We start from the raw sequence: 72,089 nt of genomic DNA, 5'->3' as shown, positions 1-72,089 counted from the left end.
CTGGAGAAGAAAATGGCAAACCACTCCAGTATCTTTGCCATGAAAACCCCATGGACAGTACTAAAAGGCAAAAAGATATGACGCTGGAAGATGAGCCCCTCAGGTCGGAAGGTGTCCAATATGCTACTGGGGAAGAGCAGAGGGCTAGTACTAGTAGCGCCAGAAAGAATGAAGCGACTGGGCCAAAGCCGAAAGGACGCTCAGCTGTGGATATATCTGGTGGTGAAAGGAAAGTCCGATGCTGTAAAGATTTTTTCTCCATAGGAACCTGGAATGTAAGATCCATGAATCAAGGCAATCTAGACGTAGTCAAAAAAGAGATGACAAGACTGAACATCGACATCTTAGGAATCAGCGAACTAAAATGGACAGGAATGGGTGAATTTAACTCAGATGACCATCAGGTATACTACTGTGGCAAGAATCCCTCAGAAGAAATGGAGTAGCCTTCATAGTCAATAAAAGAATAGGAAAAGCAATACTGGGATACAATCCCCAAAATGACAGAATGATCTCAATTCGAATCCAAGGCAAACCATTCAATATCACATAGTCCAAATCTATGCCCCAACCACTGGTGCTGAAGAGGATGAAATTGACCGGTTCTATGAAGCCCTACAGCACCTTATAGAATTAACACCAAAAAATGATGTCCTTATCATCATGGGGGATTGGAATGCTAAGGTAGGAAGCCAAAAGATAACCGGAATAACAGGCAAGTTTGGCCTTGGAGTACAAAATGAAGCAGGGCACAGGCTGATAGAATTTTGTCAAGAGAATACGATGGTCATAACAAACACTCTTTTCCAACAACCCAAGAGATGGCTCTACACATGGACATCACCAGACGGTCAACATAGAAATCAGATTGACTATGTGCTCTGCAACCAAAGATGGAGAAGCTCTATACAGTCAGTAAAAACAAGACCAGGAGCTGACTGTGGCTCAGATCATGAGCTTCTTAAAGTTGCAAAATTTAGGCTTAAATTGAAAAAAGTAGGGAAAAGCACTAGGCCACTCAGGTATGAACTAAATCATATTCCTGATGAATATACAGTAGAGGTGACAAATAGATTTAAGGAATTAGATCTGATAGACAGAGTGCCTGAAGAACTATGGATGGAAGTTCGCAACATTGTACAAGAGGTAGCAACTAAAACCATCCCAAAGAAAAAGAAATGCAAGAAAGCAAAATGGCTGTCTGAGGAAGCTTTGCAAATAGCTGAGGAAAGAAGGGAAGTGAAAGGCAAAGGAGAAAGAGAAAGATACACCCAACTGAATGCAGAATTCCAGAGAGTAGCTAGAAGAGATAAGAATGCCTTCTTAAATGAACAGTGCAAAGAAATAGAAGAAAACAACAGAATAGGGAGGACCAGAGATCTCTTCAAGAAAATTGGAGATATGAAGGGAACGTTTCATGCAAAGATGGGCATGATAAAGGACCAAAATGGCAGGGACCTAACAGAGGCAGAAGAGATTAAGAAGAGATGGCAAAACTACACAGAAGAACTATACAAGAATGAGCTTAACATCCCAGATAACCACAATGAGATGGTCACTGACCTCGAACCAGACATCCTAGAATGTGAAGTGAAATGGGCCTTAGAAAATCTGAGCAACAACAAAGCTAGTGGAGGTGACAGTATTCCAGCTGAGCTATTCAAAATCTTAAAAGACGATGCAGTAAAAGTGCTACACTCAATTTGCCAGCAAATTTGGAAAACTCAACAGTGGCCACAGGATTGGAAAAGGTCAGTTTACATTCCAATTCCAAAGAAAGGCAATGCCAAAGAATGTTCAAACTATCGCACCATTGCACTCATTTCACCATGCTAGTAAAGTTATGCTTAAAATCCTACAAGCTAGACTCCAGCAGTATGTGGATCGAGAACTACCAGAAGTACAGGCAGGATTTCAAAGAGGCAGAGGAACTAGAGATCAAATTGCCAACATACGCTGGATCATGGAGAAAGCTAGGGAGTTCCAGAAAAACATCTACTTCTGCTTCATTGACTATGCAAAAGCCTTTGATTGTGTGGATCACAACAAATTGTGGCAAGTTCTTAGAGATGGGAGTACCAGACCATCTCATTTGTCTCTTGAGAAACCTATATGCGGGTCAAGAAGCAACTGTGAGAACTGGACACGGAACCACTGATTGGTTCAAAATTGGAAAAGGAGTCCGGCAAGGCTGTATACTGTCGCCCTGCCTATTTAACTTATATGCAGAGCACATCATGAGAAAGGCAGGGCTAGATGAATCAAAAGTTGGAATTAAGATTGCCGGGAGAAATATCAACAACCTAAGATATGCAGATGATACCACTCTAATGGCAGAAAGTGAAGAGGAACTAAAGAGCCTCTTGATGCGGGTGAAGAAGGAGAGTGCAAAAGTTGGCTTGAAACTCAACATTAAGAAAACCAAAATCATGGCATCCGGCCCTCTCAATTCCTGGCAAATAGATGGGGAAGAAATGGAGGTAGTGACAGATTTATTTTTCTGGGCTCAAAGATCACCTCAGATGGGGACTGCAGCCAAGAAATTAAAAGACGCTTGCTCCTGGGGAGGAAAGCTATGGCAAATCTAGACAGTATACTAAAAAGCAGAGACATCACCCTGCCAACAAAAGTGCGTATAGTCCAGGCCATGGTTTTCCCAGTTGTATGGCTGTGAAAGTTGAACCATAAGAAAGGCTGAGCGCAGAAGAATTGAGGCCTTTGAACTATGGTGCTGGAGAAGACTCCTGCGAGTCCCTTGGACTGCAAGACGTTCAAACCGGTCAGTCCTAGAGGAGATCAACCCTGACTGCTCTTTAGAAGGCCAGATCCTGAAGTTGAAACAAGTACTTTGGCCACCTAATGAGAAGGAAGGATTCACTGGAGAAGAGCCTAATGCTGGGAAAGATTGAGGGCAATAGAAGAAGGGGACGACAGAGAATGAGATGGCTGGATGGAGTCACTGAAGCAGTAGGTGTGAACTTAAATGGTCTCCAGAAGATGGCAGGGGACAGGAAGACCTGGAGGAACATTGTCCATGGGGTTGCGATGGGTCGGACATGACTTTGCAATTAACAACAACAACAAATTCTTTTATAAATTGCCCCATATTCAATTTATTTTATGCATCTGCTGACATAAGTTTTCATTTTACATAACAAAATGAGTGGACATACACTGTTATGAACAGTCATTTTTATTTCTTGCAATACATACTAAATTCCTGACAACAGACCACATAATACCTATTGCTTGTCTACCAGTTTTGCATGCCTTAATATTTCCCTATCAATTTTTCCATATTTATAATTCTTCCAAGATTCATACATGCATTTGCCTAATCTATTTTTTATTTATTGTTGTTCAATTCTTTTGTCTTCAATCTTTCCCAACATTAGGGTGTTTTCCAATGTGTCCTCTCTTCTCATTAGGTGGCCAAAGTATTTGAGTATAATTTGTAACCATTCTCTACATTTTGTCTGGTAATTATAACCACGGTCTTTGATATATTAATTTTCAGGTTAGTATTATTATTGCATCACACAATCTGTAAAATATTTGCTGCAACTCACTCAAGTTCCACATGCATAATCCTGTCCCCCAATCAACACAATCCTAATATCACCATAAGCATCATTAAAGTTTTTCCATAAACCCATTAATTAAGCCAGTAGGGAGTTCTCTTGGTCATAAATCAATATACAATACACTTTCTTCATCACTTTTTTACATTTCTCAGTGGTCTGCTGAAGAGTATGAATCTAGTCTGCACACCTCAAAATGGGAATTAAAATTGCACTGTAGTTTCCAAATTCTGCTCATTGTCATCTCTTAATCTTTCAATCACAATCCCACAAAAATATTCCCTGGAACATTTAATAAACCAATTTTCCTGTGGATTTTGCATTCTGTCTTGCTACCAGTCCCTCTGTATAAGAAGCAAATCTGGCACTCTTCAAATTGTCAGGTATAAATTATCAATATAACAGTATAAATTATCAGGTATAAATGCAATTTCACAGATAAGCAAGTTGCCTACCCACTCCATAAGCAGATCAGATCAATATTTCAACCTTTCTCCAAGTTGCTTTCAGTCGTCTTTTAAAAAAACACCTTTGGGACAACCATGACATGGGTGACTGAGAATCTCCATAGACATCAACCTTTCTCCAATTAACTTGTCTACAGCTATAGATAGCCATGCAATTTTTCAGTGTTCTCATGGCATTTATGAATTCCATCATCTTAAAACCTAAGATGGAGGGGTGGATGCTAACATTGATAACATTTGTTTCAATCACACTCTTCAACATTTAATTTCTATTCTCAGATAGATCTCCAATATATCCTCCCAGCATTTCCTTATTTTGCTTTCATCCCAAATTTTTTCATCATTTACGTGTTCATTTACTCAGCTGGTGGCTCCTTGTTTAGCCCTTTTCATCTGCTTCCAAATTAGTTTTTATTTCTATAACCATTGCTCTTGCCTTTTAAAATCTTACTCGCTCCTTATTCTCATTGACTTATGTTCTTCGCAACTATATTTTTCTATGTATACACATCATGCATTAACCTTCTCCCTTCTCATTCTTAAGCAATCATTCTCTTACCTCTTTTCTTTTTTTCCTCTTCTCTTCATCTTCATCCTTCAAGTATCCTCTTCCATACTTCTCATTAGCATGACTCCCTTTTATGGCACTTTGTGACATAATTGTTTTCACTCTGTTCTAAGAAGCTTATTCCTCTTTCTACATATGCATTCACATTCCAGTGGGGAGATTGATCTGTCATCTAATATTTTTTCATATGGAACACAAACTTTCTCTCCCTGCAATCATTCTACATTCACTCAGATTTCTTTTCTTCCTTCCCTTCTCTTCAATATCTCTTTCCCCAAGAGCCACTCTTGACGCAATCAAATAATGTGTGCCACCTAAAGAGCCTTCATTAATTCTCTCAGTCTTTCATTGTAAGTATTCAAATCAATCATGCTTTTAAAGACAAGCCCTTTGCTGGTGTGTCTATGAATAGACTTATGCTTATGTATTCAAAATAAACAGTACTTCTTCTAAGCAAATAATCACCATTCTTATGCATTCTTGTCTCCTAATGGCCCAATCACTTTTTCTGCACTCTATCATCTGTTCCTCACCCATCCATTCATGTCATCTAATAGAATTTTTTTTCCACTGCATCTCATTTAAAGTGTTGCACAATTTTCCGCAAAACTCATCCCTGGTTCTTCCATTATCACTATTCACTTGAGTGTAACATGTAACTAACACCTATCTATGAATTCCTATTTTTATACTTGAGCAGCAAAAGGACATAACTTTATACCTTCTGGAGTAAATTTTAGCCCTTTTATTCATAATTAAACCCAAACCTTTACTTCTTTGGATGTGTTTTAATAACTTTTAATTAAAGTTTAAAAAATACAAAGATATGCAAACTAAAAAAGAAAAAATAGTGGAAAGAGAAAAAGAAAACAGGGGAGGGAAAAAGGAGAAAATATATTAAAAAGGAAAGTAAAGAAATATAGAAATAAATGACTTTCCCCTTCATCAAGACAAGTACAAGCATTTTCATTAACAACTTCTTTAATATTTCAACCAAAATCTTTTCAACCCATAGTTCCTCTTCTGTTCTATTGGCAAATAATAAAGCCTCATCTTCCAGTCACTTCTCTGCATATGTTAATCAACTCTGCTCCATTCAGATACTTCTATACTTCCCCTTTATCCTAGACTCACAATTGTCCTTTCTTGTTTTCATATTATTCATTAAACTATTTCTTAATATGTACATCTGTTCCTTTCCAAGTCACAGTCATCAAAAGATGAGTCCATAGATATTAACCTAATGCCACCCATTAAGGTTTTGCCCAATTTTCTACATTATTCTTTTTAGTGCAATTGAATGAGTTTATAGAAATTGGAAAGACGTAGTTAAGAGACAGTGATAACATGTTAATATTGAAGATACGTGCTGGGGAAAGTTTCTTTTAATTTTTTCTTCCTCTGTGTGTGGGTATGTGTGTGTGTGTGTTTGGGGGGGTTCTTCAATTTCTCTCTATATATCTCTATCTCTATCTCTCTATATATACACACATAAATACATACACACATATATATATATATAAATAAATATTTCTGCTTGAAAACATGCGGAAGAGGCCTTCATCCTGCAGTGGATTGACAATGGCTAAAATGATGATGATGAACTTCTGATTAGGATGTTGTATTCTTATTTGTTTAATATAATTATTAATAAAATTATTGGGGGGAAAGGGATTGTGGGATCCACAGCATGTATAGATTGTGAGGTATTATGGGAGTGATAATCTGTAACATTTCACAGCAGGCCGATTGCCTACCCCTAATCTATCCTGAGAGCCCTCCTTTGTGTGTTACCCACTGTCTAAGCAATTCAGTTGAAGGAAACTGGGACTGAAACTAGCAAGCAAAGAAGGGATTCAGTCAGTAAATAAATAAATAAGGGAGTCGACTTTACAGTGTTGGCTTTAAGTCATTAAGAAGCTGCCCAGAGAAATTCTGAACTTTAAAATGAGACAGAAGCCTTGCAACTGCATTCATTGCAAATACAGTAAATAGAACTATTGTCTCCCATACATCACATATGAAGCAAATAAAACCCTTTTTAGAACCTCATAAATAGTAAAGTTATTCTAGCATTTCAGGACAATAGCTTTCCCTTTCCCTTTTAATTTTTCCACACAGAAAAATAAATGTCTATGCTGATTTTGCTCTGTATAGTATAGACGTAAAATACCCTTTTCCTTCTGTACAGAAAGTGGTATGTGTTAAGTCCTGGGAGCGATGGTGAATGAAGAATACACATGTTTCTGGAACAGCTCTTTATTGTACTTATTTCCAACTCCAACAACGAGCAAAGGCACGCAAGCCTCCTTTTATACGTCCCCATTCCCCGGACAAGATGGCAACATTACTAGGCACTTTTCACACCTTGCACATGTGCGCTTGGTCGGCCCCACTCAGTCTGGTTCCGAGCAGCTTTTGCAATTGCCCGGGAACCTTGCAATGTCCCGAGCCTGCATTTGCAGGCTCAGGACACAACAGTATGAGCCCTTTTTTTCCATATGGTGGTAGCCAAGGGATCTGATGGTACAATTCCATGGTAGTGTCATTGTATTCAGTGAGAATATGGGGATAGGATTGCATCTTGAATGCCACATTCCCAGTGTGGTTCTCTCCGGGTCTGCTAGATTTCTCTCTCCCATAATTCACAGCTTTATGCTGGCTAAGAATGATGAAATATGACAACGAGCATTTCTGAAGGGTACCAGGTTGCGGGAGGCTATTTTAATCTATATCTATGTGATCAGTTCAAGTTGCTGAACAATTAGTGATAAGTAAAACAGGTTTCTGACCTACGTCAGCAGATGAAAAGAGTTTACTATTTCCCTCAGACAGGTGTATTGCAGCCAAGGTCAACGGTTTCCTGTGGGAGATGGGAGATATACTTACTATGGTAATGAAACATCCACAAGCAAACACCTAGGTCAAAGGGCACCAAGGTCTCCACTGTAGAATTTATGACACAATTATTTTCATAATTATATGTTTGCCACAGTAATATCTGATTTTCTTATTTCCATGCAGTATTTCTTTGCTACGTTCCTTGTTAACATTTTCCCCCTTCAGCTTTATAGTACAGCATTTGGAAGCCAACATTTTAAATTACCTGCAGTCTAAATTATGTTTTTTGTACATTGTTAACTTTTTGGCATTAGAAAATAGGCTTGCTCCTTAACCTTCCCCCCCCCCCCAATTCAATTGTGGTCAATACTCAGAAACTGCCTGGACAAGTCCCTGCAATTTTCTTGGAAAGGCTTTTCAGAAGTGGTTTGCCATTACCTCCTTCCCAGAGCTGAGAGAAAGTGACTGGCCTATGTTCACCCAGCTGGCTTTGTGCCTAAGGTAAAACTAGAACTTATGGTCTCCTAGCTTTTAGCCTGATGCCTTAACCACAACACCAAACTGGCTCTAATATCTATGTAGTAATGTGTATATGTGTATGCACATATGAATGCACTCTTCATATGTGCAAATGCAGTTTGACATGCTCAGATTTCCACCTATTCTTATGCACTCTCTTTCTTTCCCCATCTTTAAATGATAAATAGGCATCAATAGGATAAGAGCCGTAGTGGCGAGGTTAGAAAACAGCATTGCGGGCTAATTCTGCTGACTGCCAGCAGTTCAATTCTCAGCAGCTCAGGTTAACTCAGCCTTTTATCCTTCTGAGGTTGGTAAAATAAAGACCCAGATTGTTGGGGGCAATATGCTGACTCTGTAAACCACTTAGAGAGGGCTATAAAGCACTGTGAAGGGGTATAGAGGTCTAGGTGCTATTGCTATCACACTGATGATTTGGAATACAGTTCCCACTATCCTCTCCTATCTTAATAGGATATGAAGTTCAAAATATCTAATGGCTTCCAGATTGCCTCGGTCCACTTAGGCAAATACCACTAGTCTTCCTTTCTCACTTAGCAGTGGGGCAGAGGCAATATTAATATCAAAGGAATTACTCATTCCCCTTCCCCTTCTCTAGACCTTTTCTCAAACGAGAGGCTGCACTGACTTTTTGGAGGGGAGAGTTAGAACAAGGACCTCATTGAAGAGGACAAGAACAAGATGGATAGAGCTACATCATTTTGTTCATTTCTAGATTTGGGGAAAGAATTCAAAAGCCTTATCATTTTTATAAATGTTTTAAAACAATGAGAAAGTGTTCCATGGATCACATATAGCCCTGAGAGTTCATGGGTCCTACTTGCCTGTCTCTTCATTTTTCATTCAGTCCTGTACTAAAGAGGCTGGATTATTTGAAGGACACAATTCTAAAAAAAAGGCACTGATGGAAATGAAGATCTCAGGAACTGAGTTAAATTGAATGGACTCCAAAGTCTCGCAAACCATGTTTCCTAAATGTTCTTGTTCTTGGGACACTCAGGTGCCACGCTGAAGGGAGTGGCCTTACTGCTATCATGCCAGCACCGTAGCTATCTTTCCATTTCCATTTCCATACCTAGGAAATAGGGGTGAAATTACCTTAGGTTACCCTAAGGTTTGGGATTAAGCTTCTGAAATGAGAAAGTTCATATTTCAGGTTATTCTGCCTTGGATTCTACAACCCATCTCTTCAAATATACTTAACAAATGTTAAGATGCAGCATTTCAAGAATCAGTTTGTTGGAACTGATAAGGCAACATGCCTGAGCACTGGCAAATTCACAGATGATGTTAAATGATAACACGGTTTGTTTGATTTTGGTTTACTGTGTTGCATGAATGAAATCTTCAAGACTTATTGTTCTCCAGCTTGTTAAACAAATCACAGATTAATGCTATCTGTGAGTGCAACAATTGGTTCCTCTTTATTATTTCTTTATGGGAACAGTACAGTCCAACACACTCCTATTTGGGACTTGTGGCTTACAATTAGTCATCCCAATCACATATTCAGTAAGGATGGTAACTTTTGTGCCCATTTTTCTCAAAGAAATGCAATGGATGAAAGCAGCGTAGAAAAGCCTAATTCTTTATAATGATGTCATGGCTCCATAGAAAGATGAAAAAGAAAGACATCTTAGCAGCTGTATTACTCATACCATTAGCTCCCAACCCGGTATCTATGGATCATTGATCATCTGTAGAGATATAGATAATCCTGACTGGAAACATTAAAGTTCTGTGTCTAAAATCTTATGAAACCCACCAAGTCTTGTAAGATATGAGTATTCTTACTTCAAATTTTGGCAAATTTCAAAACTTTAAGCAACATCTTGTATGATTTGGCAATGACAAATCATAAAAATAGGATACATACTTTGCCTTAGAAAGTAGAAGACTCTTCTTTTTTAGATATTTTTGTGTGGAAACTGAATACACACCTGGAAATTTGTTTTATTAGATTAACTGCACTGGGAAGAATTGGACTAAATTACCTTTTAAGGTAACTTCTACTTTAGACTTGTAAGAGTATAATTCACATTCTATTAATATGAAGAGATTGCGGGGGGGGGGGGAATTGAAGTTCTTTTCCTAATTTAATCAGAGCTTTGTACTGCTAGAATGTTTTCAATGAGGGCCTTTCAGGTGGCTTTGAATTCAATTTTCTTTCCTCATTTTTCCCTGGTACCTAAAGGGAATGAATAGAAGACACCATGCTAGACTGATGTTGTGATTACCCAGGACACAGCACCAAGGCTGGCAATCCAAACTGCCCTTTAATTGTTCCAAATTTTCCCCAAATGCTCCCACGTTTCTGGCAAGCTTCAAAACAAAGGAAGACACACACACCTTCAGTCGCCTCTGGCTGCAAGTAGTTTCACACACCATCTGATTGGAAGAATAATTTACTCAAGGCCACAGAGATAACAAGGAATGACACGTACATCCAAAATCTAACGAGCCTGTGGAAATACAAGCTTGCCTGAGCAGTTTCAGAAGAGAAGCCAAAACACAATCAGAGGTCTTTGAACATCCAAGCAACATTGTCAGTCAGTCCAATGGTCAGAGTTTCCAGGTTTCCAAGCAGAAACCACAACACAGAACAAGAAAACAGTAACAACACACAAAACTCCAAGGAATCAGCATTTGTTTCTGACAAATGCCTCTCCTTAAGTCTCAATCTCCAGGTGTGCCTTGTGGAGAGGGGCAGTAATAGTAATAGTAGTAAAGTTGGAAAGGACCTTGGAGATCATCTAGTCCAACCCCCTGATCAGGCAGGAAACCCTACACCATTTTGGACAAATGGCTGTCCAGTCTCTTCTTAAAAACTTCCAGTGTTGGAGCATTTACTGCTTCTGGAGGCAGGCTGTTCCACTGATTAATTGTTCTCACTGTCAGGAAGTTTCTCCTTAGTTCTAGTTGCTTCTCTCCTTGATTAGTTTCCACCCGTTGCTTCTTGTCCTGCCTTCAGGTGCTTTGGAAAATAGCTTAATTCCCTCTTCTTTATGGCAGCCCCTGAGATATTGGAATACTGCTATCATGTCCCCCCTTGTCCTTCTCTTCGTTAAACTAGACATACCCAATTCTCGCAACCGTTCCTTATATGTTTTAGCCTCCAGTCCCCTAATCATCTTTGTTGCTCTTCTCTGTACTCTTTCTAGAGTCTCAACATCTTTTTTACATCGTGGTGACCAAAACTGGATGCAGTATTCCAAGTGTGGCCTTACCAAGGCATTGAAGAGTGGTATTAATACTTCACGTGATCTTGATTCTATCCCTCTGTTAATGCAGCCTAGCACTGTGTTGGCCTTTTTGGCAGCTGCAGCACACTGCTGGCTCATATTTAAGTGATTGTCTACTAGGACTCCGAGGTCCCTCTCACAGTTACTACTATTGAGCATGGTGCCACCTATGCTGTACTTGTGCATTTGGTTTTTCTTGCCTAAATGTAGAACCTTGCTTTTTTCACCATTGAATTTCATTTTGTTAGTTAGTGCCCAGTGTTCAAGTCTGTCCAGATCCTTCTGTATCTGAAGCCTGTCTTCTGGAGTGTTGGCTATTCCTGCCAGCTTGGTGTCGTCTGCAAATTTGATGAGTTCCCCATCTATCCCTTCATCCAAATCGTTGATGAAGATGTTGAAGAGTACTGGGCCCAGAACAGAGCCCTGGGGCACCCCACTACACACTTCCCTCCATATAGATGCAGTTCCATTGAGGACCACTCGCTGAGTATGGCCGGTCAGCCAGCTACGGATCCATCTGGTGGTGGTTCTATCTACCCCACATTTTTCTATCTTGTCAAGTAGTAGGTTGTGATCTACTTTATCAAATGCCTTACTGAAATCCAAGTAAATTATGTCCACAGCATTCCTCTGATCCACTAATTTTGTCACTTGGTCAAAGAATGCAATAAGATTTGTCTGGCATGATCTATTTTTGACAAACCCATGTTGGCTTTTAGTAATGACTTTGTTTGCCTCTAGGTGTTCGTTGATTCGTTATTTGATTATCTTTTCCAGGATCTTCCCAGGTATTGAGGTCAGGCTGATAGGTCTGTAATTTCCTGGATCCATTTTTTTTCCTTTTTTGAGGATGGGAACTACATCAGCTCTTTTCCAGTCCTCTGGTAGTTCCCCTGTGTTCCAGGATCTTTGAAAAATATAGTTCAGTGGCTCCGATATCACATCTGCCAGTTCCTTGAGAACTCTGGGGACAGGACACTCTCTTCCCAAGTAGTTGAGCCTGCCTGTGTTGTTCCCTCCTTCTCTCCACTCTCCATGCTCTAGGATCAGGAGAGGGTGGCCCTTGCTCATCACCTGAACTCTATCTCTCCTGTTCATCCTGTCCCAATCCTGAAAGGTCCTGGTCTGCCTCTGCCTGCTCTTTCCCACATTCCTCTGAAGCTACAGACACCTCTCCCTCAACCTCCATAGGGTCCCGTTCCAGCTCATTTTCCTCATCACATTTTCCTCATCAGATTCAGGCTCCGACGGAAGCATGACAGATGTGGGTCAGGATTCCCTGATGTGGATACCCTAAAATCTATTCATCCTAGCCAGCACAGTTCCTGGGGGATGGTGAGCATTCTTGTCCATACATTTGGTGAGCACTGGCCAGCTAAAATATGTTTGCATAGCGACCTTAAAAAGTAAGTTTAAGCTTGATTACAAGCACTGACTTTATCTTCTTCTTTTTTCTTCTTTTCAAAAGATACTGGTAAAACTTTTTTTAAAAAAAAATATCCAGACACAATGTATTTTATACTCACTATTATTCCCATCTCTCTCTTAGTCCCTCTTTGTCACCTATTGTGTGCATGCTGTGCACTAAATCGTAAATATGCATTTACATGATGACAATGCTGATATCAGATATGAAGCAAAGAAGGAATCGCAACAAGAAAAGACTTCACATACACAAAAATGCCCTCCCCATCATTCTGTACATCTTGCTTTCAATTCCATTTCTTTCCACTGGATACAATCTAATACAGTGTGAGAACAGCCCAGCTGCTTCTGTGGTGACACCTGTTGAAATATACATGGCCACCACCTGGGGTGAGGAGAAAACCTCAAAATGGAGAATAAATAACTTACTGTTAAGAAACAGCCATCCAATTGTTATTCACAGTAATAGAAAAAAAAAAGAGCTCCTGCTTTATAATTTAGGGATTCCATCAGGTTCACATCTTTATAATGCACTCGAGTCATATATCAGCTAAAAGGGAGAATAAGCATTTACTTTTCCATTAGAAAAAGAGACAGGAAGACAAGATAGCTTGGGTAGATAAATGCTATTCTCTGTCAGGGCACCATCCAGGCAAAACTTGCAGAGTGGGGAAAAAAACCTATCCTTGGTATTGCACAAGTGAATACATATTTAATTTAGCAGAATCATAAGAAGAATATATGAAAATTGGTAGAATGGAAGGACACATTAATGGTATTAAACTAGGAGAGAATGAAGTTAATAAAATAGTCTACTAAAGCCTGAGGGCCAAACAGGCACACGACATCAGCATGAGAACAGATTTCTGCTTTTGGCCCCAAGCCAGCCAGAACATGAATTCCTAATGGAGGTGATGTCTTCTTATTCATGCAGGGTCCGATGCTGGGATACATTAATCATCAACAGGGTCTTAACAGCATAGCTATGGACCTGTAGCAATGAATTGAGATCCTTGGCCTCTTGGCAAGCACAAAAATCATATGCCACAATATCATAGCACATGGAAATAAAAAAAAAAAACCTTCAACAAGCAGACAGGCACAGGGAAAAGCATACACAAAAAACAGGAAAGAGATTTGAAGATACCTGGAGTATGCTGACATTTGGACATTGTATTTCATTTTCAGAACAGACGGCTATTATGTGAAAGGTATGTAATATGACATTTTTCACTAGCTAACAGTGGGAATCTTGTTATATCTGTTTCATACTCTCCATGTAAGAGTCAGAAAGAGCAGAGAGAGAAAACATTTTTCCCTGAATTTTTGCATTGCCAAAAGGAAAAAAAATGAGTTAAAAATATTCCAGTGTTGTTGAGAATGGATTGGAAGTTTCAGAGCTGCTAAAGACTTTATCTGTAGTGTTATCTTTGCTTCATCTAAAACAGGGGTCCCCATCCCCCAGTCCGTGGACTAGTACCGGGCTACGGCATGCCAGCAACTGCACAAACAAGCAAAGCCCCATCCGTGGGATCCAGGCAGCACACAAAACCACACACTCTCCAGTCCACAGAAAAACCTTTCTCCATGGAACTGGTCCCTGGTGCCCAAAAGGTTGGGGTCCTCTGATCGAAAACAAAGTAGTATGGTTTTCCAAAGCACTTATTTAAGAAAACACATACACACCAGCATAAAAAAATCTGGCCAAGTACTCCGTTGAAAGCTATTTTGAAACTAAGCACAGAAACCTAAGAATGGGTACCATCATTATTAATCAGATCAGCTATGATTATCTTAATTGAAGGTCTTCACAATTCTTATTTATATATTTATTGTTACAATCCTATATTTGTTCCTAAAGTTCTTAAAATATGCTTTACTCATGTATTGAATATGGTTCAACTCCTATAGGACCTATAGGTTTTTAATATAATATGTTTTTGTCACCTGAAAGCTCTACAGCTTGCTGGTAGCTTTGGTGAGGTAGTCAGAGTACAATCCCAAATAGCTTTCTCTAAAAGGAACTCTGTCAGCCATAATTTGAATCATGTTATATAAAAACTCTAATTGTCATCTAAAATCTGTTTCTGCTATCATATTGACATTATTATTGACTGCTCCTTTGTTTGTTTTTAGTTTCAATTATTGTGTTGGCTATGATTGAACATAGCTCTTCCCATCCAAGGGTCACCAGACAAATTGCAGATGGATAGCACCCACGTGTCTTCTCCTGACACATAATATGGGCCTTGGTATCAACAGGGAAAATAAAGCAACACACATCACATGGTGTTTGAAATTCAGAGCTGTCCACTCCGCCTGGAGACAACCTCAGCTGGATAAAGGCATGCTAATTGCCTTCATTAGCCATCTTAATCTGGCCATGGGTCAACAGCAGGTTTTGCATAATAGCAGAGTGTTGATGAAATTCCCCATTACATCTTGAGTTGACTGAGAACTTAGCCTCGCCTCGATTGGTTTATCTTCTGTTTAATCAATGTTTAAGCTTTACTTAATCAATGTCTAAACTGTTTCAAAACAGGTAATGTGAAGGATATTGATTAAACGAGAACAGTGAGCAAGGGTGCTCATCTCGACATGGGTCATGCACTTCTCTTCATGAAGACCTGACAAGAGAATCTACTGTCATTGGCATGCAGACTTTTCAAAATATGTTTCCTTTGAATAATTTTGTGGAGGCTACTCAATTACCTCCTTTTGTACACCTGTATAATTTTCCTGAAATGAGAAACCCAGCTACTGCACTTTGTTTTTTAATCTCTTATTTAATATGATTATTTTTATGCAAATGGCAAAGGTTTTGCTCTCATAAAGACCTTACTGACATTAATTTCTGACCCTTGCTATCTAGATAATATCATTTAAAATAACCCCAACAGGTCTGTAGAACCTATGACAATAATTGGGGGGGGGGAATGAATTCTTCTGTTAATTTAGAACTTCAGCTGAATAGGGAGGAAAAGTTTAAAACATATCTGTACAAAAAGTCAAACACATTAACCGGACAACTGCATTATGTTAACTGGGTTTGTCAAAAGTTAGATTTCCTTAGACAACTGGTAAAGTCTTCTCAATTATAGCCAGTGAAACTGGATAACAGATAAGACCAGATTAGCCAGGATCCAGGTTTACTGTTAATTTACTGAAGTCTATCAAAGTTAATCTACTCTAGGTCTGAGTTTGAATGACACACTCTGGGTAAAAACTATTATAGTCAAAGTACAATGACATTCGTCACAAAACAATATTACACAGAACAATAGGAAAATGATATATTAAAGGGGTTACAAAGAGATTGCTATTATTTCATGGCAAGTTTCACCTATGGGGACCGCATTATGTGTAATGGATAAGTGAGAGCCATTGCAATATAGTGCTTATGATGCTGAAATGGGAATGGGAAAAGGCAGCTTCTAGTCCTACTTTGGGTACAGCAGCCAGCTGGGTGATTTTGGGCCAGTCACTCTCAATGCTGAGTGCTTCACTGTGGGATCTAGATAATTCTAATGGAAATCCTACAACCGAATGGGATAAATGGTAAAAAAGAAAAGAGTAATGTTTAAACGTGTATCTAATATTATAAGGGAAACCTAAAGTATTGTGATTATGCATAACCACTTTTTATAAGAAAACCTATTAGGCCAATCCTCCAACATGACAAATTATTAGATGTGAAAGTGGGCTCAGGAAAAAAAAAAACCAAGCCTCTGGTTATCTAAGCAATTCCAAACTGGTAAGATGGTTAACTAACCATATTAAAATCCAAATTCTCTCTGAAACTAGCATGAGCTCAGTTTGCAGACCCAAGTCTTTCATGCTTTTTCATATGATATTGATAGCAAGAATACTACTGGAAAGCCATAGGTTTGCAATTTGTCTGATAAGGCTGACCAGTGCTTTTTAAGGACTGTTGAGTGAACCAAGCCTAATGAGTAAAAGTTCAGCTTTAATCAGAAACTACAAAAATGCAAACCTGGTTCACCACCCTAGGTGGGCCACATGCCACAAACAAGGCTGTACCAGACAGATATCTAGTGGTTTCCAGCACCATTGTCCTCAAAAATTGGGATTGCATTATTTTTAGTAATGGGATTGGAATAAGGTTCTTGTTGAATTGCATAATGAGGCTGCACTAAAGTCTTGACTGCAGAACAAATTAGTGACAGAGGGAACAACTTCTTCTCCTTTTGAATAGTAAATTGTCACTTAGGAAAGTTATCACTGATGTGCATTTTTTAAAGACCAACTTGAGACTGAAGTGAAATTGCTGCCTCACTAGCCTAGAATAGGACTTATCTGGATCTGTTACATGATTCCTCTGTATTTTCAATATAGTGTCAGTTCATATAGATCTCTGCACACATTCAAAATCAAATGTTCATGGGGTCCATCTTCAAATTCCCTAGTTAACCTGAAGTTTCATACAAATGTAGAGTTGAAGTTCAATTCAATATATGGAATTTTCAATATTTATTTTTCTTTTCTTGAAATACAGTAGTTTCAATGGAAAAAGAAATTTAGGTACTATTTAATCGTTCATAAAGTGGGTTTTTTCATCCATTCCTCCTTCCTGTTTAACAAATAGAGTAAATGTACTATACCTTGTCTCATGAACATTTTTCTTAAATGAACTACAGTGTATGAACTATGAATAATTACAATCTACCCCAACTTGGCATTTTGTTTTCTTTGACTGAAGAATGTTAAGAATGTATGAGCATAAACGTCAAGTGCTGAATATGAAAAGATATCTCTTATTTTTTTCAGGTAGCAATAGTTAACCATAAGATAAATTAAAAGCCTATTCCATATCCAGCTTGGAAAATTAATTTAATAACAGCAGTTTTATCTGACTTCTAAATGCTAAAGCACAAATGTTTGAGATAAGCCATACCAACTGGCATATGAGTATAGTCTTACAAACCATAGATATCTGGATGAATTATGAATTTTTGCCTAGTTGGGACTCCAATATATACACACAGAAAAATCCTCATTTTTCAGTTGCATTCATCCATGCACAAAGGTAAAAACAAGGAAATATTACATTCATTGAAATTAATGAGCAAGTCTACTTGTATAAAAGCTGTGTATTTGCTTTGGGCTTGGAAAAATGGAATTTCATTATTATAGCAGCAATACATTGTTATACATGTTTAGGTCCAATTAATATGCTCCTCTCAACAGTTCCAGTACCCCCAGATATTCTCCAGAGAATCTCTTAACCGTCCAGGTTTTGACAGGCAGATGGAAACAACCCAATATTACAATATGCCATAGTGATTCCCCAGGCCTTTCCAGAATGGAAAATGGCCACATGTTACAAAAAGCATTTGATTTTGTGTTAATTGCTATTCAAAAGTGATTATAATGTAGGAATTGTATAAAATGCCAAATCGACCTGAATAAAGTTGTTGGGTGATATATTTACCTGTTCCGATTGTTCCCTCATTGATCACAGTCATTGTAAATATACAGAGATGATTCATTGCTTGTAATCAAGCACAGCATTTATTTTAATAGCTTTTCCAATATTAGTTCTGAAGCTCCCAGGGAAATATGAACTTGGTTTCTGTTTTCAGTCAGTATCACCGTACGTAACTGCATGATGGCCAGTATCATTTCTGCAAAAATACCCAAGACTGTATTGTAAAAATGCACTGAAGTTGCTAAGTGATGTGCAGTATAGACTTCCATTATATTATCATTTTACAAAGTCAAGTGCTTAAAAGCAAAAAAATCAATGGCCAATAAGCATAAATCTTTCAGGGCTTATATGATGTACAGTGACACATTATTTTTGCCAGGCATAAGGGTTGTAGGCTGTACACACATCTAGCAATGTTTCTGTTTTAAGAATTCTAGAACTTATCCCAACAGATTCAGAATTTATCAAAATTATGAGCCTTTATCACTTTATCTATTTTTTTAGGCAGGTGTGTATAGGAAACATGTATTTCCCCCCGCCCCAGAATATACATAAACAATCAAACATTAGGTATGTTCCTTTAGTTCATCTACATGATTTTTCTGATTTTTATTTCTCTCCCTGATCATGTATCTCCAATCAGGACAAAATTTATATGAAGTTTAAACTTTTGTGAGATTAAGCACGAAGATTTCACAGAAATCAGTGCAGAAGTTTATATACAGGTAATCCTCAGCTTACAACCTCAACTGAGCCCAAAAATTATGTTGATAAGTGAGACAGTTGTTAAGTGAATTTTGCCCCAGTTTACAACTTTTCTTGCCACGGTTGTTAGGTGAATCACTGCAGTTGTTAAGTTAGTGACATGGTTGTTAAGTGAGTGTAGCTTCCTCATTGACTTTACTTGTCAGAAGGTCACAAAAGGTCTTCACGTGACCCTGGGACACTGCAATGTTCATGAATAGGAACCAGTTCCTAAGTATTCTAAAATATGTGACATGAAGATGCTGCAACAGTCATGTGAAAAATGGTCATAAATCACTTTTTTCAGTGCCATTGTAACTTTGAATGGTCATTAAATGGATTGTTGTAAGTTGAGGACTACTTGTAATTTTTTTTTTACCACATTAGTTCAATATTCAGGCCACTTCCAAGCATTTTCATTTCCCCATAGGTTAGATATATGAGTGAGACACATGATTGGTTCAGAAATGCGTCATTCTCCTGCTCTGATTTATCCACCTATTCCACAGCAGGCAATTCCATATCACCACCATTTCCACTTCCCAATCCCTCAAAAATCTCTTGAAGCCAAGTCACCAGTGTCTTCCACTGAAACTGAGATGTTAACAGAGAGTGCAGAGAAGAATTATTTGACCATAGTTCAGTCACAACCTACTGCTGAACCTATGATAACAAAAACAACTTCACCCCAACTCCATGCAAAAGGACAAGAGATTCAATTACTCTCCACTCCACTCCCATTCCTGTTCTTAAATCATATTGTATGCCTATGTCTGGTTTCATGCAAAAAAAAAATCTGTGAGGACATCATGCTGCAAAACCACAAACCTTTCACTCTTCTTAAAGGACTTGTGAAATAATAGCATGTGTCTGGGAGATAGTGTGGGGCAAAAATGTTCACCAATAGGGGAATGAGATCTGCACAAAAGCAGCATTGCAGAAGACTAGATGGAGATGCCACTAACAGTTACTATAGTACTATTCTGTTCTGTTGCTGTTCTGTTTAGTAGATATATGAACAGGGAATTGTAAGCAGAACAGTAGACCCATCATCCAATGGGTGAGTTGTTAGGTATATCTCTCTCTTTCTGTGTCTGTGTGTGTCTGTGTGTGTGTCTTTGTCTTTGTGTGTAAAGAGCTAAAGTCAGCAGCAAGTCCTTAAAACTTTTGAAATCATATCATCAAATGTTCCTTGTTCAAAAGCTATCTAGTTAAGAAACTGAGGGAAAAAAATATCCACCCTCATACGCCAATCAGGATGGCTTTTAATGTACTGTTTGGATAGCAAGAACTGTGACAAGATAAGCTGCATGAGGCATAATTGGCTCAGTTATGTAATGTATACATTTTTATTAAAAAACAAGAAGAAAATTATTTTGTCATTCACTGTGAGAGAGAAAAAGGGCCCTAGAGGGAGCAGTCATTCCTCTACTGTCATTTGGTATCCTCTTTACAAAGCATTATATTTTCATAAAGTGTTCCTTCAGCACTGCAAATGTAACATATCTAGTGATATTATCTTAGCCTTACCAACATGTAGCTATATATACAATCTCAGGCTTTGGAGAAAAGTGACACAAAACCTACTACGAGCATCCATATTATTTGTAGGATGTCTGGGTGTTTGTATGTGTGCCTCCGCGTCTGTGTCCAAGCGTAAAGCGAACGTAAGCACAACACTGAGAAAGCTGGAAAGTCTGCATAACTGCCCTTCCTTGGGATGGCGCTGCTTTCCTCCTCAGGTGACCCATTCGTAAAGTATGAGTTTGGTCTGGGAAAACCAGAAATCATGAGAAAAAAAAGGAAAGTTGTTCCACCTTCTCTCTATTTACAACAAGGGGAAGGGGAAACGCGATCCGGCTTTCAACGCTGAATTATTATAGCTTCCATCAATTCTAGAGATGTAGATTTCTTTGTGGTCTCTGTTTTCCTCTGCCTTGAAGGACCAACCATGCATTTGGTTTAAGGAGTGGCAGAAAGATGCTACACCGCACCCTCAGAAGGGTCTGAATCATCTATGAACCTGATGCATTGCACAGGCCTACTAGATACTGGAAGTCCTTGATTTACAACAGTTCATTTAGTGACCGTTCGAAGTTACAACGGCACTGAAAAAAGTGACTGATGACCATTTTTCACACTTATGACCATAGCAGCATCTCCATAATCATATGATAAAAATTCAGATACTTGGCAACTGACTCATATCTATGATGGTTGCAGCATCCCATGCAGTGGTGGGATTCAGCCAGTGCGCACTACTTCAGCCGAACCAGTAGGCAATTTTTTGTTGCCCAGGCCCAGAATGGACTTCTGGAAGCATCATCCACACAGAGAACCGGTTGTTCACATATTTGAATCCCACCACTGGTCCCATGTTTGTATGATGAACTTCTGCAGCCTTCTGACAAGCAAAGTCACAATGCAGAAGCCAAATTCACTTAACAACCATGTTACTAGCTTAATAACTGCAGTAATTTCATTTTACAACTGTGGCAAGAGAAGTTGTAAAATGGGGCAAAGCTCCACTTAACAAATGTCTTACTTAGAAACAGACATTGTGGGCTCAGTTCGGGTGGTAAGTACCAGGAAGGGCTGGCATGAGTTAAAGAAAGGTGATTGTGACTTTCTAAGACTGAGAACACTGTGTTGCAAATTCCACCAAGTTCTCCCCCTCCCACCACACACACACAAACACAAACATACAAAACCCATTGCTCCAGATGGATGAAGTGCTTAGGGAAACTCAAAACCTTGTACCTTCTTCTAACAAAGGATTTCCCCAATGGCATGTTTTAGAAACAGTCTGAAGAAGTACAAAAATGTTTACTCTGCCTGGATCACACCTTATTTTTATACCGACTTTTCAGGAAGAGAGTATAGATCTATTGCTTTCTGCCTTTCTTATGGAGTAATTCAAAAGACATCTTCCTCCCCTATGTTTCTGTCCTATATTCTTGTATTTGCTCAGAATTAAACAGCCATACAAATTATGATTAAATTCAACCATAAAATGTATTTCCATGTATTTTGTACTTAAGTTAGCACTATCCAAGTTAACTGAGTTCTCATAGCTTTCACAAGAAGAATTTTTAGAAAGACCATCTCAAAAAACAGGAAAGAAAAGGCTTCATTTTTGTTTTGTTTTTAACAAGTCTTGTTTATCCACAGAGAAAACTCTGGCAGAATAAACCTTCTTTCAAGATGGATGTCCTTTAGATATCTTCTTTTTCTGTGATCAGGTAGTGGTGGGTTTTTGTTTTTTTGTTTTGTTTTGTTTTGTTTTTTTAAAGCAACCTTCTGCTCTTTCAGTTCCTAGTTTTTTTATATATATTGGCTGTTAAGAGCTCAGAACAGGAAATCCAAAATATACAACGAACGTATGGAATAATTTGAGCTCTGGAATAGAAGACAAAAATTTAGATGGCTTGTACACATACCATGTTTTATATTTTCTAGGATTTTTATTCAAAAGAGAGATAACTTTAAGCAAAAAATGATGTTCCTTGGTACTGCACATCCTAAGCCCAATTATATGTCACCGTTGATATATCTAGATGGAACTTCTGTAAATGTGGAAGCCATCAAAAATTCATGGCAGACTAAGAAGAAATGACTACAGATTCCAAGAATAACATTCCATGGGGATAAATTCCAAGAACAAAATCACATGGAGATATTCAAAAGTGCTCATAAGTAAATCATAAATATAAATAATAATAATATAAACAATTTAAAGAAACCTGTGCCCTGAAATCCACAGAAGTCAGCTCAAGAGACATATTCATTGGAGAAAAGCTAGTATTTTTTATTGATTTTTCTCTCTGCATTTGCCTAAAATTATTTTCTGAAGAATTGGGAGACTCTCTGGAACTATATGGAAGCCACACAGGGTAGGGAATGGGGGAAATGGTCTTGTAGATACCCTTATTAGGTTGCAGTCTACTGATAAACATAAAGTAGCCAACATTATTATAACACTCAGAATGTCAAAGAACTGGATTAATATATGCAAACGAAAACTGGTATGCTGCTGTATTAAAATAAGGTCTGAGGGATTTGCTGGCATTGTACATGTTAAAACCAATTACAATAAATTATCTGATCTAGATCTCTGGGATCGTTGTATGTCATTTTGAGAAAATTAGGAGGTGCTTTAGCCAGTGGAAAGGAGAGGCAAGTGTCTCTGTTCTGGGCCATGATCCCATCAGCTCAAACTCTCTATTTACCTGAAGAGAAAGACCTTCCCTTGCCAATGGATTCTCCCCCTTTTTATTACTCACTAGTAAAAAAAAATATTGGTGATTACTTCATTGCTTCATTCATACTTCATTCTGTATTCTTATAATAATCATTTCTGATTTCTAAATTCTACTATATGCCACAAGGTGAATGTTGTTCATAAACCAGAAATCTATGCCAGTATCTTCTTCTCTCTCTCTCTCTCTCTCTCTCTCTCTCTCTCTCTCTCTCTCTCTCTCTCTCTCTCTCTCTCACACACACACACACACACACACACACACACACACACACACACACACGCTTTTGGCCATTTTACAATATACGAAAAATAATCTCCTCTGGAAATTATAAAATAACTTGAGGTTATATCAATAGTTTAATGTGATACTGACATATCTCTTTTCCCATGCTTGACAAAGGCAACATATCGTATGTAATTTTATATTTTCCCCTCATTGTAGCTAGCAATTAAAGTGCAATTAAATACCACTGAATCAAATATAGATTTAAAATTAATAGTCTCCATTATGCAATAATACTGAGCAGAATACCAAAACGGTAGTCTTTACTTGTAGCAGTGTTATTCCCCTCCCCCTGCCCCTTTTTATAGCTTCAAATTAACCAGGAGGTGGAGATTCAGATTGTTTGCTTGATAGGAGACTCTTTGGTTTAAAAGGTAAGTGATATTCTTCTACCTTATTTAAGCTTCATTTAATTCAGGCTCCCATCTGCTTCATTTTGATTGTGTTTTGAAAATGCACATAAAAGTCACTCACTCACTCTTTCTGCCAATGAAACTTGGGCTGGGGAGTGGGGAGGAAATAATCCCAAAATATGCAGCTGGCACAGTTCCGCCAACAAGAGAAATCCATTGATCTGTCCTGATTCCCAATCCTTGGTCTTTCAAACTGGCTCCTATATTCATAAACAAACCCGTGAACAAATGCATGCATCATCTTTATTGTTCTTTAAAAGCCAGCTGTTGGCTCTTTCTAGCTTCCAGTATGAAAAATGAATGAACTTCCTCCCATTCTTGCCTTATCTCTTATCTTATAATTGTTTTGTTTGGAGCAGTAGGAGAAACCAATATAAATATCTGTGCTGCTTTGTCCTTTCCAAATTTAATTCATCCTTTTCTCTGAGGCATATTCTCCTGACTTTGCTTGGGACTTTTATAACTGCTTACTGTTGAAGTCCATCTTAAAGGTCTTTACCGCTGGGTCTGATGTAACATGGCTAGAGATATCAAGGCACCATCCTTACCAAGCCTTGGGAAAATATCAAGACATAACATACATTTAAGATCCTATACTTGTACACAAAATCTTCAGATGAGATCACTGATATTCAGCCTAGAGGTCCTATCACACAACTAGGTTTAAGAAGGTTACATCAAACAAAGTTAGGATCAGGCACAGGTTTTCTATCTTTTTTTTTTTCCAACTGCCTAATCATACATTCCCATCATTACCTCATAACCTCTTTAGAAACTTAGGGGCTGATAATTCAGTGTTATAAAGCACATTTGTGGACAATAGAATCTAGTGTCCAACTTCTCTGGCTTAAAAGATAGTGGAAAGATCTGTCCTCAATATAGCAGTGTGTATAGTCAGTCAGAGAAGACAATACTGGCCTAACAGACAACTAGTTTTGGCTCTCTGCTGATTTAATGTAGTCTTTATTCCTTATTTTTCCCATTCAGGGGACTCTCCACATGCAGGTGGCCAGATGTTATTCCATGAGGTTCAAATTCTCTACCAGGAATTGAGCCCTCAGACATTTGTACTTTAGATTACTAAATATTCAGTAGCACATTAGCTTTAGCAGCCGTCTAAGTCTTTCTTCTTCTTGTGCCATATCTGTTATCGGACGTTGGCGATCATGTTGACGATCCTGTTTTTATCAGCAGCCGCACGAAAAAGTGCTGCTGAGTTTTGTCCAAACCAGTCCCTTAGATTAATCTTTCTGGCTCTGCAGATTAGCAATGGTGTCAGCGGAAGGAGGAGAGGGGATGGTTGCACACACATGCCACTTGCACAAAGGTAGCTTCACACACTAAATACATTGGCCCGCCACTTGTATAACCCAGTCCCCCAAAATCTGCGGCCTGATAATGGGCCATGACCAGGGATTGGGGACCCCTGATCTAGGTCCTAGTGCTCAATACATGCAGGGAGGGATATTTAGAAACATCATCAAAATGGTATAACCATGGAAGTCATACAAAACCCTGTCCATGTGGACATGACATAATAAGATAAGATAACCTTTATTGTCATTTTTTTTACTGTGGGCACAATGGCACACATCAAAAATGAAATTTAGTTGCCTGCTCTCAAAGTGAAACACATACATGACACACTCCTACATATACATAACAAATAAATATTAAATACTGTCCATCTTGAATATATAACGGAAGGAAGAAGCTTGAGAGTTCGCAAGATTAATGCTGTATGGAATGAAACTATGGCTGAATCTGGATGTTCTGCTTTGGATACCATGAAGCCTCCTCCCAGAAGGTAACAAGGAAAACAGATCATGAAGAGGATGTAGATAATCTTATGGACCCTGCTCAAGCACCACTTCTGTGCTATATCCTGGATGGGAGGGAGGGAGCTGCCAATGATCTTTTCGGCCATCCTCACCATCCTCATAATGCAACACCTGCATGTTATTAATTAATTAAACAAATAAATAAATATGTTTCAAGGCTGGGCGACTGCACAGTGATCCTGATGATTAAGTTAAGGTTTAAAAGAAATGTGGAAGAAAACAACATATGTTAAAGAAAACCAATGCAGCTGACAAGAAGAGTGAACCAAAAAACCTAAAGAAGTTCAACCATCATCCTAGCACAAGGCCGGGAAAAGCAATCAGGTCTTTAACAATTTGCAGTAACAAGTCAAAGGGATGAGAGCATATCATTTTGGGGGCATATCATTTCAAAAAGGGAGCCATCTCTAAGAAGGCACACTTCTTTATTCCTGTAAAGTGATCCTGCTTAATCGATGGGACTTGGATCATGCCCACTGTATCTAATTTCACTATACAAGTGGAAATATATGGAGCCAGGGCCTATTCCATGAAGGGGTTTAAAGCTTAGACAAGCTGTGCCCCACTGAGTCATCATTTCAGAGACATTTCCTCACCTAAACAGAAACCAAATGACCAAGGGCAAAACCAGAGTGGAAGCAGGAGCAACTTCCTGCTGGCTTCCCCATTGATGTTAATAATAATAATAAAGTTGGAAGGGACCTTGGAGGTCATCGAGTCCAACCCCCTGCTCAGGCAGGAACCCTACACCATTTCAGACAAATGGCTGTCCAGTCTCTTCTTAAAAACTTCCAATATTGGAACATTCACCGCTTCTGGAGGCAGGTTGTTCCATTGGTTAATTGTTCTAACTGTCAGGAGTTTCTCCTTAGTTCTAGGTTGCTTCTCTCTTTGGTTAGTTTCCACCCGTTGCTTCTTGTCCTGCCTTCAGGCGCTTTGGAAAATAGCTTGACTCCCTCTTCTTTGTGGCAGCCCCTGAGATATTGGAACACTGCTATCATGTCCCCCCTCGTCCTTCTCTTCGTTAAACTAGACATACCCAATTCCAGCAACCATTCCTTATATATTTTAGCCTCCAGTCCCCTAATCATCTTTGTTGCTCTCCTCTGTACTCTTTCTCAGCATCTTTTTTACATCATGGTGACCAAAACTGTTGCTTGTTGGAAGCCAGCAGGAAGCATCAGAAATGACATCATGTAACTATCTCTAACCCCAGCTGTTTTTCAGTCATCATTTCTAATATATTTTGTTATGTATACATAGTTATTGTAAATTAGGGATTTTAATGCTTTCAGTTACTCATTTATCATTATAAAGAGTAGGCTTTCTTTAGCATCCTTTTTATACTGAGAATTTTTTGACCAAAAAATGGATTTGACCTTTGTAAACTAAATGACAATTTGATTTTAAACTTGATATACTATTGAAGCTTTGATTATAACTATCCACTCTCCTGCTTTCTTGGATTATATTAAATTATTTCACATCCAGCTTTTGAGTCATCTTTTTTTGCACATCTGATTTTCTCTTCTACTGTACATACAAAGGTACAAAGGGATATGGCTATATGATCTGGATTCATTAAGCCTCACAATTCAGAATATTTGATCAGGCAAAACTTTAAATACAACACTGAAATGAGAGGAAGAGACTGAGACAGCAAATACGGACCCACACAAAGATAGACATGTCTTTGTTAAATTGTTTTTAAATGTTACTTGTTTTATTAATTTGCATTAAAATTAAATTAAATTAAATTTAAATTTAAAAAAATTTAAAATTTTACCAGAAAGCTAAAGTAGCAACTTGTCTAATGTTTCTAATATAAATACTACTGTAGAATTGAAACTTTTTTTAAAAAAATTCCTGCTTTATTCCTTCAAAAGAGGGAGTTGTTGAATGACTTATAAAATATTAAAAGCATATATAATAACCAGTTCAATGAAGAAAATATATTACATTTGCAGATTGTAATGTAGGATTTGAGGCATTGTATTTGTGACATATTTGAAAATTATGTTCATTATACTTAAATCCTGAATAGCATAAATAAATTGCTAGAGTTCATACAAGCTATTCCTAGAAACACTGTCTCTATAATCTAGTAAACCTGAAAGCCCTTTCCATAAATCCCATCAAATTCAGTGAAATCCACTCCTGAATATTTATCTTGCTTTTTTTTTATCATTCATGCTAATTTTTACAGAATCCTACAATGGCTTAACCCACACACCCTTCCTTCTTTAAAGAAAAATGTTTTGATTTCTGCCTTTTTCAGTTCCTGACTTAAAAAAAAAAAAAAACAGTTGTTCTTTGCAGTAGAACAATTGAAAAACATCAAGGTTAAACATTAATTTTCTGGATGTTCTTAATTATTGTTATAAATCTGCGGTACACTGTTTCTTAACTATTGGCAAGTTTAAGATCTGTAGATTTTAATTCTCAGAATTCCCCAATCAATATGGTTGTAAATCTTGATAATTATAAAGCAGGTCATTATGTGATCAACCCAATTTTATGACCCTTATTTGCATTGGTTGTTAAATGAATCAACATGCTCATAAAGTGAATCTGCAGCCATTATTCACAATGGGGCAGTTTACCAGAAGTAAACACTGAATTTTGACAAAAATGTTGTAAACTGTGGTCAGGTGACCATGGGACACCGTAAACAGCCATAAGTATGGGCTGGTTGTGTAGTGCCCAAACTACAGTCACGTGACCACACAGAGAAGATCAGCCATCAGAACTTTGGAACTGAGTCATAAGTACCTTTTGAGAAGTCCCTCATAACTTTGTAGGGCTCCATTGTAGCTTTGATTATCTGTACAAGAAAAAGAGATAGAAAGCACTGGGTTCAAACTTGGAAAACTAATTGCATTTTGGTATGCTAATTGTCTCACTACCTAGAGTTCTGATGTGGAGCAGTGAACTTACAGAAATTCATAATGGGCCATTATTGTTCTTTGGTTTCCCAGTTTGATAGCAATGGTAATAGCACTTAAACTTATATGCCACTTCACGGTGCTTTACAGCCTTCTGTAAGCGGTTTACAGAGTCAGCATATTGCCCCCCCAACAATCTGGGTCCTTATTTTACCGACCTCAGAAGACTGGAAGGCTGAGTCAACCTTGAGCCGGTCAGGATTGAACTCCTGGTTGTGGGCAGAGTCAGCCTGCAATCCTGCCTTCTAACCATTGTGCCACCATGTCTCCTTGATTTTTGCAAGACAGATTTTGCATAAACCAACCACCACCAACAAAACCCCAACAAACAATGGTAAAGAAAATAAAAAGTGTAGCAATGCTTCTAGAAAAATCCATGTGTTTTAGGAGAACACTCATGTGTTTGAAATAAATATATTAAGAAGTCTGCAATTTACAAGAAAGACCCTTAAAATATATGAAATTTTAAATGTGAAACTTTGTATGCTTTTTCTTAAAAAGTGTTTGCAGATTCAGCTGATAACAAGGCAGAATATATTTATATATTGATGTGTACAGAGTTAACAAAGGCAGTAATGCACTCAACCTGTCCATCCGGACTCTGAAAAGGTTGAAGGTGAAGGGCCAGGTGCAAACAGACTTGGCTGATGGACCCTGTGCCTGCCTTCCTTCACTAGGTATAGAAGGCAACGGTTTTTAGGAGTCTTGGAAGTGGGTGGAAAGAGGAATTGCTTCACATGCTAGACATAGATTTTTTTTTTTTATCTTCTGACACTGTTGACTCTCTTCAAATAAAGTTTTGAAACTGAACCAACACCCGTCAAATGTGTTTATAAAAGGAGAAAGTGAGATGAATGCATATACTATGAATAGCAATCTCTATTTAACAACCTAGAATGCATATTCTCTTCTAGGGAGGGAGGGAGGGAGGGAGGGAGGGAGGGAGGGAGGGAGGGAGGAAGGAAGGAAGGAAGGAAGGAAGGAAGGAAGGAAGGAAGGAAGGAAGGAAGGAAGGAAGGAAGGAAGGAAAGCTTTCATCTATCTCTGGACACCAGGGGGAAGATGACATAAGTGACCTGAGTGATAATTATTGGTTGAAACCATGTACATTATAGAGTTTGAGACAAGGAAAAATACTATTTTAAGGACCCTAAATCTGTGTTTATGTCTTTGGGCAATGACAAATAGTGAAGCAGGCTTCAAACAGTAAAGGAATAAATTCCCAATGCTGAAGGTTTTTGTTTCATTCGAGTTCCCTATTTTCTTTTTTTTAATTCTGAAAACAGAATGGGTGCCATTTCAACAAGTACCATGCTAAGTATCAATCCTGAATTCCAGTATCTTAAGGCTTTGTTCACGCTTCCTACCCAATAAAGGGCAAAAGAAAAGCAGCACACAGTACTCCGTTTACAGCTTTGTAGGTATTGCATTCAAGGTGTAATTACGGAGACTTTATTTCTTTATTATATTTATATAATATTCACTTGTACTATAATATTATACAAATGTGACTTATAGGGTTCAGTCCCAACAAAGGGGCATGCAAAATAACAAGCTCCTATTGATAGGCAAATGAAATTTCAGCAAAGCCAGTAAGCAAAAAGAAAATGGCTTGCTTTTAGATGGTACATTACAAAAATATGGATTACCAACTAGGGGAAGCGTACATATCTGGGACAAGGGTTAAAATGGAAGGAGAAACTGTTGAGTCCTCGGCTTAAGGGCGAATGAGCACAGAATATCTCGTAGTGTCAAGAAGTCTTTATTGTGGTTTGTTCTGCTCTGTTACAACTCTGAGGCTCGCAGGCCTCTCTGCTTCCCTTAATAACGTTCCCCGGACAGAATGGCAACAATTAGGCACGCTCCGCACCTCGCACATGCGCGCGAAGTTGGCGCCAGCCAGTCTGGTCCCGGGCAGCTTGCAACTGCCCGGGACCATTGCAACGTCCCGAGCCTGCCTTTGCAGGCTCAGGACACAACACCCCTTCCCCACCGGCTAAGACTAATAAACTATATGAATAGTTACACGTGACTTCAACACGAGCGTGGTGTGCCAACCCATGCTCCAAATGGTACCGGGCTATTGTTCTGGGATTAATACCTAATGCCCGTATTTCCAATTTTCCCAACAGCAGACACCCTCTCACTGTTTCTGCTTTGCCAGCAGAGTTACAAAGTCCTCAAGATACTTAGGAGATCTCTTGACTCTCTGTGACCTCCTTAGAATCTGAGAATCCCCAATTTCTTTTTGCACAGAGGATGACATGAAGTTGCCCCCTCTTTCAGACCCTGGTGGTCCCTGTGGACCGTGCCCCGCTGCCTGGTCTGCTTGCTTGCCCACCGGGCTCGTCAGACCAGGACTTTATTCTCCCAATAACCTGGTTGACCTGCCTAGTTGCAGGCTCTCTGGCCCTTCTATAACACTGCCACTGCTAGGCAACTCTGTAAAGCCTCCCAGGCCCACACTGGACCTATCAAGGGACTGCATCCCTTCGCTCCCCAGCCCTGTAACGGGATTGTCTGGGGTTTCAGTATTTCCCCAAAACTCAGTTGCCCCCCCATCTATGCCGGAGGTGTCAGAATAAGGATTTGCCTCTCCGACCACCTCCCTGTGTGAATGTCTCCTTCTGGAAACAGTAGCAGTACTGGGCCAACTAGACTGTTTGTGTGTCAGCTCTCTTGCAATGCTTGAGTTATTAGGATGCTCCCAGTTATTCTCCCTGACTGGAGTGCTGAATGGTATTGGTGAATAATGAGTATGCCCCCTGGGTGATTCCCTGGCTGGAGTAGGTACTGGTGCCTGTGTGCTTTCTATTTCCCATGGATTCCTGTTTGGAACACTTGTGGAACCTTGGAATAGGCCATCTGTGGCCTCTCTGTTGGGGCCCGGCTGCTGCCAACACCCACCCCTTTGCACATAGTGGTCCCCCTCCCCCCCTGGAAAAGGCCCAGGAGTTTCTGAGGGTAAGTCCAGTCTTGTACATAGCTGGTCGATATGCCACCGAAGGACATGACCGTCATCCAACGAGACCTCGTATGACAAAGGGCCAGTGACCTTGCATACTATAGCAGGAACCCACAAGTGACCGGGCCCATAGTTACGGGTCCATACCGGGGCACCCACTTGTAGATACCTCGGTGCCCTGGGTTGTGTAGCCTTAGAAAGCAGTCTGCCCAGGTGCAACCTATCAAGTTTGATAATCAGTTTGCGCCCCCAGCGAAGTTCAGCTGGGCTTTTCCCAGTAGAATTTGAAGGTGTGGTGCGGTACAAAAGAAGAAAGTCTGCCAACCTGTGGTGCCAGTCCCCATAGGTCAGTTTCTTTAAAGCATCCTTGGTGATGCGGACCATCCGTTCAGCCATACTGTTGGTGGAAGGGTGGAATGGTGCAGAGGTGGCATGACAAATCATGTTGGCCTGTAAGAAAGCTTGAAATTCAGAAGAGGTGAATTGAGGGCCATTGTCAGACACCAAAACATCCAGAAGCCCATGTGCAGCAAAAATCCCCCTCAGTACTTGAATGGTCTTGGCAGCGGTGGTTGAAGAGACAGGTACAACCTCAAGCCACTTTGAATAGCTATCAACAAGGACCAAGAAGAATTGACCCTGAAAGGGCCCAGCATAATCAATGTGCACCCTAGACCAAGGTGACTGTGTTTTCTCCCATCTATGTACAGGAGTCTGGGGCATTTCTGGGCATGAGCGCTGACACAGGTGGCATGCATGCACCTTAGCCTCTATTTCCTTGTCTAATCCAGGCCACCACAAATGGCTGCATGCACGCGCCTTCATTCTTACAATGCCAGGATGGCCCTCATGAAGGGAAGCCAAGACCCTAGACCTCATTGAGGTAGGAATAACAACTCTGCTGCCCCACAGCAGACAACCCTGAAAGGTGGATAACTCATGTTTCTTAAGCCAGAAACTCTGAAACTCAGTACCTGGAAAACTCTCTGGCCATCCAGACAAGACCCAGGATAATACACGAGTGAGTGTGATGTCTGTGGCTGATTCAGCAGCCACATCCCTGGTATTTAAAGGTGACTCAGGCAGTGCCTGAATGGAAAGGATGTTGATGGCAGGGGCAGGATCAGCCTCTACCACTTGTAAGGGTAATATACTGAGGCCATCAGCATGGCCCATTTCTTTGCCAGGTTTGTGAATTAAGGAAAAATCATAGGCTGACAGGAAGATGGACCATCTCAGCATTCTGGGGGAAATGATATGGGGGGTTTGTTTGTTTGTAGTAAACAACCCAACAAAGGCTCAGTGTAGATCGTGAAATGTCTGCCATATAAAAAATCATGAAATTTTTTAATCCCAGCAACAACAACCAAGGCCTCCCTATCTATCTGAGCATAGTTTTGCTCAGCAGAAGACAAGGTTCTGGAGCAATATGCAACAGGAACCTGAGTTCCATCAGGTCTTAGATGGCTAAGTACTGCTCCCACCCCATAAGGGGAAGCATCACAAGTGATGCACACAGGAAGAGTTTCATTAAAATGTGCAAGCACATTATTGGATGTAAGTAAGGCCTTAACCTCATTGAAGGTTGCTTCATGTGCTTGTGACCACTGCCACACTGCCTGTTTGTCCAAAAGCCTATGAAGTGGTTCAGCTATATTAGCTTTGTTAGGAATGAATGCATTATAGAAGTTCAAGAGGCCCAGAAAAGCTTGTAGTTCAGCTTTGGACTTAGGCCTAGGAGCTTGCATAATAGCGTTTAATTTGGACTCAGCAGGATAAATGCCATTGGCATCTATTTTGAATCCCAGGAAATCTGTAGAAGGCACCCCAATTTTACATTTGTCTTTTTTAAGCTTGAAGCCTGTTTTCCAGAACCGCAGCAGGACAGCCCTCAATCTCTCAGCTAAATTTTGAGTGGAGTCTCCAGCTATTAAGACATCATCAAAATAGGGGCAAACCCCTGGTATACCCCTCAAGGTATTTTCCATTACACTTTGGAAAATTCCAGGTGCCACATTTACTCCAAATTGTAGTCTTTTGACTTTGAATGCCTCCCCTGTGTGTTACAATGGTTTGTGCTATAGCAGCAACTTCATCAACAGGTAACTGTTGATAAGCCTGTGCTAAATCTAGCTTTGCAAAAACACACCCCCCCCCTTGAGGGAGGCCAGAATATGACTGACTACAGGTACAGGATATGCATGTTATTGCAATGCCTTGTTTAGAGTGCATTTGTAATCTGCACAGATGTGAATGTCCCCATTAGCCTTAAGACGCGTGACTATGGGAGTTTCCCAAGGACTTGAGTCAACAGGTTCTAAGACACCTTGCTTAATCAATTTGTCCAATTCAGCATCAATTTTTCCTTTTAAAGCAAAAGGTACTGTCCTTACTTTTACTCTGATAAGAGTGACAGTGGGGTCCAGCTTTAAGAAAACTGGGGTCCCTTTGTATGTACCCAGCTGAGGGCTGAAAACATCTGCAAATTCTTTGCAGATTTCTTGTAGACCTAATGTTTGCAAACTATTAAGCCCTGTAACGTATTCCCAAAACCTCAAACCAATCGAGTCCTATGAAACTCATGCACTCACCCCCAACTACCAATACATCTAATGGACCTTCAAAATCCTTGTATTGTACATTAAGGGTGGCCTCCCCCTTAACACACACCTTGGAGTTTTGAAAGTCTGTTAGAACTATATTGGATGGCCTAATCTTGGCCCGGAATCCACTGCTAGAGCAAATCTTTCTGAATGTGTGAATGGAAATAATTGAAAGTGCAGACCCAGTGTCTAGTTCCATAACCAATGGAACTCCTTGCAACTTCACCTTAAGTGACAGTTTCTTTTTGAGTGGCTTGTGTGTGCCTGTCCTATAAATGCTTCTTTGTGATGCACAGAAACCCACCCTGTTTTGGCTGGGGAAAAGGCGCAATTCTTCTCATGGTTGTAACTTCTGACAGCCCAGACACACAGCTGCTATGTGGCCTTGCTTTCCACATGCTCTACAGATTGCAGAACGGAACCTGCAGTCGGTCCTCTTGTGGCGACCTCCACACCCGAAGCACTTGGGTACAGCTGAAGACTTTTCTTTGCCTTCCTTCTGCTTCCTTTCTTTGGCTGGGTAGAGATGATCCACCTCATCTTCAGGATCCTCTTCCGAGCTCTCCTGGACTCCCTCATGGTGCACGGAAACAGCTTCTGGAGTGCTCCTGATAGGCCTCATGTTCTTGACTGCCCCACCTGCTGCCTCTTCTGCAGTAACCTCTCTCAAGGCATCTTGGAACAATATGTCTTCTTTTGCAAAAAGTCTCTGCTGCAAGTCTCTGTTCCTAAGCTTACATACAAATCTGTCTCTCAACCTTTCTTCTAAGTTTTTAAACTCACAAGGCTTAGCTGCTCTTCTCAAAGCTGCAATGTATTCTTTAGCTGATTCACCAGCTCGTTGATCCCTCTGTTCAAAAGTATGTCTCCATGCAATAACAGACAACTTGGGCTGAAAATGTTCTTTTAGTAATTTTTTAAAATCTGTGTAGGTGACAGATTCAAGAGGTGCAGGGGCTGCTAAATTTTCAGCAATTTCAAATGCATCTTGACCACAGACACACAGCAAAGTAGCGGCCTTTAAGCCATCTCTTCTTACTTGGTTTACTCTAAAATAGTTTTCTACTCTGGCCACATAAGACTCCCATCTTTCTGGGTGTGTGACATCAAATTCAGACAGTCTCCCTATCTTCGCCATTTTCTCCTTTGTAAGGAAAGGGTCTATCAGCCAGCTTACCTCCAGCGATGCTGTACTGACAGGCAGGTGCTGAATTTAATGCCATCTTCCTAGCTGCTCTCAGGACTCCTGGGTAAGCTTACAATTCTTCTTAGTTAATTGTAAGGCATCCCACCTTCGTCGCCAGTGTTGAGTCCTCGGCTTAATGGCGAATGAGCACAGAACATCTCGTAGTGTCAAGAAGTCTTTATTGTGGTTTCTTCTGCTCCGTTACAACTCTGAGGCTCGCAGGCCTCTCTGCTTCCCTTAATAACGTTCCTCGGACAGAATGGCAACAATTAGGCGCGCTCCGTACCTCGCACATGCGCACGAAGATGGCACCAGGTTGCAACTGCCCGGGACCATTGCAACATCCCGAGCCTGCCTTTGCAGGCTCAGGACACAACAGAAACCAAGATCATATCAATCTAATTTAGTAGAATACTATATACTGTATTCCAATCACTAGAAGTTTTTTTTTCCTTCCTTCCTTCCTTCCTTCCTTCCTTCCTTCCTCCCTTCCTCTCTCCCACCCACCCACCCATCCATCCATCCATCCATCCATCCAATTTATATGGCTACCCATCAAAGAAAATCTGGACAACGAACAAAATAAAAGCATTATTCATTAAGATGGCTTATCTAAAAGGAGATGTAACAATGACCTTGCTGTTTTGCAGCAAGCACGCCCTTTGTCTCTGATATTTAGGAACAGGAAGTCATTTGCAAATGGCTGAAGGGAAAATAGCCTTGCAAGAGACAGAATTGAACTCATTACTGTATTGAATTTGCTGCAAGGGCATCAGCATAGGGCAACTATAACTGTCTGCCCAGAAGTAAGTCAGACTAAGTTCAGTAGAGCTGACTCCCTGACACGTATGCAGGTTTATAGTTTTAACCTAATTCTCTATGAATAGGAAGCCACAAACATTTCTAGTCAAAAGTTAATAAATATAATATTTTTGAGAAATTGGACAGTTTCAAAATGGTGCGTTTCTTCCTCCTAATAGCTATAAGAACGTTAATACATGTCACTTAAATGATGCTTGGAATCTCCAAAGCATTACAAAAGTATCAGCTATTTTAACCCCAGCAGTCTCCTAAAAGGCCAGTAAGTAAGTACAACGTGCTGTTCTGAAGTGTGTTTTCTGACTTTTCTCCTTTTCCCTTCCTAAGTGTGCAGTTAAAGTTACAAACAAGGTGAATAATACATCTATGTGGTAACCATGGTAATCAGCTGTATTAACAATTTTAAATGACAGTGTATCTGCCAGGACTTCACAAAAGAAGACAAACCCTTGAATAAGAGTTGATGATTTTTCCTTTTCTGCCTAATTGCAGACCCAATTTTTGGAGGCAAATCCCATTGAAGTAATAGAAGTTGATGTCACATAAGTATTTTTTGGGATACACTGTTAGATACACTCAGGGAGGCTTCAGTGGCTTTCATTTGGAATTAAATGGCCTGGCTGTGGAAAACAAATCTAAAATTTCAAAGCTACCTAACTTTCTTTTTCTACTTTTATCTTGGAACACACTTTGTTTGCCTTAAGAATGGATATAGCATTGGATCTCTCTCTCTCTCTCTCTCTCTCTCTCTCTCTGTGTGTGTGTGTGTGTGTGTGTGTGTGTGTGTACTCAAAAGATTTGGGAGAACAGCACCTTCTAACTCAGTGTTTCTCAACCTTGACAATTTTAAGGCATGTGGACTTCAACTCCCAGAATTGGACTGCAAGGCATTCAAGGAATTCTGGGAGTTGAAGTCCACATGCCTTAAAATTGTCAAGGTTGAGAAACACTGTAAAATTTAACTCCTTCTTCCCCAACTTGGCTTCCAGGTGCATTGCGACTAGAACTTACAATCAACACAGCCAAGAATTCTGGAGGGCAGCTAATTGATAAATAGCACTCAACTTATAAACATACTGGAGAATAAAGCTGTCATGAAAGGTCAGAATCACTTTGTTTTTGTAGTACAATAGGATGATCTTTGGGGTAAGAAGTCACCCCTGCTCCGAGTCAATATTTTGGTGAAAGAAGTCTAAATGAAATCTGAATTATATAGAAAATGCCAATAGATTTTCACGGGCTACAAGATTTCCCTGTTCCGATGTGCAGACTACAACTCTACTATATAATTTTATGGAGCAAACAGTTCAAGACTATGTAGGATCCCAATTAGAATTCTGTAATGACATAATCTCCAGCTTGCATGATATGTGGAAATACTTCATTCTCCACTTAGATTTAATGGCCTCTTTTAACTTTTGGTGAAGTGTCAAGTCTAATAATTTCTATACAGGCCTAAAGTCAATATGTCATAAAGAAAAACTCTTTAGGCTAATAAAACTCATGGATATTGGATACTGAAGGTCTTCCTGATGGTCAGAATGCCCTTGAGTACAATTTTATTTAGAGAGCATACTAAAAAGCAGAGACATCACCCTGCCAACAAAAGTGCGTATAGTCCAGGCCATGGTTTTCCCAGTTGCAATGTATGGCTATGAAAGTTGGACCATAAGAAAGGCTGAGCGCCAAAGAATTGAGGCCTTTGTACTATGGTGCTGGAGAAGACTCTGCGAGTCCCTTGGACTGCAAGGCATTCAAACCAGTCAGTCCTAGAAGAGATCAACCCCGACTGCTCTTTAGAAGGCCAGATCCTGAAGTTGAAACTCAAATACTTTGGCCACCTAATGAGAAGGAAGGACTCACTGGAGAAGGGCCTAATGCTGGGAAAGATTGAGTGCAATAGAAGAAGGGGACGACAGAGAATGAGATGGCTGGATGGAGTCACTGAAGCAGTAGGTGTGAACTTAAATGGACTCCAGAAGATGGTAGAGGACAGGAAGACCTGGAGGAACGTTGTCCATGGGGTCACGATGGGTCGGATACGACTTCGCAATTAACAACAACAACAATTTTATTGCAGAGGGCTTCCTTTGATAAGGGATAATTTTACCAATGTCTCCTTTCCTTACATTCTCCAGAGGCCTTTTCCAGATATTTGCAGATCCTGTAGAAGAGAGTTAAAAGGAGAAAATGGTATAGGTTAACATTTATTTGTTTGTTTGTATCCCACCTCTATTATTTTTACAAATAACTCAAGGCAGCGAACATACAGTACATAATATTCCTTTCTTTTTTTATTCCCCCCCCCCAACAACAATCCTGTGAGATTGGCCCATAGTCACCCAACTGCCTTTCATGGTTAAGGTGGGACTTGAACTCACAGTCTGTGCCTTAACCACTAGACCAACTGGCTAAACATTACCTTCCCCTTCTTTCCAGGTAGAATCCACTTCTCTAACCGAAGAAAGATGGTCTATACTATACCTATCAAAAAGTTAGATGACCCTGAATCTGAATTAAGAACAGATAGAGAAAAAAGAAAAGAAAAATCATGTACAATAAGTGTGTGTGTTATATGCCTATGTTGGTATGAAAGTGAGAGAGATTTGTAGATTCGTAGGAATGAGGAAATTGGTACCCATAAGCATTACTGTATCCACTGAGTTCCCCTTTGTATTCATTAGACTCCATGGACCCCTTCTGATTATTGCTATTGCTTGCAGACAATTGAAAATAAAAATGGTAGGTGACTGGAACTGTTTGAAATAATGGCCATTTGCCCAGAAGAATCCCTAAGCTAAGAGAGACAGTTTGGTGTATAATTAAGACACCAAGCCAGAAACCAGGAGACAGGGAATTCTAGTCCCGCCTTAGGCATGAAAGGCAGATGGTTGGCTTTTGGCCATTCACTCTTTCTCAGCCCAACTCACCTGACAGGATTGATGTTGAGGGCAAAAAAATAGGAGGAGGAAGTATTACTTACTCTATGTTCACTGTCTTGAGATATTTATAAAAATAATAAGGATGGAATTAAAAAAAAGGCTAAGCTAAACAGCAGAGAACCTCTTGGTAGGCCATAGGAAGTGGCAGGAAATTACTTCACCAGACTTCCTCTTATTAAAAGAGGCCTACCTTCCCATCAGCAGCCATTTTATAAGAGTATCTACAACATTCCTCAGAACGATAAAAGCTACAAAAAGGTTTCTTCTTTCTGGCTATTGAGAAGAAATCAAAAAGGAAAAACAGGATTCTATCTCGACCTCTTAGCTATCTGCCATTCAAAACCATTATCACTCAGTTCTTATTATGTATTGCATTACACTGTGCACTAAATGAGTATGGTACTTTGATTTTTTTTTATTAAAGGCTGATAATAACAGAAATAACCATGCTGAATCCATCACAATACAGCAGCAAATATGTCCCATTAGCCATTCAGCCCATTAAGATGATTTTTCCTTTGCTAAAGGTTTAACCTTTTTCTGCCTATGGAATGAATTAACCAATTTGGGGCAGTTGTCTCTGGACCAATGCAAGGAGGAGACTCCAACCTTGGCTCAATGTGACATTGTATGATATTGTCAAGCACCCCCTCTTCCTGAATCTAAAATGACTTTCTTTCTTTGAGGGGGGGCTCACTCTTTTTTCTTACCAATTTGGCACCCAAGCCCCCAGACAGCCTATTACAAGGAATGAAAAGGATTAGCTTTTTTTGGCAGGATCTCACGGCATGAGAAGCAGGGGAAGGAGGAAAATACTTGTTTTAGATGTAGTCTCATTTTTTTTGTTTACATTATTAGAGTGGACATTTAAGATAGATCATCAATACCAAATGGCTTCTCACTGTCTAAAATCCTGGAATTCATTTAAAGTGTTTTATAGAATCTGTTTTGTGTCAGGCAACAGTAAAATACGTCTCCCTCTGGTGGCCAACTTTATAAACAGAAGAGGTGACCTTTTGACCTACTGATACATTCCAATTTACAGGAAAAAAGTCAAATTCCAAATAACATCTCTACCCTTCCAGCCTAATACATCACTTTTAATTACATGATTCTCATTTGGTTCAGTGAAAGGCAATTTTTTCCCCCTTCCTTTTAAAACAGACAAGTGCTTCTGGTATTGAGCTGTGGCATTGTATTTTTTACTCTGCTGCTCTTGTCCGTGTTAACTTTGTTTTTATTTTTTGCTGTTGTTCTATTTCTCTAATTGGCCTGGAATGGTCAGAACTTGTCTCTGGATTGCTACTGTGGTTTTAGCTGGAAGTTAGTTAGGATTTCTTATTTATCGTGAATATTATGAAATAGCTTTTATTTTTTCCAACTGTAAAAGCTACTGCTTGTGTATAATGCGAGCAATATGTTGTAGACATTATAAATAATATGTCTCTTAATATAGTCCCACAGATATTCAAAATATAAAATCAGATGCCCTGTTTCTATAGAAAAAACATCCCGCTAATATGACTATTCTCCAATATCCATCCTTCCTTCCTTCCTTCCTTCCTTCCTTCCTTCCTTCCTTCCTTCCTTCCTTCCTTCCATCCTTCCATCCATCCATCCATCCATCCATCCATCCTTGTGACTGAAGTTAGATTTATTATTTTTTGCACATTTCACGATTTAGTCTTTTTACATATAGAAGAGTCTCAGGAATCAAAGGAGAGGTGGGGGAACAGCAATTGCAGTATCAAAAAAAATGAAGAAAAAAAGTTAACTAATACAGCATTCAATAAACTATGAAAAAAACAAAATGGGAAATCTAAGAGGCTGCAAGTAACAATGCCTTCATTTAGCAAACTTCTGAATTCAAAAATGCAAATAGATGTAATTATTCATCAGGAGGAGGAGGAGGAGAAAGCTAATGGGAGACTACAGGAATGGAAATTGACTTAAGATTATTGTGACAAAGAGTAAGAAAAGAGAGGAAGAGATGTAGATCAGAGGTTTTACATTTTACTCTAATGGCCTGCGGAATTCTCAAGATGAGCTGGGCTTCAACTCATACAATTTCCAGCTGATACAGAAGCTACCAGGACAGAGAAGACTGCCTAATAGGATAAACTTTCCACATAGTATTACTGAGCCACAGCATGGATAAGCATAATGTTAGTTTTCATTTTAGACCTGGGCACAAACTCCTGCCTGCCTGTGTTTAGCAACTTTGCCTTTTATTAAATTTAATCATTTCCCCCTGTGGCTTAAAATTGAGGGCATTTCCTGTTTAAATTCAATTACTTTCCCATTTAGATTGAATACTGATAATACTAATAATAATATTTTAACTTTGCATAACTGTAACCTGATAAGCGTGAATAGGAATCGTATGGCAGTGAAACAGAGTGGCTTCTAAAAATGATATATGAATTTATTAATAAAAAGAAAAGATTTTATTGCAGCTTTTATGAAAATTTAAGCTGTTCCTATTAAAAATGAAGGGAAGGGAAGTAAGGGGACATTCTCTTCCTTTGGAAATCAATTATATTTACTTAATTGCACGATATATAAAATCTGTATATTGTTGCTCTGAGTTTATTCTGTGGGTCCCTATTAACAAGATTATGTCCCATTTCAATTCAAATTAAAAGCTATCAAATATTTCTGGGTAAAGAGGAAAATAAAAGATGTATTTTGTAAGTTGAGGGCCATGATTCATATTCAATGTTCTCCATCCCACTTTGGTTAAGAATCAGAACAGTTGTTTCTTTCCTCTACTTTTTTTTGGGGGGGGGTTGGGCCAACTAATCAAATATTAATTCCATAACAACTACATTTGCTTCTATTCTCATAAATGCATTTATGATACTCTTTCCTCCTTTTGTGTCTGGGGAAATGATTTGAGTAACTATCAGAAATGGATAATTGATACCTGATAATTGATACAATTGAGCTCAAAATTTCTGTTGCTAAGTGAGACATTTGTCACTTGAGTTTTGTCCCATTTTATGACTTTTCTTGACACAGTTGTTAAGTGAATCACTGCAGTTGCCAAATTAGTGATAGGGTTGTTAAGTGAATCTGGCTTTCCCATTGATTCTGCTTGTCAAAAGGTCATAAAATGTGATCACGTGACCCCAGGGATACTGCAGCCATCATAAATATGAACCGGTTGCCAAATGTCCTAATTTTGATCACCTGTCAATAGGGATGCTGCAACGGTTGTTAAGTGTGAAAAATGAAGCATTGTAAGTTGAGGCCTTTGAACTATGGTGCTGGAGAAGACTCCTGCGAGTCCCTTGGACTACAAGGCGTTCAAACCGGTCAGTGCTAGAAGAGATCAACCCTGGCTGCTCTTTAGAAGACCAGATCCTGAAGTTGAAACTCAGATACTTTGGCCACCTAATGAGAAAGAAGAACTCACTGGAGAAGAGCCTAATGCTGGGAAAGATTGAGGGCAATAGAAGAATGGGACAACAGAGAATGAGATGGCTGGATGGAGTCACTGAAGCAGTAGGTGTGAACTTAAATGGACTCCAGAAGATGGTAGAGGACAGGAAGACCTGGAGGAACGTTGTCCATGGGGTCGCGATGGGTCGGACACGACTTTGCAATTAACAACAACAACAAAGTTGAGGCCTACCTGTATTTTGAACAAATCAAACACAAAGGGAATCAGGACTGACAAGTGGACCTTGAAACATACAACATCCAAGAGCTCAAGTAGAAATTGTCAATCGCAATTTTTTTTTCTGAGAAAAAAAGTCTCTGTATATTCCTCTCTGTCTGGGCCAAACTAATTGCCAACCTGATCAGGAAAGTCAGGGAAGTTCTTCAGTGATAAATTAAAATAACACAGAATCTGATAAGGCGGCCTCAGTCAGAGGTCAGCAATTCTGACAGTGGTCACCATGTTTGCCACAAAGTCAATAGATCTTGTATATCTTTAAATGTTCACAGTCCAGACAAGCAATTAAGAGCTTAACTTAAACATTTGAGTCTTGGTTTATTCTAGGTTGTGAATGAGCTACACATTTGCACAGATCATAGTTTCCCACACACGAAGAAAACCTTGTTCGTGGTTAGTCACCACCCTTGCCCAGATAGGGCTTTGAGGGTTGGGGAATGTTAATATAATTTTCTGGCTCAAAAAAACCAGCAGAATGTAGATAGCACAATGCTTAACATACCAATAAATACTGTATGTTTGTAGGTACATTGAACATTACATGCAGCAAAACATGCTTTTGCTCTCCTGTGGGAGTGGAAGAATGTCGTAGGAAGGATGTCATTCTAATAAGCTCCATTGTTTAGAATCCTGAAAAAGAAATTCTGTTTCAAAATATTATTAAATAATGTAAGTCGAAAGCTATGATTTTAGTTGTAGCTAAGAACTATGATTAGGAGGTCATAGATACAGTATTTAGATTTAGATTTAGATTTAGATTCTAAAATATATGAAAAATGATTGCAGGAACTGCGTATGTCTAATCTAGTGAAGAGAAGGACGAGGGGGGACATGATATCAATGTTCCAATATCTCGGGGGCTGCCACAAAGAAGAGGGAATCAAGCTATTCTCCAAAGCGACTGAGGGCAGGACAAGAAGCAACGGATGGAAACTAATCAAGGAGAGAAGCAACCTAGAACTAAGGAGAAACTTCCTGACAGTCAGAACAATTAACCAGTGAAACAAATTGCCTTTAAAAATTGTGGGTTCCCCAATACTGGAGGCTTTTAAGAAGAGACTGGACAGTGTTCTACCAGAAATAGTATAGGTCTCCTGCGAGAACAGATGTTTGGACTAGATGACCTCCAAGTTCCCTTCCAACTCTATTACTATTACAACCTGTTATAACTGTTTAACCCATGGGGAAATAATATCTCCATTAAGAAAACTGGGTGAATCTGTTTGCTTAAATGTTTAGAGAACTGCAAAATGCTTACAGAAAAAAGCATGCAATGTGTTTGGGATATTTAAAACCTTTTAGCCGAATTTTCTATTTTAAAAATTCTCTGAATATTTAACAAAACAATATTTGTAACACAACTTCCATTTAAAAAACATAATTTGAAAATTCAGCCTGTACATTAATCCATCAGGAGAATGAAAACTAGTAGAAAGAACAACTAAGTAAAGTCAGTAACTGTCAGAGGAAACCAGGTCTTCAACTTACGCCTAAAAACTGAGAAAGAGCTATAACTAGATGGGCTTTAGGAAGTAAGAACTTTTGCAAAATGGGAATGACCATTAAAAGGGCTCACTTACCTTTGGAATAGTAGATCTCTGCAAGCAGATCCGGATCTAGGGAGGAGAGGAGGCTTGGAGGAAAGCTCTCTAGCTGCTTTTCAAGTTAGGCAGATGCTATAAAAGGAAGTTTACAGTAAGTAAACAGCTGATATCTTAGTATGTGGCCATCATTGAAACAGCTACTATTATTATGTGTACCCTTCAAGCCATGTACATGGCGGAGATTTCTTTTATCATGATGTCAACCAAGTGTTACGAACAGACAGATCAGCTCTTCTCTGAGTTGCCTCTAAGTTGCTTCTTGCTTTCTTAATTAGTAGTTTGCTTTGTTCTTTTTTTAAAACGAAAGGGCTAATTATGACTCTTTGCCACCAGAAGTTCAGAGGATTTCTGTAGATTCATCTGATTTCCTCTTTTCAGTATTAGAACCCAACCAATTTGACACAGATCTCTTCCAAACTACAGGTAATCCAGGACCTGCGACTACTTAGCAATGGCTTGAAATTACAAGACTCCCAAAAAAAGGTATTTATAATTTAGATTCCAAGTTCTGATATTTATCACCATCACGCATGGTCATGGGACCACATTTTGGGCACTTGGCAACCGGCCCACATTTGCAGCACCCATGGTCAGGTGACCACAGTTTAGGGCATTTTTACTGAACACCAGTGCTGTTTCTGTTTTCTGGCAATAACAACAACAACACACCCCATAGTGAACAGTGGGCTCACTTAACAACCACAGTGTTGCTTAATGACTGTGGAATGTGCTTAACAACCTCTGCGAAAAAGGTAATAAAATCAGGCATGGTGACATAGTGACCTGCTTAATGACTATCATGACTTATAACTAAAATGGTTGTAAGTTGAGGACTACCTGCACATAATGTTTCAATCTAGTCCATTCCTTTCCTTACTGCCATGAGGCAATCAGTACCACGTGCAGTTGAGCAATAGGACATACAAAAAAAAATGACATCCATACAGTTTCCTCCTATCAGTGAACAGTGACATTTAGTTTTTAAAACATTTGAGCATTCAGAGTAAGGAAAACTGCAAAACTGTGAAGACATGGTGCCACTGAAGTTGTGTTCTTTTGCTTGGTAGAGAAATGATAACATAAAACAACAGCAGCTTAACATCTATGGAGATTGGGAGGAGGCAGAATTAGGCAACAATTCTGACCGAAGCAAAACAACCCAAGAGAGGGTCCAATGTGTGTACTGGAAAATTGGCTGCTATGGCTGTCCCATTAAACCATAATAAATCTCAAAATAAATCAGCTCAGCTGCCAAACATGGGATCATATGGGTGTGAAGTTGATCTATTTTTCCCATATTTGAATTAAAATTCTTCAATAACAATAACAGAGTGAAATCTGCAGGACATTGGGTTTGCGAAAACTGAGCTAGTGCATACATACTTGGATCATTTCCTGAACTAAAGCATTAGAGCAGCGGTGTCAAACTCGCAATGTCATGTGACATGTCATGATGTATTGCAACTTTTTTTCCATTGCTGCAATGGAAAATTAGAGCAGATATAAGAGGTACAGCCACTAGGTGCTTATATACACTACTTTAAGATGTTTGGATACCTCATCTTTCTACCTGGACATCTTAGATTAGGTCAGAAGAATTGATGATCCTCCAATTAGTTTAAGTTCTGGCCAGCACGGTCAACAAATAAGTAGGGAAGAAATTGTAAGTTAGCACTGCGTTAAGGACTATAAATCCCAACCAGTCCAAATTAGTTGTTCTGATTGATCCCAATCAAACTAAATAATGACAACTAAGTTAATAGTTTAGCGAGTTAAAAATAAACAATTACACTCATTTGGGAAAGAAAGTTCGGTCAATAAATAATCATCTTGTGAAGCCAAAAAAGCTTTTCAAGATTGCAGGTGGTAACCATCTGATTGTTTGGTACAAGTCATCTCTAGCAAGTTGAACAGGAGACTGGCAGAGCTTATTCTACAAAGGCAGTATTCTGAAATTCCTGATTGTTGTTGACTATCCTCAAGTTTTCTTTTAGCCAAGCATGATGTCCAAATAGTTGAAATCACTGTGTTTATAATTATTTATAAAGTATATAAATCTTAAAGATATACTGAAACAGATGGAGTTTGGTAACCATCAGTAGGAACCACAATTAACTATACAACTGTACAACTGATCCCACTTCTGCCTTTCATCATGGCATTTATACATTTAAAAAAGCAAAGGGGCAGGATAATGGTTGAGAATTTTGTCAATTTGTGCTAGAACATCTATGCCATTATTACGTTGGGCAAAATATCCAACTGTGCAGATTGGTAGAGTTCTATCTAACGTGGAAGTGGATACAACAAGATGTTGTTGGCAGAGGAACACGCTGCACTGCAAACACAGAGTGCAGGATGCCTGTTGGATGCCTATATTCTTCATTAACAGACACTCAGGCTGGGCTGTCTCCTTCTACCTATCCCCAAGGCCAACTACCATGAACTTTGGGACTATATGTGACAGGAAATCTATGAAAGCATTCTCATAGGCAACATTCTATGACACAAGAACATTATGTTGCAAGCTCCACCGGGGATTAATATGGTCAGACTGGCTGGAGTTGTAACTTGTCTTATCTGAACGATGCCAAGTTAGGAAAGTCTGAGCTGAATAAATCCAGAACTGCAGTAGGACAATCCTATTTTGCACTATGAGTTCTCAGCCACCATCGTATCTCTGATAATGTCCGCCTTTAAAGCATTTAAGGTCTAATGTATGCCATGATCTGCATGGTAGAGAGAAAAAAATACAAATACAGATGAAAATTTTACACCGGATAATTAGCATATTGGCATTTTTATTCCTTTTTGGGGGATGGCTGCCCTTACTATGTCCCTTTGAGCTGGAAGTACTATGTGGCTGCCATAAATAGCAATAGCATTTAGACTTATATACTGCTTCATAGTACTTTACAGCCCTCTCTAAGCAGTTTACAGAGTCATTATATTTCCCCCAATAATCTGGGTCCTCATTTTACTGACCTCGGAAGGCTGGAAGGCTGAGTCAACCTTGAACTGGTCAGGATTGAACTCCTGGCAGTCGATAGAATTAGCCTGCAATACTGCCTTCTGACCACTGTGCCACTCTGCTCTTGTCAAGCTATATTGCAGAGAACACTGTTGCCAAACTGAAGTGGTAATATATGCGTATAAAAGTGGGTTTTCTTTTTTTACAGAAAGAAAACAAGCACACACACCCCCGATGTAATTTGAAACAAAAGATCCTGAATGCGAGGGATTTGCAATCAGAGGTCTAGTAAATCACACAATAAGCTTTTCAGAAGTTGCTAATGCACCAGTGATCAGGGCAAGACTGGTCTCCTTCACAAAGAAAGAGGAGAAAAGAAGCAGCCCTACAGTTCAGGTTATAAAATGAAGCTCTATCTTTTCTTGTCTATGAGCCTTTGATGGGAAGAATAATGTTTTTTGTGTCACTAAGCACAAAATCAAATCAGAAAGGTGACTGACATGTAAGCCCACTTCAGCATTTCTATGTTATGGAAGAATAGGAAAAGGAGTACAGTTCTTATACTGCCGGCTGTATAGTACAGCAGCTAAGAGCTCAGATTCATCTTCTCCCCAAATTTTGCCTCTGGTTCTGCCATCTGTTCACTAGGGAACCTTAGGCTAGATTTTAGTTCTCAGCCTTAGCCAATATACAATCTGGGGAAAATAATACAGATTGATTTTAACATGGCTGTGCTATGGATTGCAGACTAGTATCTGCTAATATGTTAAAAAAAGTTCAGAAGTACCGTGCATGTGCTAGGTGTGAGTTGCTTCATGTCAGATTGACCAACAGAGCATTTTAGCTTTTGTCCTCTACAACATTTCAATTTATAGAGAGGCGTGTAAGATTTTCAGAGTTCCAGATGGCATCGGAGTTTTGCTCTCTTTCCTGCCCTCCTTGTATACAATACCTTCATAACTTACTCTCTCTGGCAGACACTAGTCATTTTTGAAGATATGTTTGTATATGCCTATGAACCACCTGTCCTCCCTCAAATTGTCATTTCTTTTTAAAAAACGCCTTCCTCTATGTTCAGTTTTTTTCTGCAAGATCTTCCCTTGTTGATTAACCTCTTCTTCAGAGTCAACTGCTACACACAAGGAGCTCTTGATTTCCATGCTTCCTAAAAGATCTCTCAGTCTAAGGCTGGGGTTCTGCATCACTGCATGTCAGGGAACATACGTGTCTATCATTTGGAGATGGAGATGGTTGCCCAGCTGTTGCATTTATACTTCTGCGAATGGTAACATCATTTGAATGTGTCTTGCCTTCTACCTGCTTCCCAACAGGAAGTCATATTAACCAATCAGCATGCAGGACACACAACTCCACCCAACGCATAGTTCAGATTTGGGAGGTGTGCACATTGGCCTGTCTGCAACTTACACTTTTTATCCATCAACCCCTTGCAACGTAGGTATGGATTGACGCTTACACACATTTGTGGACAAGTTTAAACCAAGCTTAAGATGTGAAGCCTACCACGATGATCCATCTTGTCTGAAGATCAAGAATTATATCTTCAACCTAATTTATCAGTTTCTTTAAATGGAAATATCAAATCCTCATCCCATCTGTTCAATTTACTTTGTCTTTTTCATCTTCTACTGATTTTTTTTCAATAAAATGAAGCAGAAGCTGCAAGACATTTGAATTATATAAAACAATAGCTGATGTGTATATGCATTTGTACATGTATGTGTCTGTGTGTTTAAAAACAAAGTATAAAATTAAAATTAGCATCAAGCCTCTGGAAGTTTTTGAACCATTTTTACAATGATCACTTCTCTGTTGCTTAGCCTTTCCATCTCACCCTGGATCTCTAATATAATGTGGAGGCAAACTGAAATGCTGCCCTATTTCTTTACTTTTCCGGTGTACATGAATATATTCTCAGACAAGGGACTTGGCTTAGTTTATGTCTTCCTGGTGGTAGAACTTGAGTCTAAGGCAGTGATGGCGGACCTTTTAGAGACCGAGTGCCCAAACCGCAACCCAAAACCCACTTATTTATCGCAAAGTGCCAGGGCCGCATCAGCATTGTGGTGCCCTCGGGGTGGGGATGGGCATGGGCATGGGCGTGGCCCACTGGGTGGGCGTGGCTGTGGTGGTCACGGCAGACTGAGTGTCATGGCAGGGGTGGGTGTGACCACCTTGATGTTGCTCGTGGGGAGGATGCCTATGGGGGCTGGGCAGGATTGAGGGAGATCCAGGGGATCTCTGGTGGGTGGGGCGGTGGGCAGGAGACTCATCCTGCAGACTGAGGCAGGGGATAAGAAGGAGGTATCATTGCTGCGGGGCAAAGCGAGGCAGGGGCGGCTGCTGTCTGACACCAACAGCCACTGCACACAGAGGACAGCGAGTGCATGGGGGCATGCTCTACCACCTCTACTCGAGCTTGCTAGCCAGCTGCTTCGCCTCCTTTGTGCTGGGTGGGGCTGCCACTCCGGGCGACAGCGGTAGCCTAATGGACCTGTGTGAGCTAGTGGTGGCAGCAGGTGTGCCCACAGAGAGGGCTCTGAGTGCCACCTTTGGCACGCGTGCCATAAGTTCGTCATCACTGGTCTAAGGAGTCCTGACCCCAGTGGCTGGCCCAATATGAAATTTCTTTTCCTGTTTGTATATTCAGTATTTAAAATATAGTGGTAAGACATTATTCTTTAATCCACACAACAAAGAAGCAAGCTTTGGAAATGATAAGCATACTCCATTCCAAACATTATCTGACTGACATCTTCTGAAGATCAGTCTGAGTTTGGTATATGAAATAAAGATCGAAGTTTATAAATAAACATGAGAGGGGGTGGGGTAGGTCCTGGGTTTGGTGTTTTTAAAAAAGAAATATCTGGTAGAAAATCTCATATTAACAATGTGAAAAAAATACCATGACACTAAACATCATGTAGAGTCCTTGATGCTCTCTGAGCTTGGTTGTTTGCTTGCAGGCAGTTTGCTATCAGACTAGGTAACAACTTCAGTGCTAGAAGGGAGAGGGTTTGCTTACTGTTTATATGCAGTAGCTTGCCCTGTCAATGTTGGTTGGAGTGTTCTTTATAGTTCCTTGATTAAGCTGTTCCTTACTGCTTGATTGTTTGACTGAGCTGGTGGTTCCTTGATTACTGCCTGTTGTTTATTCCCTGACTGTTTCTCTGGTATTAATCCTGATGTTAATCTCTACTTGTCTGAGTGTTGTCTGGCGAGAAGGTATTCCAATTCTTTTTTTAGCTTTTTTATTGTCCCTCTTTTGAATGGTATATAAATTTTCTTTATCTCTATGTGCCTGTTGATGGCTGATTTGTCTGAGTCCCTATTTTTCAGGAACTCCCTAACATACTTGGATTTAGTTTCCCAGCTGAAATTATGCTTAAGTCGATCCATGTGCTGTGAAATTAAGGCATTGTTATTGTGTTTTCTGATTGTCAGTTGGTGTTGATTGATGCGCTCTGCTAGTCTTCTGCCTATTGTCCTACATAGTGGCTGTTACAGACCTTACACTGTATATTGTAGGTAACACCACTGTTTTTTTCTTCTTGGGTTATTGGGTCCTTTGGTTTACTTAAGATGTTCCAGAGGGCTTTAGTTGGTTTATGTGCTATGACGATGCCCAGGTGCTTGTAATAATCTGCTAGTTGTTTCCAAGATGTTTTTGATGTATGGCAGTGTTATCTTTTTCATAGCTTTTATGAATAATATTCTTACACAGCTCTTCTTGTGGGAGTTTGGGTTATTACTTTGGTGTTAGTGTGGGTAGTTTTTCAATAACTTTTAACTTGCTGCCATTTCCTCTGCTGACAGGGATGCCTAGGAAGGTATTGTATTGTTGTTTTTTTTCTTCCTAAAGTGAATTTTATTCCTCTGAAAATAATATTGATTGCTTCATGTGTCTTCTTAATTGTTCTTTTTTTATTATGACAAAGGTTGGTCTACATACTGGATCCATACATAAGCCAGCAATAAATTCCCAGACAACCAGGGATTACCGTATTTTTACGTGTAAAAGATGCTATTTTTTTCCTGCAAACACCCTCTTCAAAAATCAAGTGTGCCTTATACACAGAAAAATAATGGTAACCTCCACAGCCCAGGGCATGCCTGTCTGGGTTGCCATGCTGCTTGGTGCAGGTGTCAAGCCCCTGTGGGCTTGCCACTAACAGGAGGGGGGAGGGGGCAAGATCTTCTGCTGGCTGAACTTGTGGATTTGCCAGCTCAGATATTTGATACTCCGCCAAACAGCTGATCGGTGCAGAAAGCGTCTTATACACAGGTGCGTCTTATAGACGGAAAAATACCTTAATACCAAGATTATCCCCAGACAAACAAGCAGTAAACAATAGCCTAATCAAGGAACTACCAAGGAGAAAACAACCCCTACACACACACACACACACACACCCCAAAACTGCCAGGGCAAGCTGTGTATATAAACAGAAAGCAAACCACACACACTTCTAACACTGAAGATGTTATTTTGTCAGGTAATAAAATATCTGCAAACAAACAACAAGCTCAGAGAGGACTCCACAGTTCAACCCTGAGCTGCGTATATTCCTTTCTGTTGGTTCTACATCTGTCTCTGAAATAGATCAAATAGCAAAAAAACATTTTCTAGAGGAAATTGTTGTGGGCATAAAAATACCGCTGAACCTCCAAAAATTACAAGCAGCAACGGAATACTTAAATATTCTCTAGAAGAATATCTGAATTTAATCTATAGAATATTAGTGCACACACAGGGATGCTATGTTTCTTTCAAGTTCTATGTTCACTAAATAAACATTCATCATGTCTCAATAGCTTAGTTGCTTGTATTACATAAAACTATTTCTTTTCCTGTACATTTGCTCTTCATACAGCATCAAGCCTAACCTCTTCTGAAATAAAATGCCAGGAAATGGATAAAACGCCTTTTCAATCTACAGTCATCAAATTCCTTGAATCTGCACATGCAAATATTAAGCTGGTCCTGTTTAGCTTTTACATAAAACGATTTCTTTTTGCTATATTTTTGCTCTTCATGTAGCATCAAGCCTAACCTCTTCTGGAATAAAATACACAGTATAAAAGAATCCAAATCATTGTGTTGCTGCAGTTATCCAAACTGACTATTTAAATATAAGCGAAGAAACTAAGCTGCAGTGTGGAACCAAAAGGCTGCACACACATATATGTGTCCCCTGGTTTTTATTTTGCATCCTTTCTCCATTCCTGGGTGACTAGAGCAGCAGGGTCCATACCTTTGTCACTCCATTTATTTTATGTTTATAAAATGGATCGACACTCTCTTCAATTATTAACCTATTGTAACAAGTATCCACAAAGAAGTGATAAGTTAAATTCAGCCAGAAAACATGACTGGTGTAGCAAAGTGAGAATTGTTTAACAGTTTTTATACCAAAAATATCATTTTATTTCCTAAATAAAATGATTTTTTTTTTTTACTTTTGTGGAAGAATCTTCTGGTTTTCTTTCTTGTTCTCTACAGCACTTTTGAATTTCTGTACAATCTCTATTGGTTGAATATTTGAATCTTATTACAATGAGATTTTGAATATACTGTTGCCCTGTTGGTTACAAATCTCCCCAGTACAGGTAGTCCTTGACTTACGACCACAACTGAGCCCAAATTTTCTGTTGTTAAGTAAGATATTTGTTAAATGAGTTTTGTCCCACTTTATAACCTTTCTTGCCACAGATGTTAAGCGAATCACTGCAGTGGATAAGTTAGTAACCTGGTTGTTAAGTGAATCTGGCTTCCCCACTTGACTTTGCTTGTCAGAAGGTTGCAAAAGGTGGTCACCTGACCCTGGGACATAGCAACAATCATAAATATGAACCAGTTGCCAGGCATCTGAATTTTGATGACATGATCATGGGGATGCTGTAAAGGTCATAACTGTGAAAAACGGTCATGAGTCACATTTTTCAATGCTGTTGTAACTTTGAACTGTCACTAAATGAACTGTAAATTGAGGATTACCTGTATTGTGTCATCTCATGATTTCTGACCTGAAAAAGCCCAATGAGAGAAATTCCCTGGAGATTTAATTGACATACAGGAAGCCAGGATTCTGCAATGTGTATGCTTGAATAATTATCCTACAAACGTCTATGCTTTAGTTTTCTATGGGGATTTAAGAGGATTGCTAATTTCCCTTGTCTACATCCAGGACAGTCTGTTGTTTTTGTTTTGTTTTAACAGTGTGAGGCTTTTGTGATCTTTTTTCTGCTGTTGCTGCTGGTAGGTCGCAAATATTAAGGCCAAGTAGTTTTGGATCTAAATGTATTGTTTAAAATGGGTGTATTTCTGAATTTTTTATTTTATGCTCTGTGAACAGGGATAGTAAATATATATTTCTTTTGAAACCCAAGGACAGCTCCTATTAAGCACTCTATAACAATCAAGCCAAGACATTACTAAAGTACTCTTGACAGTAACCAGATTCTTAGTGTCTAGCAACCAGTAAATTACATGCTAGTGATAAAACTTGTACTGAGTAGAAGATAAGAGATATCAAAACTCAGGATGGAACTGAGAAATTACCAGTTCATGCCTCAAGCTTCCCCACCCTCGTCTGTGGTCATACTCTAAAATATGGACTTCAATTCCCAGAATTCTCTGGCTTGGATCATCACAGATGAGAATGCCGGGAACTGATATCCACACTATATAAGACAGTGGTTCTCAACCTGTGGGTCGGGACCCCATTTGGGGTCGAACGACCATTTCACAGGGGTCGCCAAACAACGCAGTCTGCCATTTTTTCCCCCCTTTCCTTAGCTGTGCTACTCCCTTTTATTCTATTGGCTTTTGAAAGCCAATAGAATAGACTCTCTTGAATAGAGTCTAATTCTATTGGCTTTCAAAAGCCAATAGGAATTGTCCAGGCTGTCTCTGCCCTGCTGAGCCTGCCAAAAGTCCCATTCTGCAAATGGTGCTGCACCAGTTGAGTAGTCCTCGACTTACGACCGGCTGAATAGCCCTCAACTTACGACCGGTTGGGGATCGCGGCATTAAAAAGATTGAGAACCACTGATATAAGACATCTGGCTTGGGCAATTTGGATGGTGTTTCCTGTCATTCACAATCCTAAAGCTGATACTAATGCTGTCCTATTAGGCTGGATTACAGTTCCTGCAAAGGGCTATTAACATTGGAAAACTAATAACATGCAAAATAAATTCTGGGCACTAAAATTACCTGACAGAACCACTCTCCAAGGGTTGACTTGTTATTCCCAGATTATAAATCTCTCCTATTAGGGAACTATGCATCTAAAACAAGCAAACTCAATTTCTAAGGAAGTAGAGGACTAATCTTCAATATACCTAAGACTGTTTCCAGTCTGTTAAGTTTTATCTGGCATATAAAAGAGAAGAAGGATAACTATCAACGGCCTCACTTTCTTTTTACAGGCTTTTCCAGAGAGAGGGAGAGGGAGAGGGAGAGGGACCCAAGATAAATTTTAATCAATATATTCATTTAGCTGCTGTGCTGTCCTAAATACACTTCAGGTATAATACAGCCTCCCCAATATCGTAACTAGCCAAGTGCTTCACCATAAATCACTTAATCTACATCTGCAATTTAAATAAACTATGGAAGTAGCTAAGTACATCTGGAAGGCACAAGATGGGGGAAGCAGTTATATTCTATGGTATTAGGGATGATCTCTCTCTCCCGAAGAAAAATGGTCAACTTTCTGGAAGAAGGTTTGATCTTAGAGCATCTTTTTTCAAAGTAACTATTTTACTGTTCTCCCTCTCTCTCTCTCTCTCTCTCTCTCTCTCTCTCTCTCTCTCTCTCTCTCTCTCTGTGTGTGTGTGTGTGTTTGTGTGTGTGTCCCCCTCCCTCTTCCTCTCTTTTTCTTTCCATTTTGCTGGATCTGGGGTAGTTTTGGAGATTAATATACTATATCACTTCTTTCCCACCAACAGAACTTTAATTTTATTGCAGATCCTACCATTCTACCAGCTTTCTACCACAAGACATGGAATCTAACTCCAATAGAATCTGAGTGACTTTGTCTGCCAGATAGTATGAATATACCTCACCACAGCCCTGGAGATAATTCTGTGGCCTAAACCCCCCACAGATCACCCTAAATAGGGCTACTGGCTGGCTATGGCAGACAAAATCAAGGTGGAGAAATAGTGATGTATCTCTACCTTTATTGCCATGACGCAGGGCCAAATACGATCTCTCACTGACATTCAGTCAGATTCATTCTTTGTCTTTCTTCAATGGTGCTCCATAAATTGTTTCTGGCTCCCAGGGCTCTTCAGAAAAGAAAGGTGCGCCTCAGAATCAGCACCTAGAAAGAAGCCATATACGAGCAATACAGTCCAGGGTCTGTATCACAAGCCAATTCCAGACTTAGCCAAAGCCTTGGCCAAAGTATCTGAGAGGTCCTTGAGAAAAATTGTAAACTTTGTCTGGAACCCAACAATTCTTGCTTCACTTCTGGCTGGTTGTTAATCAAAAAGTTCTATCTGTCTGTCAAACACAATGATTCCTCTGTAGGAATCTGTTGCTTCAGGCCTATTATGGTTTGGTTTGTTTGACTTTAATGCATGGTGTATTTAATAAACTCTGTATTAGAAAATACATTTTTCCTGAACTGTTGCCATTTTCCCCTTGCCTGTATAGTTTCAGGCAAGATCAGTTTCAGTTCCTCAAACCTGACTTGAGTTGATCATGAAACCCAAAATCAACTTCAGTGAAAGTTTTAAAGGCTAGAGAATGGAAAACTGTAATTTTCCAGCAAAGTTACTACATTCAGCCATTAGGTAAGATCTTTCATAACCTTGAGAACTAATGGAATCCAGACTAAAAGGCTGCTGTCTGAACATTTTCTCTGTTGCCATTTTCATACTTTGCTTGTTCCTGGTGCAACATAATTGTGTAATCAAGACTTTAAATTGATCATGTAAAGCTCTGCTCTCCCTTTCACTGTAGCAGGGGGTTGTGTAGCTAATCCTAAGATCAAAATTATTTTTGGCAGAAGAGAAACTAATTTATTTTCAGTGGTACAAAAGAATCTTTGTCATTTTGAGAGTGTCCTGGAACTGTCAAGTTTCCACTGTCCAAGGTAATGGATTATTTTTGAAATAGTTTAAGAGTGATCTTTTCAGATTTATGAACAGATTCTGATTTTTATTTTATGTACGTAGCCTGTGCTGTTTATAGGTTTCTATATACAATGTGAACATGATATACAGTACCCATGTACTTGAATTATAAGAAACAGGAGGAATGGCACCAGCCTGCTCAGGAATATGTGTAGGAATATACTATATATGGAATGGAATAGAATAGAGTAGATTGGAATACAGTAGAGCTGAATAGAGTAGAGCAGACTGGAACAGAACAGAACAGAACAGAATGAAAAATGAGCTTAACAGAGAAAATTCTCCCTACTCCCTCGTACCCCATAATGGAATGAAAAACCTGGTAGGAGCGCAAATAGAAGTGTGACACTTGGTACTTCTGATTTTAGTGATTTGCTTGCAGATGTTTCATTACCAAACTAGGTAGCATCATCAATTTATTAGCTACCTCGTTTGTTAATGAAATGTCTGCAAGAAAACCACCAAGCTTAGAGAGCACCAAGGACCCCACAATTCACCCCTGAATTACAAATATTCTCTTCTATCAATACGTAGAAACAATAGCTCTAACTTTATTGTAAAGTTACATTAACCAAATCTTGCAAGCCTGAAAGTACTGCAGGCTCTTCTACCTCTCCCAAGCTTATTATCACATACCATTACAAGTATAACCTATCTGGCAATGTACCAAAGAATTGGTGAATTGTTTCCATGGATGAAGAGACAAAAAGTGGAACGGGCAGCAATAGCAATATAATATTAAACTGCCCAGTTGATTCTTAGATGTTCCTGAATTAATCTGTTTTCTATTGTGTTCTGGTTCTTGTAACCTGAATTCCATTAGCCTTGACCCACAGATCTATTCCTGGTTAGACAGGATTCACATTGGCAGGGATGGCTGGGGAATGTGGGAAGCACTAGTCCAATACAGCAAAAGTGTACCACAATGGCACTTGAGTTTATATTCTGGATGCAGAACCAACCCTATGCTATCTGTGTGCATAGCAGAAGAGCAGCGAGGAAACATTATTTTTATATTGTTTCATTCAGCCATGTTTAAAACGCTAGCTTCCCACAGACAATATTACTGGAATTTTGCTTCCTGTTTTGTTTTTCATTAAAATAATGAAAAGGTTATAAATATGACATGCCTAGAGCGAGAAGGGGAAGAAAGACTTCAAATGACACACCACAAACAATATGCTTACTATTGTAGTTAAGGCTGTAATCCTCAAATGAAGTGTCGTTCAAAGCAGCTTTGTGAGAGAAACAATTTGTATAAATAATTGGAGGGTAACAACCTGCATTATTATATTATAGGTTATGTTCAGATGAGCTGCTTTCGTTCGGTACCTCCAGAAAGGACAAGGGTGATAATTTAACCTGAAATCCTAGAGAAAGGATTTGCTTCAATTCCACGTCACTGGTTTTCATCCTGGCTCGCATTCCTAACCAACGCTTTCATCCTGGCTCATATTTCTAACCAACACATGGCAGTGTATAATTATGATACTGCCTGCAAAAAACTAAAAACCAAAAAGAATTGGATAATTTATTTGTTGGAATCCCAAACAGAAGGAAGGAGAACTGTGGCCTGATTCTGCAGCATTACAGCTGCCAATTTTTCTGGCCTTCCTGACATGGTCTGTAGATCTTGTTGCTGTAGGTCAGCATCATTTGGATAGCCCTGAATAAACCCTTACTTCTGAAAAAAAGCAAAAGGATATTCTGAGTACCTATTCGTTGTGAGTAGATCTCTTTTTAAGGACTGCATCTGTAGGAAGCAAGCTTTCTTCTGGGAGAAGAGCGCTCCCCACCCCAGCTCCACCTCATAAACTGACTTCATAGATTAAAATTAAACATTTCACACAAAGAAATTGGTTTATCTCTTTACCCTACTCACAATGTCTGCACACTGAGGATGGGCATCTGTATTGCAGGAACTTTTACACAGTGTTCCTATGTGAGTTGGAACCCTGATTGGCAGAGGAACAGCTACAAGACCTTGTGGATCAGTCCTGAACTGTGTAATAAGCTGCCCTGACAAAAATTCATTTTGACGGCTGGCATATAAATTAAAATTTTTTTTAAAAGTCCTGGTGACCTGATTTTCAGGAACAGAACTTTTGAAGGAGAGCAAAGAAATCTACATTTTATGTGTAAGCTTCATATCTTAATCTCAAACTGAATTAACAGGAACTTATTTTTGCAGAAGGATTGAATGGTCACCTTTAATTTAGTTTTTAGGGTTTTTTTCTATTTTGTGTTGTTTATGTCAGACAGGTGTTGGTCTACACATCTCTAACCTTCTGATCTTTTGATTCTGTGCTGCTCTTCCCCTTCTGCGTCACCTGACAGTTTTCAAGTTATGTGCTCTTTATTGCTATTCTGTTATGACCAGAATTGGGTCTAAATGGGATTTTTCTACCCATTACACTATTTCTTAGGAATAATTTCCAAAGCCTAAGCAAGATTCATATTTGAATACTATTCAAAGTATTATTCCATGTTCTCTGAAGAGATATCCTAAACAGAAAGGAGGAGGGTTATTTATAAAAAAAATCCAAATATAAACAATACTGGAAATATAGCATATTATTCAAAAGTGGGTCAATTCCATGGACTTGTTTGCTGGTAAGGAAGGGGGTATGGAATTCTAGATTCCCTTCTGCTTCCACACTGAGACCTAAGCCAAGGGCTTTTTATCACATGGCATATGGCAACCATTTGAAAAAAAATCTTTCTAAAATACTATTGTGTGTTGCTCTACTAAAATCTCCATTGCACTGCCAACAGCACATCTGCCTACAGAGATATCAATTGTTTTGAAGGCTACACAAAAAAGGAGGTAGCACTGACCATGATCATCTGGTATTTTATGAAAGAGAAGTCTAATGTTGCACTGGCCCATAATAGGGTTATACCAGATGTGAAATGAAATTCCAGGTGACAACTAAGTCAGAAGTCCCCAATGTTTTGGGAACCAGGGAATGGTTCCATGGAGAAAGGTATTTCCATGGACTGGAGGATGCGTGGTTTTGTGTGCTGCCTGCATCCCGCGGATGGGACTTTGCTTGTTTGTGCGGACCTGTTGCAGGCGTGCCACGGCCCAGTACTGGTCCACAGACTGGGGGTTGCGGACCCCTGAACTAAGTGATGGCCAAGAATTGATATTTTCTAGTGACCATCCAGATTTTGTGGACAGAGACAATAGTTCTGTTCCTTAACTGACTAAAGCATACTTCTTTGGTTTTTTATTTTCTATGAAAAGATTATCCACAGTTTATTTCTTTTTCTTTTTTTACTGTTTCCACCAAAAGCAGAAGAAATCATATCTTCGCCTTCCAAATGACTTTCTAAGATGTTGTGCTGGAAGAGGGTGGGAAATATCACCAAAGGTTCATGACTGATAAGGGATCTTGCCAGCAATTTTTAAAATTTATTTATTTGTATCCTGCCTTTATTATTTTTACAAATAACTTAAGGCAGCGAACATGTCCCGCACACCTTCCTTCTCCTATTTTGCTCACAACAGCAATCCAGTGAGGTGGGGTAGGCTGAGAGAAAGCCACTGGCCCAGTTGGCTTTCATGGCTAAGTCATAGTTTTCTGGTTTCTAGCCTGGTGCCTTAACCATTAAATCAAACCAGACCAACACTCTAATTAGAACTTTCCTGGCAATGATTATGAAGTTAAAATACTCTGCTAAGAAGTTTAGAGGGAGATTGAACATAGGTATAATGTGCGAGGGCACACACACACACACACACACACACACAGAGAGAGAGAGAGAGAGAGAGAGAGAGAGAGGGTATACAGGTAGTCTTCAACTTAGAACCATTCATAGTGACCGTTCAAAGTTACAGCAGAACAGAAAGAAGTGATTTATGACCGTTTTCACACTTACAACCCTTAGAGCATCCCTGTGGTCACATGATCAAAATTTGGTCGCTTGGCAACTTACATGTATTTATGACAGTTGCAATGTTCTGGGTTCACACGATCACCTTCTGAGATGTTCTGATGAGCAAAGTTAATGGGGAAGCCAGATTAGCTTAATAACTGTGTTACTAACTTAACATCTGCAGTGATTCACTTAATAACTGTAGCAAGAAAGGTCGTAAAATGGGGGAAACTCACTTAACAACTGTCTTGCTTAGCAACATAAATTTTGAGCTCAGTTGTGATTGTAAATTGAGGACTACCTGTAGTTATATCACTAAAATAATAAACAATAATCAGATCCTTTCATATGTTTACGAGATATGTTTTAATGTTTAAAAGTGTCATGTTTAATTGTTCTTGAAATGTTTTCTCCTCTTAAAAATACTGGCTATATGTATTGAAATCAAAATTTGCAACAGCCATTGGTACTGAATTTTGGCTTCTTCCTTAATTTTACCGATTTTACTGAAAATGTACTTGATTTGCAATTTTTATAGACTAGACTGGATTAGGACTAGAAATCTTTGTCACTTTAAATATAAATTAATCAGTATATATTAAAATGAAATGGCTATCAAAGGATAACCATTATGCATATACTCACATACACACACATATATGACACAGAGAAACATGACAGTCTAGTTTGAATGTATACATATACATGGCAAAAAAAAAAAGAATCCTGTGAATTTACAAGACGGATGGCATAAGGAACAAAGCTGTTTCAGAATCTAGTACTTTGACACCTCCTCCCAGAAGGAACAGACTGTGAAGTGGGTGTGTGGTATCTCTAACAATGCTTCGAGCTCTAAGCACATAGTGTTTATAAACAGTGTCCTGAATAAAGGAAAGCGAGCTTCCTATAATCTTCTCAGCTGTCCTTACCACTCTCTGTATGGACCTTCTCTTTGAGGCACTGCTACCACCAAACCAAACAGTGATGCAGTTTGTTTAAATGCTTTCAATCATGCTTTCAATCTGTAAAAGGTGGCCAGGACAGAAGGAGAAAGATGTGCTCTCCTCATCCAACACAAGAAATGCAAACACTTCACTAAAGATAACGTATGAAGAGACCAAGTAAGATTGTTGGTGACAGACCACCTCCACAGCTGCAGCCTTGATACAGAGTGGAGTATGACTATGGCGTCTCTTTCTAAAATCAACAATGATCTCCTTTGTTTTATTAACATTGAAAACCAGGTTATTTTTATTGCACCAGTCCACCAAAGTCTTCACCTCCTCCCTATAAGAATCTTTGTTATCATCCAACCACTGCTGTGTCACCCACATTCTTCACAATATGATTCATAGCAGACTTGGCACAGCAGTCATAGGTCATCAAGGTGAACAATAACAGACTCAAAACACAGCCCTGTGGGGAACCCATACTCAAAAAGTATGGGTTGGAAACTTTCCTTCCAACTTGCACAAACTGAAGCCTATCAATAAGGAAGTCAAGTATCCAGTTTATGTAAAGAAGTATTAAAGCCTAATAGATCCAATTTGTTCACCAAATGTTGAGGAATGATTGTGTTGAACTCTGAACTAAAAACAACAAACAGCATTCGCATGTGAGTGTTCTTCCCCTCCAGGTGCGTCAAACTAAGATGAAGCATCATCTATAGAGCGGTTCTTCCGATAAGCAAACTATAATGAGTCAAATGTAGCGGGAAGGCATGAAGCAATATAACTCTTTATCAATCTCTCAAAACACTTCATCATAATGGAAGTGAGTGCAACTGGACAATAAACATTAAGTAAGGTGACCAACTTTTTTATAAAAAAAGGAGGACACGAATAAATTGAAGAAAAAAATATCGTAAATAAAAGAAACATTGCATTTATTGCAACAATAATACAGAATACACTATAACAGTGGTTCTCAACCTTTCTAATGCCGTGACCCCATAATACAGTTCCCCATGTTGTGGTGACCCCCAAGTGGGTATGGCCACCAATAAGAGGGAGTAAGACAGCTAGGGAAAAGGGAAAAAAATGGCGGACAGTATGGTTTGGTGACCCCCATGAAATGGTCGTTTGACCCCAAATGGGGTCCCAACCCACAGGTTGAGAACCACTGCACTATAATATGATCAATGCATAATAAAAAACATTTGTAAAAATAACATTTTATATTGTAATTATGCTTATATGCCTATTAATTATTTAAATGAGTACTTTTCCATTGAATGAATATTTTTTGTCAATGTATCATCTTCTAACAATATATTGGAAATATCTGAACAAGAAATATCCTTCATATTGAATTTTACGGCAAGTGCTGCAGCTAGAGTATCAACATTCAATCTCGATTTCTCACTTGTCCAAAAATCTACATGGCTGGACTGCGCGGGGGTGGGCGGCGGAGGCAGGTGTTGTGAGCCAGGTGCTCCAGGATGGCCACGTAGATGCGCAGGGTGAGGTGATGGCAGCGCAGGTCAGCACTGCATAGACCACCAGCTGGCGCGGCCCATGGAAGATCAACTGCCCACCGCGCCCCCACCCACAGCCACCCCGCCAGCACCACTGCCCTGCCGTGGAGAGCCGGCCCCGCGGCTCACAAAGCACCAGCCAAGCCAGCTCCGGTCCTGAGCCGCCCCCCAGCACCACTGCCCACCCTGCGCATCCCCGTAGAGCGAGCCCCACGGCTTGCAAAGGCAAAGCACCACTGCGCCAGCTCCGGCCCTGCAGCCGCCCCCCAGCACCACCTCCCACCCTGCGCATCCCCATAGAGCTGGCCCCACAGCTCGCAAAGGCAAAGCACCAGCTGCTCCGGCTCCGGCCCTGCAGCTGTCTCCCCAGCCGCTCCCCAGCACCACTGCCCACTCTGCGCATCCTTGTAGAGCCGGCCCCGTGGCTCGCAAAGCACCAGCCGCGCTGGCTCCGGCCCTGCAGCCACCCCCCAGCACCACCTCCTACCCTGTGCATCCCCGTGTAGAACCGAACAGGGAAGATCAAGAGAAACTTACCACTCCAGTCTCCTCCAGCTATCTGCGGAACTAAGTAAGAGATGGTGTAGTTGGGTAGCAGTGAGGGGTGCAAAGTTCCTGCAACTTGCACGTGCAAAGTTTGCCGCCTGGGTGTTTTGGCACACTCAGCAGCAATTCCTATTGGCTTTCGAAAGCCAATAGGGGGAGTAGCACAGCTCAGGCAAAAGTTGAAAAAAACCATCAAAAAAAGGTCCTGGAACACCTTTTGGGCGTTCTATGAGGGAAAAAAAGCCCTGCAGATAAGTCTTCAAGTATAGAAAAAGAGGACATTTAGGAGGACATTTTCCAGGGAGGACAGAACTCACAAAAGGAGGACTGTCCTCCTAAAAGAAGGACGGTATATGGAAAAGGAGGACATTTAGGAGGACACTTTTTGAAGGAGGACAGAACTCAAAAAAGGAGGACTGTCCTCCCAAAAGGAGGACGGTTGGTCACCTTACATTAAGGGATGTAATTATAGATTTTTTTGGGGGGGACTGATACAATGATTGCAGTCTTAAAACATGATGAAACCACGGCCTGATGCAATGAAAGATTGAAAATGTCCGTAAGAATAGAGGCCAGCTGGTCAGCACACCCCTTAAGTACTTGCCCAGAGATATTATCAGGACCTGCAGCCTTTGGGGGCTCTTCTTTAATTTTTTTCAATTTTACTAAAAATGTACTTGATTTGCATTTTTAAATAATTTATGTATTTTATAATACAAATTCCCTAGGAGTCATGACTAGTTTTATCCATATGTGTATCATTTGATTACATAATATTGAATGCCTCATACCTGAAAATTGTTACAATGGAAAAGTGGGATGATGGTCAAAAGCTTCATTCAAGATATTTAATCTGTTCTAGGTTATCCAAAAATATCAGCTGTTACCTGATTGTAGTACCATAAAATACCAAAGAAACCCATGTTGTATCTTTTCCTCAATCCGCATTATAAATATAAGACTAAATTACGTACATTAAAAAAGAGCACTTATTTGAAGTACAATAAAATACTTTGCTGGAAACTTTTGCTTCCTTTATCTCAGTAAGAAATATTCTCTATCTCATCTCTCTCAGAATTTGACATGTAATGATATTTCTACAAATAATTCCTAGCCATTTTGTATCCTACTATTTTATAAAAAGCTGTTGTATTCTCAGTGTTCTTATACAATCAAAAAGTTTATATTGTTTTAGGATAGTATGGATTATAATTTCAAAGCTTCCTAGTAACATGATCACTAACTGGTCATCTAATTTCCAGCATTTACATTTAAATAAGGAGGTGAATTTATATTACAATATATCCGGCATTCCAGTACTTTACAACCTGTTGGTGTTGTATTTATTGGCAAAGTAATTTTAAATGGTAATGTCCTCCCTGCCTGTTTTGTGCTTTTCAATTTGTTATCTGTCACATTTATTTCAATTATTATAAAAAACTTCATTGCATTATATAGGTGCAAATGCTATGAATGTCTTTGTCAATTACCTTGGCACCCATAGGAATGAAAGGCAGTTGAAAAATTTTTGAAATTTTGAGAAGTTGCTAACACTAAAATATTTAATCTTCTTTAGCAACAAGAACAGTAACCCTAATATTATTTTGAAGGCAATTTCAACATTCTAACCACTTTTCAAGAACATCTCAAGATAATTTACACTGTAAAAACTTAGAGAAAGCAAAACATTCAATTGACCTTTCTTTTTCAACATCACAATAAAACCTTTTTCAAATAATACTGAACAACACCTGCCTACCACTTTGTTACCCAACTTGTTACTCAACAACAAATAGTGATGTGTAAATTTCATTTATTCCACAGAATCAGGTTTCCTAGTATAAATTTGAAGTAATCACTATGTATACTAGGATTATAGTATCATTTTACATCTTATAAGATGGCATATTTGATGTATGGATATGCTAATGCGTTTGTGTAGATACACATATAAAATAAAATTTAAATACAAATGAGTTACCTGTAATCATAGTGGGAGAAGACTGAGAAGGCAACCTGTGTGCTGCTAATTCTATCAATTAGATGCAACCTGTTGATCGACACCTTTAGCATTCATGACTCCCTTTCTTATATTTCTCTGTAAGCTCTTAAAATAGAAGCCAGTTGAAATTGTAGAGTGTCTTTGGCTGCCCTTTGAATAAAAAAAAATATATCTTCAGTGAGACACATGGAGACATATACAGGGAAGGGAAAAGAAAGAAGACACAATCCTTTCATAGGCTACCCCAGTAATGTTCTTAGTCCACAAAATAATTAACCTCTAAGCAGAGAGAAGTGAGAGGGCATGTCGAAGGCCTGCAAGAATGAAGAAAGAAACTTCTGCTGCACAAAAAGAGATCCACTTGCATAATGCTGAATTAATCCCTCTATCCCAGGGGTCACTGTGATAGGCTAAAGCTTCCATGAGTCTCAGAGGACAAATTTCCAGTCTCGGCAACTATCAACCTGGTTCATTTGTTTATTGTTTTAACAGGAGTTGCCTGGAACTGACATTGACATAATGTACATGCCATAATATCTTCTACTAAGGCATGATTCTTTCCAATAGAATGCATTATAAAATTATTTAACGCTCTTCCAGCTTCAAATGTACTGTATTATTCTCATCTATAGAACTCAGTCTTGCATGTCATTGACCATTAACCCTTTACAAATTTTGTGTCCTCACAGTATTTCAGAACTGCGACGACTCCAAGGTATGTGTTGGAAAAATCAAATCAGAAGGGAACACCGTCCGTTTTCACAGTATAGAAACATTATTCCAACAAAGACAAAAGTTTAAAATTAATCTCTTTAAAAATATATATTTCCTGGAAAAGAAGACAACTTAGATTTTAAGATGGTTCTCCCATACCCAAAAGAAAGTTTAAGTGGGAAAATTCATGTGTCATCACTACTGTATTCTTTAAGATAGTCTCCTGCTTCAAAAGTAACTGGTTTTCCTTCCATGTCCATGTAATATGTCAATTTTAATTTGTCATCAGGTAACCATTTGGAACTCTTGGGCTATATCTTAAAGTCTCATAATACACCAGGTTAGTTTTCTAAGACCACCCAGCCTTTGATATTGTTGAAGGTTTTTGATTCACATCTTCTAGATCTGAATATTGCTCAGAGATTGCCAAGTTATATATCGTCAACTACCTACTGAGGTTTCCCATTAGGTTCCAGTTCAAGTATTTGTTGTAGGCAAATAAGACTCAAGACTAATGAACCATGTTTGATTTTTTTTTTAAATAATTTACATCCACATCTGTATGTTTTATTCTCACCCATCTCCTTGAAGTAATTAGAAGTTCAGTGTTAATCTACCCAGCAACTTATCAAGTTTTCCATTTCAGGCTGCATGATACTTAACTAAAATAATTAATAATACTTAATAAAACATTTTTGTGCTAGCAAACATTAAGGGAAGAAAAGGCATCTTTCCAAAGCCACTTTCTTCTTTTCTTCCAGCCATTATTGGTCCTTTGTTTTAAAGCACATTTTTCACTTTCAATCGGTCCACAAGCCACTGATTTCCATACTTTGCTTCCCCTGCTCATCACAGCTGATTGCTATTATGACTGTTATTTAGCATGACTCTTATTTTCAGAATGGAAGAGCACATCTGTCTCTAACAGGCATTCAAGTGTGCTGGTTGCTTCCTGTCCTCTGCCTCCAACATATGATTTGATAAATCAAGAGCTACAATCTACAAATCACTTACTCCGAAGAAGGTCTGTTGCTGCCATTAAATTGCCTCACGTACAAGCTTCCAACTTGAAAACATTTCTAATGCTACTTACCTCCAAGTGACTGACACACGTTAAAAGGAAAAAGAGAGAGATGTCTAAAGTTCCCAGCCCAAAGAATTAAGTGACTTGGAACGTCTAAAATGCAGATGATTCTAAGGGAGCTTAAATTTCAGTCTGGAGTTGTTGCCAGTGAACACACGTTCCAGGTCTAATATTTCATATTGAATGTTTTGGTATTACAGTAGGTAGATATCTGGTAAAATTGTTTATAACTAGCTTATTAGTGGCTTTTTAAGAGAAAGTCGCTCACTAATTTCAGTGGCAGCCTGGTCTGGTCGATTGGGAAATATGTATTTAGCGGTCGAAAGTAACTTAGGCTGCCTCTTCTGAAGTCGTAACTAATAAACCGAGTGGGAAGAGTGAATGTTAAGGACTCGTAGGATCGGGTTGCCAGTCATAGCTCGGGAAACCCGACTACCGTACGTTGAGTTCTGGGTTATTCCAGTGATTGATTCACACCGATCCCAAAGTAGCAAGGATCCGAGACAGCCTCGCAGAGGGCTGCTCTTCCATCGCCCGCCTACAGTACTGTAGATGATACAGGCAGTACTAGCAAAGATTGTGGTGGTAAGCGTAACCGAGGTGAACATTACAGCCCTTGGTTATGATACCTCGGAAATGTTGGAGCAGGTCCTGGGGAAGAAACGCATCACCAGCGGCTCTTCTCTCCCAGAAACCACGCGTAAAGGAGGAGAACGTGCGCGCCGTTGGACGATAAAAAGATCGGGGAAATACCGCGCTCGTTTGGAGCAAGCGCCGGGCTGGAGAGCAGCCCGCGGGCGACGGAGCCGGCGGCTCTTTCGCCGGGTCTCTATTCTCGCGCCAACTGCGGGATCTGCTCGGTCTCTGCGCCGGGGTAACTTTATCAGCAGAAGCGCTGCTGCCGATCTCTTCCCCCCTCTCGCCTCGCAGCCTCTGGAGGGGAAAAGAAACACGCTCTTTGCCCGGCAGGTTCTGCCGCCTGCAGGATGGCACAGCTCAGCCGCCAGTCAGGCCGAGAAGGGGGAGCGGAAGGGAGAGAGAAAAGGAACGCAAGCTGCTTGCAGCAACCCGGGGGGGGGGGAACCAACCACCATCGAGCCGGGATCAACGGCGCTGCTCGCCTTCGGGTGCAAACTGCCGACTCCGACCCTTCCCCGGAGGGAGAGGCTGGGCTGGGTGGGCCCAGCCTCGCCTCGCGCGGGAGGGTAGTAGGGGGGCGCCCGGCGGAGACCGGGTAGCGGCTGGAGGGCCGAGCGCGCCGCCTGTCCCGCCCTCCTCCTCTTCGTCCCACCCTTCCACGCCCGTGATTGGTTTTGCCCGCCCCTCGTCCGGGCGCGGAGACCGCCTCCCTCCCCAGCTAAAGCGGCCAGTGTGTGAATAGGACGGAGCCAGAAGGGAGCAGCATGCAATCGACTCTGCGCCAGCTGCCTCCGTCTCCCCAAGTGCCCCCGCGGCGACGGCGGCGGCTCTTCTCGCTCTGCGCCTTGCAACCTCGCCACCTCGGCCTCTTCCTCGTCGCGCCGCGGAGTTGAGAGAAAGCAGCCCCAGCTGTGTGGGGTTTGGCGGCGGCGGTGGGTGGTGGGAAGAGAGGCTGCAATGCCTAAGCCGCCGCCTCCTTCGCCTCCTCCTCCTCCTCCCCCTGCTGTTTCTGTGCATCCTCCTCCTCCGCCAGTCTGAAGAAGGTGGGGGGGAGGAAGCCGCTTTTCGCCCGACAAGGACACGCACACTTGCGCGCCTGTGTCGCCTCCCCTCCCTCCCGCGCCGGTGCTCACAACCCTGTGGTGGAAAAGGTAAGGACGGAAGAGGGAGCCGCGAAAGGTGTTGGGGAGGAGCGGGGCTCGGGGAGGGCTTCTGGCGGCCCCGCGGAAGAAGAAGAGCCCGAGGAGCGCGGAGAGGCTGCCGGGTTTGGCTGGCCGAGAGGCGTCTCGCGCGGCACACTTCTTCGCGCGCCCCGTGGGTGGCTCGCTCGTGGTAGTCGAGCTGGGCTTTGCCAAGAAGAGTAAGTCGCCTCCAGTGGATTGAACGCCTGGCTCATGAAATCCCTCGCGCCTGCGCTCGCTGCCTGCATGGAAAACTTCCTGCTTGGGTGTTTTTGGGTGATGTGCAAGACCAGGAGTGGTAGCGTGGGGGTGCTCTGAGGTAGGGTTTCGGACTAAGGGGTGGTGATGGTAGCAGAAGAGACCTGCTCAGGAGGCGACATCAGGCTTTCCCTTCCCGGAGGCTGCCAACCACCCTCATCTCTTCCCGGCACCTTCTTTGCCATGCTCTCTTACGAGACCTTTAACTTCCCTCCCGGTGCGGGTTGGAGAGACACGCCGTCTCACCCCGCCAGGATGGAAGGGTTGTTGACTTCTCCTCTGCGTCGAGGAGGTAAATGACACCAGGCGCTGTCATCTTGTTTGTCTGTCCTACGTGTGTTTTTAAAAGGCTCTGTTTTGTAGATGGCTTATTAAAGAAAGAGAGAGGGGTGGGTGGGAAAACACACCACATAACCACTGCAAAATCATCCATCATCACCACAGATAGCAGAGGCTATCTTTAATTAAAGCTGTCTTGAAAGGAATAAAAAATGACAAGCTCCCCACCTCAGAATTGATTCTGGCAAGTCTCTCTTCATCGGTCACTTTTCACTGATCTTTTAAAGATGATTTTTTTAAAAAATGCACTCAAAAAATAAAAATAAAAAAACCCCGGTCTGCTAACTTCCAGGTATTGGTCACCTGGCTTTATTCCCCTAGTCTTAATCCTATCCCATTCTTCTGTGACCCTTCCGCAAATCCTATTCTACTTCCATAAAGTGGCTTAAATGTCTTTTGTTGTACCCGGTGTCCGCCAGCATGTACACAGTTCCAGGCTGAAGGTGTGTCCAGAAATTGCTTGAGGTGATTCGTATGTATTTGTAACAGTTGAAACCCACTTTTTACTGTTGAAAATGAATCCCAAAGTGTATAATCTTTGATATGTTTTTCAATAAATTCTGTCAAATTTGATGAGTCTCATTTGAAAGTAAATAGATCTAGGCTCAGAGGTGCAGTGTCTGTGTTGACAGAAGTTGTATCTATGAATCAGTTCTCTCTCCCTCACACACACACATTTTTTATTGAGCTTTGTTAATAATGTTAAGACTATGTGTGTTCTTGTTCTATTCATGGGGAGCCATTAACATTTTATTGTTTAAAGAAATGAGGGTCTGGTATGGCTCTTATCTATTCTCAGTGTTTCCCCACCCTGCCAGTGTATTATGAAAGCATAACCTCTTGTTTTTCTGTTCTTTGATTAAAATATATATATTGTAATCTAATGCAATAGATTACAACAATGCAAACAACAATCCTTACTGAAATATTTAAGGTATAGATGAACTTGTGAACTTGTCAGATATTTAATACTGTAAATGTTATTCTATTATTAAATAGTTCTTAAGTTAATTTATTCTATCCTTCTTTGACTTATCGTTCGCCAGAGAGTTTATTTTCCAGAGTTTACTAAAACAGGCTCTTGCTGTACGCCTTTAAGATTGTAGGGATCACCTAGCTGTCTCTTCAAATTAAGCAAAGAGCTGAAAGTTTTAAGTCCCCTTCAGTAGTGTGACTTTTTTAAAAAAAAAAAATGCACTGTTTGAATTCCTTTTAATAAATCAGCAGTAGTTCAGTATTATGATTGGATTAAACTAGCAATAGCATTTACTTTATAAAGTGATATATAATCATATTTTATTGATACTCTACTGTTTGAAACTTTAGTTATGCACAGTGGGTTACCTGCTCATATTTGCATGAGAAGCAAGTTTTTATTCTTTGATAAAGAGCCTCCCCTTCATCGTGGTTGTCTCTGGGAGAGTTTTTCCCAGCTTGCAATGAAGTATGGCATTAATATATTGGCTTCTACAAAAGAAAGTTAATAATCAGTACGGTAGTTAGAATAATGTTTTGTGAAAAAGTCCCCCTCCAATATAGGCAGTGTGCTTCTTTGGAATGAATATCTTTAAAAGGTGTAGTAGTTAAGTATTGAAACCAACATAATAAATTTAGAATATTGCAATTTTACTATAACTTTTTTTTTTTTGAAAAATTGAAGTTTTGCCAGCTACATTATCATTGGATATAATTTAAGATAAATTGGGTATTCTATAAGATAGCTTCTTGGATGATTCTGAACATATGTACTTTGGAAGAACCAATGCATTTGAAAGTTTTATGAGCTAAAATTTCCAGTATCGTATAGAGTAGCATAGTTTAAGAGCCATATTCATAGTTTTTTAAGCTTTCTCTTGACAATAGAAGCCATGAACAAATGTTCAGTTGGAATTATTGCCGGAAGAGAATATTTTATGATTGTCATGACTACAATTAGAGCAATGGTAGCTGGTTTTCACCTGAACAAGTAGTGGTAAGGAGGGTAGAATTCAAATTCTTTGTTTCTTTGAACTGTGTTTCTAATTAATGGTATCTAAACTTTAGATGTTCAATGCATGCAAAATTGATTTTATGGAAAAACCTTGCTAGAATAAAGAGCTTTCTCCTGTTGCTAGATTCTTCCTCAAATATAGTACAGAAAAATTGAAGGAAAAAACGGTCATCTAGTCCTGCCCCCTACTCCAAGGCTTCCTGTATAATTCAGGCAAAGGCACGTTCCAAGTAAATAATACACACATGAAAGTAACTTTAATGGAAAAGTCTGAAAGTGATTCTAGTCATACACTATAGGGGAAATAGATATGGAGGCATTTTTTATCCTTTTAAAAATTAAGAATCACGTTGTTTTTGTGTGTTTAGCAACATGAAAATGCTAATAGTGCTATCTCACCCCTTTTTTCCCAAGTATATATTGAAGAAATCATAA

At 39.8% G+C, this 72,089-nt stretch overlaps 1 long non-coding RNA gene across 2 annotated transcripts; it reads right to left on the bottom strand.

Annotated features, from left to right (window-relative positions):
- Window positions 1–38,136: 38,136 nt before the first annotated feature.
- Window positions 38,137–68,438, bottom strand: LOC120296758. 2 transcript variants are annotated; one of them, XR_005553570.1, is made up of 6 exons: window positions 68,336–68,438; window positions 67,877–68,180; window positions 65,429–65,599; window positions 44,378–44,473; window positions 43,300–43,427; window positions 38,137–38,337 (listed from the first exon to the last, which is right to left on the bottom strand). It is a non-coding gene; the product is annotated as an uncharacterized LOC120296758 (long non-coding RNA). The 2 variants fall into 2 exon arrangements; XR_005553569.1 differs by lacking the exons at window positions 43,300–43,427; window positions 68,336–68,438 and having other exon boundaries at window positions 67,877–68,014.
- Window positions 68,439–72,089: the final 3,651 nt, after the last annotated feature.

The sequence above is a fragment of the Crotalus tigris genome, unplaced genomic scaffold (genome assembly GCF_016545835.1).
Source record: "Crotalus tigris isolate CLP2741 ecotype Arizona unplaced genomic scaffold, ASM1654583v1 scf7180000021471.419163, whole genome shotgun sequence".
In the NCBI taxonomy this organism is placed as follows: Eukaryota; Metazoa; Chordata; class Lepidosauria; order Squamata; family Viperidae; genus Crotalus; species Crotalus tigris.
The sequence above is the reverse complement of the archived record's forward strand: the minus strand, read 5'-3'. Positions and strand labels throughout refer to the sequence as shown.